General features: G+C 28.9%; 1 protein-coding gene across 1 annotated transcript; it reads right to left on the reverse strand.

Annotated features, from left to right (window-relative positions):
- Nucleotides 1–37,935: 37,935 nt before the first annotated feature.
- Nucleotides 37,936–41,821, reverse strand: LOC136987138 (uncharacterized). The gene is made up of 2 exons (XM_067284816.1): nucleotides 41,603–41,821; nucleotides 37,936–38,088 (listed from the first exon to the last, which is right to left on the reverse strand). The coding sequence occupies exons 1-2, from the start codon at nucleotides 41,819–41,821 to the stop codon at nucleotides 37,936–37,938; spliced, it is 372 nt and encodes a 123-aa protein (XP_067140917.1).
- Nucleotides 41,822–72,089: the final 30,268 nt, after the last annotated feature.

Raw genomic sequence — 72,089 nt, forward strand, 5'->3', positions numbered from 1 at the left:
TATATTGTTTACCAAGAAATTCTTTATATATATATATATATAGTGTCCCATTAGTCAGGAACCACAGTAGTTACGTTAATCTTTCAAATTTGGGGTCGAGTAAGGAGATACGAATTCAAATTGTTTTAATTGTCAAGTTTGTACAGATTCTACGATGCTACATTCAAACCACTTCGTGTCATTGATGGGAAGTCTGGGTACAGCTTATTGAGCACTTCATAATCATGAAATCTTCATATTTCTTCATAACTTGAATTCCTTCCTCCGTATTTCATTACATGCTTTATCTGTGAAAGAATAAAAAATGATCAACGTAACTCCTATAGTTCCAGACTTATGGTATATTATAAAATTATAATTTTAGAAAATTTCAGCTTATTTTACTTTATTATATTGCTGTCCATCGAAGAAATTTCATTATCTTGAAAAATTTCTTTATATATCATATGTAAGGGTGGCCTAAAGGTTATAAACGTGCGAACATAGGAACAAACATAAGAAATCAAACAAAATTACCTTACATGAAAGCGTTTTTAAGGTTACACATATGAACATTTTTCAACAATAAATATAAATATTTGTAGTTTTATATTAAAAACATGTGTTTATTTTTTCAATCTTTTTAAATTCCTTAATATACACAGTGGTCCCGAAAGTCAGTTAACCGAGATATATAAATTTTCTTACTACTCCTCTATACAAGTTCGTCTCCATTCTTGTTACATTATCTTAAAGTAAAATGAATAATAACTGTTATTAATGTTTAAATTTAAGTTAAAATTAATTATTTCTTAAAATTTGTGTAAAATACCTTTATTTTAAAGCTTCTTTTTTAATTAGATAATATGATGCTATCATAGATGTAGAACTAATGTTCTCCATCTATGATAGCATCATTCATCTCCGTTATCCTTTCGATTTTCGGTGTTTAAATCTCTGTTAAATTCTTAAAAATTGTGGAAAATATTATATATAACGTCTAGAATTTTAAATTATAAATTACGTTATTTTGTTTTTAATTTAATGTATTTATAATTTGTTCATGTTTTCAATCGAAGTAAAAAATTCTCAGAAAATTAAATCATTGACTGCCTATTTATTCTCTGTCTATATATGATTTCTATGTGATTATATATCCAAAAATAAATAAATAAATAAATAAATATAATATTCATTAAACTTAATTAATTTTTATTATAATCAGAGAAAAATTTGAATAAAATTATTATAGAGATGTTTACTGAAGAATTTTATTCAAATTTATCGCCTGAATACACGAATTTCAGCAATTCCCATTGAAGAAATTTATTTGAAAACAATTTATTTAAAATAAAAATACATTTTTAAATAAATAAAAAAAAAAAGATAAATTTTAAAATTGAAATGCGTTATTGCTTTTTTGATTTTTATTGAATAAAAGTTTATTTTTTAATTTTTTTCTGTTATTTATTCCTTTGAAAATGTATTAAATTATTTTATAATATTAAAATAATTATTTTGTAAAGTTTAATGCATTTAAATTAATATAAATGTAACAAAAATATAATTATATAACTACAAACTATTAAATTGTATATTTATATATATACAGTTAATTATTGCGCTAAAATTTTACTGAATTTTAAATGTAATTAAATTTAAATATAATTAATAATTGTTAGGTAATGAATTAATAGTCAATAAAGTGTCTTAATTTAATTAAGACACACTTAAAATGAATATTTATGATATTTTGCCAGTAAATCCAATCTTTCAGACTTTAAATTAGAAAAATTATTAATATTTTAACAAAAAACAATTCTAAATTTGAAAAAGATATTATTTTATACGGTAAGTAGATAAAAATATACGATTTTTATGTTTAATATTACAATATATATCGAAGAGTTGTGATAAAACTGCATAAACTCGGTGGAAAAATAATTACTTTTTATGCAAATTAAATTAATATCTTTAGGAAATTAAGTGTAAATCTATTTTAAAATATAAAAAAGCTGGTAACGTTATTGTTGGACTTTTTCGACATTATTTGTTTTCATCCGTAATAATTGCTACCATTACCTTTAAGTTTTCAGATTGGTTCGAACGATATTAAGGAGATGGGACCATATCTCCCGAACCAATTGTCCGATTTTCCTGAAAATTTCAATAAACATTTAGCCCTAATACACAAACCTCTGTGAAAAATTTCAGAAATTTTCGACAAAAAACAGCAATTATTAAAATTAAAAATGTATGAAAAAATCATGGCCTCGCGATAATATCCACGTGTGCAGAAATCCCCCAATTTTTTCACATTTCATGATTTCCCCAGTCAAAAAATATAAATATTTTGGGGGTAACCCCCAAATCTTTACAATTAATCAATTGCCATACATTCCCTTTGTTATATAATAAAGTAAAAATTAAAATAATTATGAATTTCGTATGTAAAAAGTGCATTCATTTCATTAATCTTCGTGAAAGTTTATAAGGAAATCTAATCTAATGGTTTAATTTTATTTTTTTAAACTATAAAAATGTTTATTGACTGTAAAAGATATTGTTTCAACATTTTATATAAGTAAAATGATAAGAGCTGTAAAAAAATTAATTTTTATAGTAGATTTATAATTGTCCATTAAAGTAAGTACTCTTGTGATTTTCACTGCATTTTATTAAATGATAATGGTGTTTGAGTAGTAAAATGAGAATGCTTAAATTTCTAATTTACTCGGTAACTTGCATTTAACGCACTTTTAACATCATTTATATTGAATTATTTGAAAATTGACTTTCAGATTAATGTTAAAGTCTTAATTCATCACGTGGTAATTACACATGGTACACAGAAGCATATAATAAATGAATATTCCAGTAATTAATCTCAAAATTCGAATATTTTTATTTAATTTAATTCATGAAATGTATTATATAATTATATTAATAAATACATATAACAAGGATGAAAGGAAAATGCTCGTTAATTCTGGGAGATGCTGGATGACGGATTGCTCATCAATGCTGGAAGATGTCGAAAAACAGATGTTTCTTAATGTTTTACGTTTTTTAGGCTTTCTTCACGGGTCTAACACGTAAATAGAAGCAAGTTTCACACAGAAAATCCTCCTGGAAAACTTGATATCCAAAATAAGAATTTAATGCATATTTGGATAGTCAAAGGATTCTGAGAAAATATTTAATCATTTTCTATAATATAAAACGAAATTATAATTGTGCGATTTTCTAAACTAATAATTTATAAACTAGCTCCAAGATTTATCATGAACTAGATTTATGATGTGTTTGAGATACAGGAAATTACCCTTAATGAGTAACTCAAAAATTGACTCTATCAGAAAAAACAAAGTGAAATTCACTGAGAATTTATCTCTAAAGTTCGATAAGGTTAATGAAAATTTCATATGTATTACAGAGAAGTGTAATTAGTCTATAATTTATTTCACAAAAGTGGTCTTCGTATCATGATCAAATTTATTATCTTTCAACACAGCATTTAAATTTATTAAACTCTTGAGGAATAATGTCTTATTTCACAAATATCGTCCAGAATTTTTAATAATTATTGATGAAATTGAGAACAAAATGACGAAGAATAGCAACACGAATGGTTTTTATACTAGAAGTAATTTAGTTAATTATATTATTAATATAGTCAAACCTCAAAGAACAGCCACTCTCAACATGGCTGCCATTTTTCAGGAATGCTGAACAAAATATCACAGATGAATTTAGAGATTTTACGCTGAAAATTTCTGCTTGTAAAGAATTTATAATAGCATTTAAGGGTATTTCATTGTTTAGATAAGTTAACAGTTAACAAATACAACATAAAAATTATTTTTTCCTAAATGAAATACAGAAACAGATAATTATTTTTAACATATTTATTTGGGAAATTTATAGTTTTTTTATCGTGTTTTCAATACTCAAATAAATTTTCTCTTTTTAAAATATGATAATAAGTTATATAAGTTAATCAAAGATAGAAACTATTTATTTATAATAAGAAGATGCAAAATACAGAAAGGCAGTTGAAAAAATTTAATAATACAATTTTTAAAAATACCAAAAATCAAAAATTAATTTAATGCCCAAAGTCAAAATGACTTAGACTTGCTACTGACTACTAATCCACAGACATGAAGAACAGAGGAAGGCAAAATTGAAGATAGAGAGATCTGGTTTAAAACTGTTATGGGCCTAACAAACCTAATCTACGAAATCAAGAAGGAAAACAAGAAAGAAAAGAAAGAGAATCAGGAGGAGAAGGGGAGAAGAAAGAGGAAAAGGAGGAGATGAAGAATGAGGAGAAACAGGAGAAGATGCAGAAAAAGGAGGAGAAAGAGAAGATAATGAGGAGAAGAGAGGAGTAGTTTTTAAATATTCATTTTTATAATTTTATTTATGAAATTATGGAAAATATTATTTATGTATTTCTTTTTTATATATTTTATATTTCAGGAAATTCGAAAAGAAAATAATAAACTAAATCTCGACAGGTTTAAAATTCTGTATAGAATATAACATAACAATAACTTATATCTTTAGAGTATTGAATTGAATTTCAATGACTTTAATGTTATAATATACAGAATATAAATTCTAGAATTTCTGCATACATTTTACAATAAAGTAGTATTTACAAAGATTTACTATCGTCGATTTTTTTGTTGTAATTTTTTAGATGAAATAATGAGTAAGATTGGATCTGACTTTATAGCACGATAACGTTACACAAGATGATATATTTCATTATTTAGAAGCGAATGATGTCAAATGCAACACTCCCAGTTTAAAATTAAAGTCTAATAAATTTTTTACTAAATCTCAAAGTGTAAAACAAATTATTATTATTATTAATATTTTTAGAATTTTTCTTATCCAAAAATTTCATTGTCGGTTCGTCTGTATGTCTGCATTGATGCTATCTATAAAATTATTAAAGCAAGGAGATTTAAATTTATAAAACTTTTTCATGAATTATTTAATAAGCATATAAAAATTATTTTTATATAATTTATAAGAGGAATTGAAGATTTTTTTATAAAATTTCATTGGCTCTTTGTCTGCTTATCCGTAGCGATGTTATCTACAGAATTATTAAAAGTAAGAGTTTTAAATTTGCAGAATTTCTGATAAATAATCTGTAAAGTATTGGCCTTTTAGCAGAGAGGGAACAAAAGAAGCTCGTTCTTGTCAATTGGACCACCCTGCGGTCAGACGATAGGCCGCTTGCTGTATAAAAAACTACTAAACGTAAACAAGTGGCGAACGTTAATGTAAGCTCCACTGTCGTCGGACAACAGCTGACTTAAGTGTAAGCTGTTCACGAAAGAACGGTTAGTGATTGGTCAGAAGTTTCCCCAAAAAAAAAAAAAAAAAAAAAAACACTTAAACTGCGGAGCAAACGGGAGAGGCGAGAGAGGAGGGCAAGAGATGGTACACGGTAGTCTCAGGCACTTGGGAAGCCCGCTGAGCGTAGAGAGAGTGTTCTCCTCTGGTAAACATTTCAGAGACGAGTTAGTGTGGAGACTGGACTGACCGTACAGTTGAGCCAGCTCCACAAGCTAACTGAGGCCTCTCCAGAGTTTAATAGTTCCCAGAAGCCAATTCAATACGTGAGACACCACACTTTGTTGTCCTATATATAGTATGTTGTCGAACTTGTACAGTACATTCTACGTATTTTGTTTTGTAAATAAACTATATGAATTGAGCGTGGAGGTGTACTTTCCATCGAACCTGAATCAACTATTGGATCGCGATACACACGGAACCCAACTCAACGAGACGGAGTTTGGGAAAGAACTTCACTAAAACTTCACTTAATCTGTAATTATAAAAAATAAATTTCTAAAAAATTTTTTAAAATATTTCGATGACTGTTCGCGTGTCTATATGTTACGATATTAGCTATGAAATTATTTCAATAAGGAACTTTAAATTTATGGAATTTTTCCTTCCGTTTCTTGGGTATGAAAATTTCATGAAATTTTGCTTTAGTGTATAATTTATTAAGAAATATATTATGAAATATTAAATTTTCCGTTTTTTCTTAGCAAAAAATAGAAAAAAAATGGAGTTCATATTTTTCATACTGACGTAAACTCGAGCAAAGACGAGGAAAGTTTAAGAGTTATGTATCGTCAGATTAAAATATATCTTTCATCATAATAATATTTTTAGGCTGCAATTTAAAAATTGCAGATCTATACATTTCCACTGCTTTCTGTCTGTCTGCTCTTCGTTAATCTCAACAACATAGTTAGATACATGTACATCTAGACCGGATATAGAAAGCTTAGGGCAGGAAGTCCCAATTAACTATGCAAGAATAACCAATTTAAACCGGAAATCACGCCATTTTTTAAAATTAGAATATGATTAAAAATTGCAGGACGACATTGTGAATATTTCACGATAAATATTTGCTCGTTATTTTTAATTCTCTTCTAAATAAAATAATAAAATTAAAAACAATATATTGTAATAAAAATAATAATATTAAAAGAAGCCATTTTATAAGCGCTTTATAACACGGCCGAACCTCTGAACAACGGACACTGACGTAACCATAAAAAGTGGCCGTTAGTTGGAGTTTATTTGGTAAAAATTTCGAAATGGAGCCTTCCTGAAAAAAATGGCCGCCGTTTATAAGTGGACGTTGTTGGGAGGTGGCCGTTATTAGAGGTTCTGCTGTAATAATTTCATTTAAAGCAAGAATTAACGCAAAAAAAATAATATAAATATTTATTAATTTTGCTGCTTTGGAAAAGTTCTTGGCAAATTTTCGCATAAGTTTATAGGAGTAAACAAATTTTTAAAATTTTATTCTAAATTTTTTGGATTTATGGGAAATAAGATAAAAATTTCATTCGAAATAAGAAAAAATGTTTAAAATTCCACCCAAAATTTCTGACATTTTCAGTTTAAATATCACTTTCATAAAAAACTCACAATAAAAACTTTTAAATAAAACTTTCAATAAAAATATATATTTTTTTATTTTTACATTTTTATTCAGAGTTTTTATACGATTTTTAAGGATATGAAATAACAATAACTTTAATAAAAGTTCAATAGACAAAATACAGTAGGTGTTCGTTAATCCGGCACCTGTAGAATGATGCCGGATTATCGAAAAATTTGTATTTTCATAAAATTGAATAAATTGTATGCAAATTCCAACTTTGTATACATTGCTGTACATTTCGTACGAACTCTGCTCTAGTCTACCCTTAATTTATGTACAATACACCCTTTAATCAGTCTAAGCGTGACACTATACATGACTATATTGTGTTGAAATTAAAAACTGCAAAAACGAATTATTGCACAAAATTAATATTCTTCAAATTCTTCGTGTGCATCTACTGTAATGCTTATTTTTCATGCATATACTATACATATATGATTTACAAAGGCAGAACATGCTCCAAGTATCATATATGTCCTCGCATTAGCTTTGGAAAAGATGGTTTGGCTTGACTGGATAAGGCAGAGTAACCCAAGGGAGTAAGCCAAAGAGGAACGTTAGTGGGAAACTGGACCCCTATTTGGCACATGAAAAAAACCCGGAAAATTCCATGTGGTGAAGAGAGAATTCGCAACTAACTACAGCTGCTGGTAGATTTTAGGCAAAAGACAATGAGAAAATTGTATGAAAAAAATTGAAATTTTTTTCATACAATTTTAATAAACTGTAAACATTTTAATAATTACAGTTCAAATATATAAGTTGATAATTAAATTCATTTATTTCTTTATAAACATTACTTTATCAACTCAATTTCGAATTTCATTCAGCTGTAATTAAAATAGAAGGCCGAAACTTTGAGGATATACCTAAGTCGATGACAACGCATTTTAGTGATGTTAAGGAGTGGCTTCATTTCCATCTTCCCCCAAAACCTAATAAACATAACGAAAATTTAGAATTTAATCATGATGTGTGTGTGTGTAAATGTACTGTAGTGATGTATATAATGGAGGTTTGCCAACCCCCATCATTCCCCCACTCCAACCTGGGAAGACATGAACAATGAGCAATTATTTATTGTGGCATCGTCAAAATGTTGAACAGCAATTATTTGTCACAATGCTCTCAATTTTAATAGAGCTTTGCCCCTGTACATCATACTTTTTCTGTTAACAATGATGTCATGCCGGTCATCTATCTAATTCTATTCAGGAGAAAATTTTAAATTAAAATAACTTGCCTCCTTGCCTCTAAGCTTTATGATAAAGGATAATTCATCTTTTATTTATTCTTGAAGTATCTGCAAAAAGAAAGCTGTGTAAAAGGTAGAAATTTTTAAACAAAATATAGTTTAAATTATTAAATTTGGAAAAGTGAAATGTAAAATTTTTAGCTTAGTGGTTAAGGGTTTGACATATAAAAATTTATATAAGCGTGAAAAAATGTAGAATCGTATCGCAGAATCTTTGATGTGAAAGTGTATTTGAGAATTGAACGAAGCCTGCAGAAAAGTCTGTTATTAAATCTGTAAATTCAATTCGGAATAAAATGTGTTACATTATAATTAAAAGCAGCACATGAAGTAATTTAAATTAATTTGTAACATTATTAAATTATAAGAATAAAGATGCAAAGAATATAAATTATATTCAAACTCCACGCATCTGTTTAAATTCATTTATTGTTAAATGAACTGTAAATTATAGAGAAGTTGAATGCAAAATTGTGAAGATTACTGAAATAGAAATTTTATATTAGAAAAAATAATTTAATTTATATATTTTTATAGGTTCATGTTTCAATAAAATTGAATTCTATAAGTTTAAACTTTTGTAGGAACTTCATTCACCATTATAATTTAAAACTTTAATAATAAATTTACAAAATATGGTTATGTGAAAATCAATATTCAATAAAATTTTGAAAGTACAGTTAGCTCGCGAAAATCCGCACCCATTTAATGTCACTTAATTGTCTAGAGTTTGTAATTCTACTGGAGAGTTTTATCAGTTTTGCTTGAAGACACCAGAGAATTGAGTAATGGATGATTAAAATGACTGGATATGTTGTTCAGATAGACCAGGAAGGATCCATACAGAAGAGAAGTTTCTTCTTGTCTTATATATATATATATATAAATACAAATAGTTTATTGGTTTATTTGTTTACGGAAACGTGGTACGTAAGTGATTTCCTAAGGGGGATGCTTCCCAAAAAACTCTCTAACGAAAACTGGCTCCTATTTATTAGGTATTACAAATGTGAAAAAACCCGGAAAACTCCACAGGGTCATTCCGAAATAGGTTAATAGCGATATACGAATATACTAATTACATGGGATATACTAATACACTATACTAATAATGTATTTTTTCATACTTTTCGGTTATCCGTCTTTTCAGTTATCCGACCAACTCCAGTCCCCAATTGAGTCGGATAATCGATGCTCTACTGTAATTAAAATGTATAGAAGTTTAACAAACACAGTAATTTAGTTTCACTAATCAGGTGAAAGCAATAAGTTCTGGAAGATCTCATTGTTTTCGAATGTTTCTACTTTCGAGTGTCTTCTGACATCTCGAAAGTAGGAACATTCGAAAACAATTGATTCATAAGGCTGCAATTTTCAAATTGCAGACTTGTGAATTTCCAATGTCATCTATACTGTCTGTTTGTTCTTCGTTAATTTCAAGAAAAGAGTTAGCTGAAAATGGAGACTAGGCTTGGAAATCTGAGGGGTCGAATAATCCGATTAACTGTATAGAGGATTCAATCTAGACCAGAATTTGCGTGATTTCAATTCGAAAATCTTCTATTATCACTCCGTGTTGAACAGGATAACCTGCTTAAAGCAGTGAAACAATTAAATATGATATATAACAAAACGTAAATTTATAATAATAATTTATCGAGTGATAAACTATGAATAAATAACGAAACTTTGGAATTATTATAAAAATTTATAATAATACACCGTAATTTGATCTGCATAAAAACATATTTAAAAGTTTTTTCAATGTTTATCTTGCATCATAACTCTCGCAACTAAGTAGAAAGGGAAATGTATATATACTGTATCATCTTGGGAATTGAACTCAATTCCCCAACTAATCTTCTGTTTCTAATCTCTAAGTCCACAATTTATCCTTACATAAGTGATGCGGTTAACGTTATAACTTGTGAATTTAGGCACTAAGTGAAACTAAGTTTAATGCGTTAAATTCGGTATAAAGCGTCATTTAAAATGGAAAATTGGAAGAGAGTATTTATTCTAACGTTAGTTAACTAAAATACAATTCATTTAAGCTTATTTAACTATGTTTCTAAGTGATTAAATTCGTTAGTTTGCGTTTCTTTGCTTCTAAGCATCAAGCATTACCATGCTGAAGTCTTATAAAAATGTTGAAATATAGAATTTATTTGATAGAAATTGAAAATAAATTTTTAAAAGACACCGTCACAATGCTGGATGGCCGTTTAGTCATCACATGACTTTTGGTTCAGACCGAAATTTCGTGTATAGTTAATTGGACCTGTAAGTTTTCCATATCTGTTCTCGATTTTCATCTATCTAAATCGGCTCGGGAGATTAACGAAGGACAGACTGACAGTGGTAATGTATATGTCTGCAATTTTCAAATTGCAGCGCAATAATCAGTGAAATTGTTATAATCATCTGTTTTAAATAAATTTGGAAAAAACTAAGCAGATTTAAAGTAAATATTATTATTAATGACGCAACGAATATTCGGTTACTATTCGGTATTCGGCCTATTCGGCCTATTTTTCGCTATTCGGCTGAATACCGAATATTTAAAACCAGGAGTAAGAAATAACAAAAACACAGTAAATTAATCATTTTGGTATTTAGATTTAATGTTATAGGGTTAGTGTTGTTTGTTTATATTTATTTATAACTTATAACCTGCACAAAATAAAAAAAATAATATTAGTCACATGTATTCACAATTTATAATTACAAAGATCAGCACACGTACTGTACACACCTATTCGTTCGAGAATCGTCGCACATCTGAGAGTATGACCCTGCCTATTCTTTTTTTTTTTTAAGCGCTCGTCTTTGCTCTTACCTTTCTCTTTCCTCTATCGCTCTAGTCCACGTATGCCTATGCATACATCAAAATTTGCGTGCACGATACTTTCGATTCGTCACTTTTCCGTCGTAGATTTCCCATTTTACAATTACGTGACTCGTAGCCTGGTGATAACGAAGAAAAGAGACAGATAGGACGTCTGTATAAGTCACAGTTATGATTTCACAGATTCGAGACAGCTTGGTAGCCTGAACCTATGTCTTTCGCCCATGCACGCTAAGTGACTTTCATTACAAGCATTTAGCTTTCCGAAGTCTATGAGAACAATTATTTGGCATTGACGGCCGCGAATTTCGCGCTAATAAGCTGTCTCGACTTGTTCGATTATGTTATCAATTCAATTTCATATTTATTTTCACTTTTTCACTTCGTGGTCCTTCTTTGTTCTTTTTCCGTTATTTTACACGTGCAGGTCATTTCATTGTTATCCACATTTGACATCATTTATCATATACTACCATCACACTCTTGTCTGTCCGCTACAACTGTCAAGAATTAACGCGATTGGCGAAGCGTAGTGACAGCGGGCCAATAGAGAGCAGAGTCCTTGCCACAATGCAGTGTGCGCGCCAATTTTCGTACGTGCGTTAATCAAGCCGAATAGTCTGGCCAAATATACTATTCGTTGCAACACTAATTATTATCGATTTTTCATAATATTTATTGACCTCTAACGTAAAATTAATTTAGAATTAGTAATAATTAGCTTATTATTATTGATATTATGTGATAAATTAGTGAGTATCACATAATGATTATGTTTATTTTATGATGAGAACATTAAATTTATTGTGTAATTATTTGCTCAGTATTACATTTTGACTGCAGTTCAGCCAATAAAACGTTTCTAATATGTTTGAAATTATTGAATTTCTCATCTATCTCTATAGAGAATTGATTCATAAGTAAAGACCATCTGAAGTATAAGTGTATATACTGTATATATAACAAGAAGTTTATCACAAAAAAGATCGAAATCGATAAAAAAGAATAAATTATGCTGTAAATAGAAACTAGACTCAATAGAAATTATTTTGATAATTTAGTCTGAGTGGAAACTAGTCACATTGCTATGATAATTTTCATTTGAATGGAAACTAAACTCACTGTTTCAACAAACTTTGGCTGTGGGTGGAAAGTATACTCACTATTTCAATAATTTTTGCTGAGTGGAAAGTAGAATAAATACTTTTTACTTCACAACTGGGTGCGTAGATAGATACTGGCATCTTTAACATCACTCTTCATTCAGGAATATCTTACACACCTGAATAAAGAATAATGTTAAAGTTGCCCAGTGTCTATCTATTGTGAAGTAAAGAATAATTAAAAGAAGACACGGTTTCGGAATAAGTCAATAGAATCACTATTTCAATAATTTTGGCTGTATATAAGAATAGAGTCCATTTATGGAAGAACGTATAGTCAAATGTTTACATTTTTGGCTTATTTGATCCATCCTTTCATTAGGTTACAAAAAGATATGAGCAACATTCAACTTTAATCAGCACGAAATTATATTTAACAAGAAAATTTATGCTAATTTATAATATAAATGTTGTAGTGCAGTTATTAGAACCAGTTAAGTAAAAAAAAATACAGTTAAATCCTCTTGTATGAACTACATTGTAATACATTATTCATAAAGATATGGAAAGCTTTAATAAATATTTTAAGTTAAAACCAATATCAGAAAATCATAAAAATATATAAAATAAATTTTAAATAAAATATAAAAAAGTTAAAGTAATTCAATTTGAAATAACAAATTCAATTTAAAAGATACACTTATTTACATATTTTTTAAAAATTTAAATGTTTTACGCATGTAAATTACATTTAAAATTGATGATTTGAACCATTATTCTAGATTAAAGAATGTTCAAGTTCAGAAATTTTTAAAGTTAGTTAAAAATATAGTTGTGATTTACTATGATATAAATGTTCTACATAAACAAAAAGATTTCAAATAAGAAATTTAAAAAATTTATATTAGTTTATTATAAACAGTAAAATATATTGAGTACAACATGTAGACCTACTAATAATAAATTCAGCCATCTTTGCGAAAATCAAACCGTATGCATTACCTTAAATTAACTAATTATTTATTTAAATCGAATATTTGTAAATATTAGAAAAAGTAAATTAATATGATAATGATTTCTAATATTGTTAGAAATTCTAAATAATTTCTTCTTAGAAATTAACTTTTATTATCTTTTAAAATATAATATAAATTTATTTTTATTCTAAATATTTAGTAAGTTTAATTAAAATTTTTGTGTAAGAATTGTGTTTTCTCATTTCTTCGGCCGATTTCTGGTTATACTTGCAACATTTTTATTACAGAAAGGAATATATTGAACTAGAAGTCACAACTACAGACTTGCTGAATCGTGAATTGGAAGTCAATGCTGAAAGGATCCAGAATCGTGAATTGGAAGTCAATGCTGAAAGGATCCAGAATCGTGAATTGGAAGTCAATGCTGAAAGGATCCAGAATCGTGAATTGGAAGTCAATGCTGAAAGGATCCAGAATCGTGAATTGGAAGTCAATGCTGAAAGGATCCAGAATCGTGAATTGGAAGTCAATGCTGAAAGGATCCAGAATCGTGAATTGGAAGTCAATGCTGAAAGGATCCAGAATCGTGAATTGGAAGTCAATGCTGAAAGGATCCAAAATCGTGGATTTGAAGGCAACACTGAAAGAATCCAGAATCGAGAATTGCAAGTCAACGCTGAAGGAATACACTACTGTGACCTGAAAGTCAACATTACTAAGTAATGGATCCAAAAGTCTCCAAACTAAAGGCGAAAATTTTAAAATATTTAAATAATTAATAATTAGTAAGTAATTTTTTTAACTAAGACCCTAAAAATTTATATATGGGTGGTCCAATAAGTCATATTTGCTATGAAAAATGTTTTTAAAAATAATGTTTTAAACTTGAAACAAATAATTTTTAGTGTTTTTTTGTATGTGTATGAGTGTGTCTGTTAATGTGGGAGTGGCTTAAGATCCTGTACACTTCTTTTCTTTCTGGCACTGACTGGAGTACAGAATTCTGCCCTTCACTGAAATGTAAAATCTTAAAGTTGAGGCTAACACTGTTTGATTGCCGAATCGTGAACATTGTATATTTTCAATTGAACACTGAACATTGTACAATTTATATGGGATTAGTGTTAATAAGAATTAAAGTGTTATGTATAGTATTGTATTCACAGTTGACACTACTTATAGTGTTAATAAGCATTAAAGTCGTCATTACTATTGAATTCGAGATATTATATATTAATTATTTTTATTTTATTAATCTCAAAAACATGAAGAACTGTTTTTTTATAACATGAAATTCAACACTAACCTCTCCATTGTTTCGAATAAACTAATAATATCAGGTAAAGTGCTAAATTGTTTGTACTATATACTTGATTTTTAAATTATAACAAATTCAAATTTTACAATTTTTTAATCGATTTTTATTAATTATATGATTTAAAATTTATTAAACTATTCTTGCAAATATTTATTTATTTTTGCGAATAAACTTTTAACATTTGTAAGTTAAATAAACTAGAAATTTGGTTCATATATGATAAGATTTTTCTATTTTAAGATCCTAAATAGATTATTGACCGTCATTGCAAGTTTAAAACTGTCACTTCTTATCATTAAAACTTTAATAAAACATATTTTAGATATTAAAAAAGAGTTATAATTTCCATAAAACAGTTTTTAGATGGATTTAAAACTCGAAAGTTTTTAAAACGCAAACAGAAAAAAAAAATACTTTACTTTTTCACTTATAATTGAAATTATTTAAAAACTAAACTTTCTTACATTCGTTTATGTATCAGTGTTATGTACATTACTTTATGTATTTAAATATTTTGCGAAATACTATAAATATACTGTAGTTTGGTTTAGAGAATTCTAGATTTTTACATTTATGGACCCGGGGAACGTTGAAACGTTGAGAAATGCAAAAATTGGGATTGTTTTGGATGTTAATGTGTAATTTAAGCTCAATAACTCCTGTGATTTCAGTCGAAAATTTCTGAAATTTTGCAGGGAAGTGTGCGTATTAGAGAATTGATGCCCATTAAATTTTAATGGTTAAAGGTAAACGAGGTGGGAAGATAAAGGAAGTGATGTGTCATATCTCGATTGGGGATGGACATAATAAAGATTTTATTCGTTATTAGCATTTACAATTCTCTATAAAACTCATCTCTACCTTCAAAATTCAGCTTTTTGCCATTTTAAATTAATAAATAGTATAAAAAAAATAGTTTAAATGAAAACAACTTAACTCTGAATAAGTGGCTTCGTTTACTTTCATGTACTTTGTAATAAAGTGTAAGTCAGCAGATAAACCTTAGATAACTTTAAATTTGCTTTTTTTGTGAACAATACGTAGGTTACACACGCAAAAAACATTTTAAAATATTCAGAATGATTAAATAATAATATTTTGAAATAAATATTTGATAAAGATTCGTCCTTACTTAAACTATAAGCTAATCAATAAGAATTTTATTTAAAAATTCAAATTTATCGAGGAAAATATACATTTCTATAAGGCTTTTTTCCTTCCTTATAAACAGTCATTAATTTAACGATAATAACAATTTAATGTTGAATTAATCGATAATTAAATTAATTAATTACCTGAATGTATAACTCATACACATTTTTTTAAAACGAAGTAATTATGCATACAAGTATAAAGTGCCATTGTCGAGAAATCACGGTTTTACCACTTGATAAATCGATGAATGCTTTAAGTTATCTCTGATATTAACTGCAATTGCCAACATTTGGATCAAGTTGGAAGTAATTTTGCAAAAACTTTTTCACAACTAAATCGATAATGAACGTCAACTTATATAAGTTTTCCCTTTACAGAAGCAAGAAACTTGTCATTTCCAGTCCTCAGAGTCATCAATAACAAAATCAATGATATCAAACCATAAAATCTATAAAAATTTTATTCAAATGATTCGATTTTTCCAAATAATTTTCATCTCACGTTTAATGACATTAATGAATAAATATTAATTTTTTTAATGAATTGAAAATTGATTTATATGCTTAATATTATAACACAGAGATTGGGAAATGGAGTGAATTGTTTCCCTCACCGGTTACAAACCTAGGTTGATCACAACGCAAAGATATAAATAAATTGATAATTTATAAAGTATTTGAAGGAAAAATATTATTTATAATGTAATATTTGTTTTCAAAAATATACTCGAAAATAATAGAATTCTGTTATCCACTTTAACATTTGTTTTAATACATAAGTGTACAAATTAATAAATAATAAATAACTTTGGTTTATTTTTTTTCTTAAAATTTATCTTTTTTTACGTTGTTTTATTTCAATAGTAATAAATGGTTACAATAAAAAACACGTAAATCATGTTGCTATAAAAATAAAATTTCTTTTTTAAAGTTTTATAAAACAAGATCTGTGTAATATATTGAACATTATACTTTAAATAATTCTAAATATTTCGATAAAGAATTTTATAAATAGTATTTTTATTAACGTTAACTAATAAATATTGAACGTTAAATATATTTAAATATACGTTTTAATTCGTCAAAGCCCATCAGTGGCTGAATGGCTAAAATAGCTGAATAGTGGTTAATTAGGATGGTCTCAAACCAATCAAAGTATGAGGGATTCAATATTCTTTGAAAGCTGTAAAAACATCAATAATAACAATAAAATCAATTAAATTAAATTGTTTACTATTCAATACGAGATTTCATAGTGTATCCAGATTATACGTCTATTAAGTAGAATGCAATTTTCAAATTGCTCAATGCTCCCACTGTCTGTCTGTGCTTCGTTAGTCTCGATAATTGAGTTAGATAGACGAAAGTCGAGATGAAATATAGAAAGCTTAAGGGTTGAAAGTTCCGATTAACTATATATGAACTTCCGGTCTAAACCGGAAGTTACGTGATGTAAATTCAAATTTTCTCGAGTATGGAGTTAGTCGGTTTACAGTTTAAGAGAGGTAGGGGTCGAGGTGTTGTCTGCGTGGACTTATTTAGTAGCATACGAATTTGTTCGCATATTTACTGGTCGTAACAAATAGTTAAAATATAGTTGATAAACTTTTCAAGTCATTTCTTCAATAGGAGTTCTATTGTACACGTAATTAAGATATATGTCATTAAACATAACAGGGAGTAAAGAAGCAAAAGTGGCTCAAAATCTGCATATGTAATTAATGGCCCCTTTATACCCATTTTCGCAATGCCTCTTTGTATTTGAGAACAGAACTAAAAACTGCTTTAAGGACTTTTCTATGCCCTGGTCATATACCCTTTTATGCCTCTTTGCATTCGAGAACAAGGGTAAATAGCTTTACTGATCTTTTCTCTATCTGAGCCTGTTTTCATTTTTGAACTTTAGAATTTCACAGACTTCTACAAATGTTTTTCTAATAATTTTTTTAGTTTATATATTAATATTTCATCCTTTTTCTCTTTAGTTTGGTAACTTTTAGTAAATTAGATGGATATTAATATAAATAAATATCAGAAATTTTACAGCTGTTTCGTTTTTTTTCCGAATCGAAAGATTATTAATTACATATTCAACAATAACATTATTTCAAAGTGTTTCTAAGTTTTTATGTTTATAAGCATATGGACGTTTTCCTATTAATTTAAATGTAAATTTAAAATTATTTTGCTTCTTCAATAATATTTTCAAGGTAGACGTTCGTCTTAAACAATAATATTTTCCTTATGAAGCAATTTAATTCTTGATAGGAACCATCCACTAATACAGAAAAATAAGAAAAATAATAAAAGTTGTGAAGAGAAAAACTTTTAACAATTTCAATTAAGAAAAATGTGCATTTAATAATATTAAAACTAATAAAAGATAAATATAATTTAAGTTTTAATTAGGAAGAAATAAAGCTAAAAATTAAATAAAATTTTAAGAAAAAAGTGGTGCATAAGTTAGTTAACTGTCTTTTCCCAAGCAAAGTATTTCAACAAGACTACCCTGTATACAATTCATTTAATATATTATCTATACATTACGTAACACTATACTTTTCAACTATCATCTCACTCCATTTAACGCCGTCATACATATCCCCCAACATTACGTAACGCACATACACCCACCAATATCAGCGTTACGTAACTTATGATCAGCCCACAAAGTCAAATTTAATTATATAATAATTAATAAAGATTTATTTTAATTATTTTTATTAATAGTTAAGTACTTTTAGTTTATTTTATATAATAAATTTGTTTTCAGTTAAATTTCTTTTATAAATACTTGCTTATTTATATATTTATTTATAAAGTTGATTATGCTTAATTTAAAAACTTAATAAATTATAATTAAATATTACATCGTATTTGTTTCGCAGAAGGCTGAAAATTCAATTTGAAAACTGAGTTAATTAGTTACAGTTATCGATAATATATATAATTTATTTATGATATTTATCAATTAATTAAACGCTGTTAATGTTTATCATTATAAATATCTGCACTATAAATTAGAAAATGTATTAACGTTAATTTTCTTTTGATTTTTGTCGAAAATTAAAACATTAAATTTAATTTATGAAAGTAAACTTCAAAATAAAATGGTTTGGAGCATAGGAAAATGTATATTTAAAATAATTCTTTAAGATATTTAAATGTTATTTATAATAAAAATATCAATAATTCAAAAGAGCTATTAGGTATTGTGATATTGTTTCAATGCTGGGCTGCAATTTTTCGTCACAATGCTCTCAATTTTACTAGTGCCCCTGTACATCATACTTTTCCTGTTAACAACGGAGTCATGCCGGTTAACTATCAGCGTTTAGGAAAAAGTTTTTAATTGAAATAACGTGGTTAAGTTAGATTTGAACAGGTAGTTTATATAAAGTTAACGGGTCTCCTGTCCCTAAGCTTTTCAAACTTGGTCTCGGGTTTTATCTATCTAATTCCATTTTCGAGATTAAACAATGATAGACAGACAGCAGATAGATGTCAATGAAAATTTATAGGTCTACTATTTTTGTAAATTGCAGCCCAAAAATTACTTCTTCCTAGGTTAAGAATTGCCATTTAATAGACTAAGCAGCAAGATCAAAGAGCATTGATGAAAAGTAAAATTTATTCACATATTTATCCTTCTAACAGGATTACAGAAAACATCAATGTTCGCTTCACTTAATGAGATAATAAAAACACGATTAACTAAACTAATAGTTGAAATTTAAGTCGAGAAATTTGGAGTAAGGACAGAATTATATGGAGTTTTTGGAGAGACGACAACTTGTTGCTGTTCTCTTAAATTTTTTTTGTTTTTGTACTTTCTATATAAAGAACATACTCTGGTAAAGAAGAAAAAAGAGGATATGACCCCTTACAAACAATGTGAATCAATTCTGCAGACTAACTGGATTGGAATAATCAACACTTGGGTACTCTGCCAAGAGATGTGGCCTCTCGGAGGACTTTTTATAAGGAAACTGACCCCTATTTATGTGCTGGACACGTGAAGTATAACCGGAAAACTTCACGCGACTAGTACGTTGGTGAGGCTCGAACCCATGACTTACTATTAGTGTTCAGTGAATTTTAACTCCTCGGCTACGCTGACTGATTGAAAGATAATAAGAAAAACTACATGAGTGAATGTACTAATTGAATTTAAGAAATGTTCACTCAATCTTCACAGAGCCATATTTTATGCAAATTGGTATTCATTTAAAAAAATCAGTAGAGTAAATATATAATATTGGGCTTCAATTTAAAAAAAAATTCTGGACCTATATATTCCAATTGTCGTCAGTCTGACTATCTGTCTTTCCTTAATGTTGAGAAAGGAGTTAGATTGATGAAAGACTAGACCAGATATGGAAACCCTAGGGCAAAAAGCACGATTAACTTTATTCGAACTTCCGGTTCGAATTTGATGTCACGTTATGTCAATTCAAAAATTTCCTCTGAAAGGAGTTAGATAGATGACCGGCACGACTCAATTATTAAAGGAAAATTATGATGTACAGGGGCAAGCCGCTACTAATTTCAGATGGAGAGCATATGTTTTAAATTAAATAAATTAAAAATATGATTACAAATTGCAGTTTGGCACTGTGACGATGTCATAACAAATAATTGCTCTTTTGCTAAATGGTTTTATTTATGTTTCGTTATTTAAAATATCGAAACTAAAAGTTTGTTTAACTAAAATTGTAAAGCGTTTAACAATACATGAGATAAATTGTCAATTTTTAAGTTATCTACCATCAAAAGAATGAGCAGAAATTTAGTAAATCACAAAGATCTCAAAAAATATATATACACATTTTGAAAGTCTCAAATTTAAACGTGGGTTTTTTAACATAAAATCTTTAGTATTTAATGTTAAGACAAACAATTGAAAAGACATTAACAACAGCTATACTATCAATATATTTTTAATATTAATAGTTTCTTAATGAACATTTTCATACCGTTTTTTTCTATTACTAATAAAGAACGATTTGAAAACATGTAATGTTGGCATATATCTCATTATTGCATGTACTTAAATAATATTACAGTATAATGAACCATATAAAATGAATTAATTCATATTTTTCTAGAAAAGTTTAAAAAATATGTTTAGCAGTTATAGACGAGAAGAGACATTCTATGTAACTTTGAAATCAAATTATAAATTAAAATATATGCTCTCGATTTTAGCAGCATTTTGCCTCTGTACATCATACTTTTTCTGATAACAATAAAGTTTATTCCAGTCATCTATCGAACCCCGTTCTGAAAAAAATATATGAATTAAAATTACGTAATTTCCGGTCCAGACCAAAATCTTATACTTAATAGGGGGTCCTACTAGACTTTCCACATTTGGTTCGACTTTCATCTATATAACTCCGTTCTCGACATTAACGAAGGACAGACAAACGGACACTATTGGGAAAGGTCTACAATTTCAAAATTGTAGCCCAATTATTTTTAATTATTTCGTGTATAAACATTAGTTCTTGCTAAATTGTTAAATTCAGTAGAAATTTTTATGAAATTAAATAAAGTAATTTAATACATCAAATTCAGATAAAGCCTAATCAATTAAAACAAACTCTTGATTTAATGTTACCAACGAGTGGCCGAGTGGATATAAAACAACCTGCCCAATGCAAGCGTGGGTTCTCACCTCGCTAATGAGCTGGCCATGTGGAACTATCCTGGTTTTCTTCATATACCTAATATCTAAATAAAAATCAATTTCTCAAACAAAGTGCTCTCGGAAGACATCCCTCTTTGTATATCGATTAGATGTTGCGTTACCTTATTTCATCAGTACAATACAATTTTTATTGAAGCACGTTTACAAACTTTTAATTTTCTTTTTGTCTATTTTTATCAAACACTCATAAATATAAAATACAATATTTATAATATATAAATACCTTATCTTCAAAGTTAATCGTTTATTTCAAAAAAATCTGAACATAAAGAACTGTCAGAATCTAAACTTTAATTAATTTTTATCATTCAATCATAATGAAAACACAAAGAAAAGTTTACTGGAAAATTTTTAAAATAACGAGCAAATATTATTATGTCGTCACAATGCCGGGCTGTAATTTTTAATCACATTTTTAATTTATTTAATTTAAAATATATGCTCTCCACCTCAAATTAATAGTGGCTTGCCCCTGTACATCATACTTTTCCTTTAATAATAGAGTCGTGCCAATCATCTATTAACTGCTTTTAGGAGAAAATTTTTGAATTGAAATCAAGTGACTTTTAGTCTATCTGGAAGTTCGTAAGATAATCAGGGTCTTTTGTCTCGTATTCTTTCCATATCCGGTCTCGACTTTCATCTATCTAACACCGTTCTCGAGATTAGGGAAGGGCAGACAACAGGTTTACAACAGTGGGAATTTATATTTCTACAGTTTTTACAAATTACAGCCCAATTAGAGATTATTAGAATTGATCCACGTGTTTTTATCTATCGTCGGAAAAGACTTTCGAAAACTTACTTTTATTTTTAATCTTTTAAGAATTAATTCTATTAATATTTATCGTTCTATATAAGAAATGATGAGTTCAAATCCTCAAGTTTCTAATTTTCAACTAGATAATTCAATTTACCTTTTTCTCGTAAGAATAGGAAAATATAATATCGTTACGGTACTCTTCAGGTTTCGTCAGAAAAAAAAAGAGGAATCAAATTTTACAGCTTTCACCTACGGCTATTGAATTCTTTTGGATATTTCTTCACAGCATTAAAGATGGAATGAGGTTATATTCAAGAATAACTGATTTCCAGGCTCGTGGTAAAAAGAAGAAGAAGAAAAATATAACGTATATATACATCAGTTATATAAGTCTCACGTGAAAACAAAGAGTCTCTTCAGATAATACTTTATTTCGTGTATAGAAAAATATAAAAGCGAATTTATCTATAATTGCAAAATGTTTACATAATAAAATTTCTAGATATTCTTCAAGTGTCTAACACCTAAAAAGGGGTCAGTTTCCCATAGAAAGTTCTCTCGGAATGTACCCATTTGCAGGTGTCCAACGTGTTGGACAAAACCGTATGTATCTAGAACTTATGACAAATTATAGTGGTACACGAGGTGCGATACCTAATCTCCAAGTTAGTAAGCTACCATCTTAACGTGCATCCAGAATAGACGTACGGAAACTTTAATATTTACATAAATGAAAACATAAGAAAATAATAAATAAATCATGAAAGGAATTGCCGGTATATTATTTACTTATTCTTCTAAAAAATAAATATGAATGAATAAAATATATCGTGAAGAATGTAAATAAATTTTTATTCTATAAATTATAATTCACAATATAAACAAGAAACAATAACCAAAACTAATCAATTTTAATGTTTATTAATTAAATAAATACAATGTATTTTTAATAAATTTAGGATGCAAATTATAAAATACAATTTTGTCTGAATCTGAACTTTGATTTTAAAATTTCATTGTGGAAAAGTCATTTTCACAAAGGTAAAGTGATCCAAAGCAGGAGTTTATTTAAAAAGAGTTCTTTGTTTCCCCTGAAGTTCAAGACTGAGTTTATGTCATATCAGTAAGAAAGGATAAATCTGACAACCAGTCATGATCGTTATTCTTACATAATGTGATGAAGCCAACACTAGAACCAATCATGACAGATGCTCTGTCGATTGTTATGGACACAAGTTCTTGAAAGAGCAGATTAATTTTTTTAATGTAGTTTTAATAACGTTGGTATATGTTCTTTCCACGTGAATTCCCTTGTAGTGGCAAAACTGAGAGCATATCTTCTTTTACTGAGCGATCGTTAAAGACCATCCTTATAAAAATATTTATTTGAGCGATATTGCAGATGTCTGTTGATTCATATCTTCAATAGCTGATATAATTTTCTTCTCATTTTTAAATTCTTGAAACAATGCCTCTGATGCAGCGAGTATCGCTTCTTTAATTATGTTGCTGTCGTCAAAGAGTTTTCTGTGCATTGCAAGTATATCTGCAATCTTAAATAAAGTAATTGTAGCAGCTCTTGATTTAGTCATGGACTTAGATTGTTGGGCAACTAATGTGGTTTTCAATTCTTTAACTTTAGATATAACTTCCGGTCGGAATTTCGTATTTAAACCCAAGCTTTCCATATATAGTCTGAATTTCAGTGGTGTCTTGCCCCTGTACATTATATTTCACCTGATAACAATCGAGAAATGTTAGCCATTTATATAACGTCGTTTGCCACAAAATGTTTGAATTAAAATCACATTACATCTGGGCTACATCGCAAGTTTATACGTAGTTAACCGAGAAAAACAGCTCCTCATATTTCCATATATCGTGTCGATTTTCATACATCTAACTCCGTTCTCGAGATTAACGAAGGACAGCAGACAGATGGACAATAGATAGATTTTCAATTTGAAAACTGAAGCCCAATTATTAAAAAAAAATAACGGATTAGATTTATTTATCTTTCTTCAACTATTGGTTTCCACTTTAGATTGCATTAAACCTTATTAAATAAACAACTTATTGGATTATTTGCAAGTCTTTTGAACAAGTGAATTTTGTCACTTATCGGAAGTCTTATAATCCTGAATGAGAGAAGGAATTGAAATTCACTTATTCGCTCCAAGATTGTTATATTGACTTCCTTAAATTTCATCAAAGAAAGATTAAACTGTGAAAGGAAACAAGAAAGATAATGAACGAGTTTCTTCCTCATTCAATGCCAAAATTTAAAAAGAGTAAGTAATGTATTCATTATGCTAATCATATATTAAGTATGTATGTATTCATGAAATCACTAACTGGACTAGCATTGAAAGAATAAATTTATCAATAAATCTTTAATTTTTTTTACGATTAAAATGATTCATTCCTCTTTATTTTTTTAAATAAAACACGCGATTGTCTACGTAGAGATCAATTAAAAAGCTTCGTTCTTTAATTATTTAAACACTAAAATGATGTTATTATTGAGCAAATAGTCAGCAGTAAATTAATTTAATATTGTTGGTTTGTGTAAGGCATAATGACCTTTGTTGATCAGACCAGATCCCACAACCAGTTACCAGTGATTTTATTGACTTATCACTATGAAAGGAAATTAATTAATTATCATATAGATCTTAATATTCTAATAATTTATATGTACGAAAATAACAGGTAGGAATATTTATAGTGGTTCTTACCTTTTTGGACTTATGGTACACTTAAACAGTTATGGTACACTATTATTAAAATCGTATTACTAGACCTGCCAACAAGTCGATTACAGAGTTCTAATAGTTTTCCTACGATAGTTTACTGATAAAATCGTCTGAAATATAGTTAAGAACACGTAAAATAAGTTTGTTTTATTTAAAATTTATCGCTTTAATGTTTATTATTATTATTATTATTATTACTGTATTATTATTATTATTATTCATCTCGCGGTACACTTAGAATGATTTCAAAGCACACCGTTGATAACCACTAAATACTAAAGTAATATATTATTATTAATAAAGTTAGCTAAAATAATATAAAAAAAGAAAGAAACAAATATATAAAACTTGGCTCAAAATAATCGGAAATCTGTATAAATTATCCTTAATCCTTAAACCAATCGTTAAATTGTAATATTTTGCTAATTTTCCATATGAAACTAAAAGAAATGAGATTAAATTTTTTTTCTTGTAGCTGATTTAGATACTGTATTTGGTCTGATTTTCGCGAAATTTGATTGGTTGCCCCTGTATATAATACCTGATAATAACAGAATCATACCAGTCATTATAACTCTATTGAGGTAAAACGTTTAAATTAAAATCACGTGACTTCCTATTTAGACCGGAAGTTCGTGTATAGTTAATCCGGGTACTCGGGCTCCTAAGAGTTCCATTTCTGCCCTCGACTTTCATTTATATAACTCCTTTCTCGAGATTAAGAAAGAACAGTTGGAGATTAGATTTATAGGTCTAAATTTTTTTCAAATTGCAGCTCAATTAGCAAAAATAACAATAAAAAACTATAATATGTTAACTTTTTGAAATCCATTTTATGATCGCATTAATTTAATTACATTTACAATTAAATTTTAAAAAAATATAGAAATTCTCTTCCTTCTCATGTCCAAAAGAATTAGAAAAATAATATTTTTTAAAGTTTATTATTACGACTTCAGTATGACGAAGAAGGTTGTTTTCTTTATGATAAATACTTGAAATATAATTGACTAGAATTCATCAGATTTAGAAAAATTTTCTACATTATTTTCAATCCGTATCCTAACTTATTTTGCTGTCTATAAAAAAAAAATTAGACGATATTCTTTTTGTATCGTGTTGTTCAGTATTTTCCAATATATTTATTTATTTATCTTAAGTCCAAATGCACTTAAGATACATAAATCAATGTCTAGAAGAAACGAAACTATTCGATCGTTATTTGGAATATTAAATGAATTTCTTAGTTAATGATTCATTAACAGTTGTGTCTTAATCAGATTTTAAGTACACTCGGTGTATATTGCTTTAAATTATTTTTCTCTTGTGAAATTTTACATTATTAAGAGATATTTTATATGGATAATATTTAAAAATGTTGTCTTTATAATTCTTATCACAAGAGTCATTTAGATTTCTTGACAGCTTTAATGTTTCTCTTCGTTCTCTTCTTTAAAGTCGTCGGATTTTTAATAGAAAACGTATTTTATAAAAAGACGAGAATAAATGTTTATATTTTAAATAATTTTAGAGTGTAGTAAATTAAAAAAAAACGTTATATTTTTCAAAATAATTTTTACTCTGGCAAATTTTATATTTAAAAATTAAGAAAGGATAATATCAGGATAAGGCAACACATAGGAGATCTGCCAATAGGGTGCTTCCTAGGATAACTTTAATAAAAATTGGGCCTACTTAAGTGTTAGATACGAAGGAAAACCGGAAAACTCCACACGGTTGCGTGAAGTTTTCCGGTTTTCCTCCCTGTAACATGTGAACCCGCGACAAAACGGACTCCGCTATTGGCTTGCTTTCGAATCAACTAGCCATCTAGACCTATTCATTGTGATTAACTTGAATATACATATACCTTGCTACTAAGTATACTTTTTATATTACAGTTTCTCAATTGATAATTATAATTAGATATCAATCTGGTTTTGAAATTTTATCGTGTTCAACTACTCTAACAGCAGCCCAAAGACATCAATGGAGTAGAAATAAACGTGGTTTACGACTGCATAAAATGCTCTAAACAGCAAAACATCGATATTTCACGGGAAGAAACAATGTCACAACTGATCGATATATCTGTAGCGCACGTGTCTATGCAAAATGACACAGACACAACCAACAACTGATCTTTTATATAAGCATTCTGAATTCTCTATAATTATTATGTATAAACTTACATATAATATTACAAAAACGTACTAGAATACTAAGAACAATTTAATTAAGCGTTAAAGAATGCAAGTAATCTTTAATTTTAAAATTAAAGATCTTTTATTATAAAATTGATGAAAATAAAATTTTATTTATACTCGTATAATAACTATTTAAGCTAATATACGACGTTACTTAAGAATAAACTTTTTTTATAATTAATTAATTAATTAATGATGTACAAATGTATGATTTTTAGTCCATTTTCTTTGTAATTAGCTTCTCAATTTTCTAATTTATTCTGTTTGAATATATTTTTATGCTAAATACTTATATTAAACTTTTAATTAATATTGCATCAAGACAAGAAATGCTTTTAATATGGGTTCATGTAAAGGTCGATTTGGCGCAAACTAACATGTGAACCACGTGGCCAAACCCAGAAAATTTCACGAGTTAGTCGTGTGAAGTTTTCCAGTTTTTTTACGTTCGTAATACCTAAACAGGAACTAAATTCCCATAGAAAGTCATCCCGAGAGGCACAACCCACTTGGCAGATCGCTTATGCCTTCCTCCGTTACTGCTACAGTCCTACAATCCTTTGTATAAATCATTCTTAATTCATAAAGGATTCTGGTTGGAGATGAAAAATTCTTGCTTTCTCATTTTCGAGCATTCTCTACTGGGTTTTTAAGTCCCAGACTCGACAGTCCATCCTATGAATATCGTCACTTTATAGAAACTAAATTGAAAACCTGAGACGTCCTCCATTAAAAAAAAGTGAAATTAACAGCTCCCTGAAAGAGCCTGGTCATAGAGCAGCAGGACGTCGTAGCGTTATTCAAAGTGTCTCTTTCGAACACGTGAAAGGATTGTGTTTCATTCTATCCTAATAAACCATGGTTTTTAAAAGAGTCCTTCTCCGATGTTTGAAGGGAATAACGGTCTTTGTTCTCTCCAGATGAAATGACGACGAGAAGTTATTCTGTATGGAAATCACAGGTTTCTTAGCATAAAGGCAAACATCACGAAGCCTACGAAACATCGTTTGGGTGATACAATGATACATTTATTCCAGAAGGCTGCAAATAACTCTGAAAATAGTCGCTAGGCAGTATACAACCTGTGAGGTCTCACAATTAAAGCTAAATAACGGTCTTTTTTTGGCGTTATAGTCCTTCAACGACTTTGTCCTGTCTAGATTCAGTTGTCCTACAGCTCTGCATTGTATTGTCAGGTACACATGTGTGAGGCATACAGAAATCATTTATATACAAGGAAAAGCTTGTTGCATTCGCTGAGAACAGCCAAGCAACTTAATTCGCCTATTTGCCAGCTTTCTACTTTCCGATATACAAATTCCACTTTGTATAAATGTTTTTCAGGTAAATTTGCACATACGACACAAATATTGTTATATTCTATTCGGTTTATTTTTGATAAAATAGACAAAATTATAGTTTAGACTTTAATTTTGACACCAGTGTATTTCCATAATTGCCGAAGCAACAACAACTCCCAAAAGATCTCTTCTTGAAAGCTACTGCTGAAGCTGGAGTTTTATTCTCCCTATACTGCATGTTTCTTTACAATATTTGTAAATTTTTACTATTATGCAAATTAATTGTTATGTTAGTTCCGGCTGAAGTCGACTACAGTGTGAATAAATTTCCTCCTACATCAGTAACTTCTAAGAAAAACTCTCTTTTGAGAGTTGCTACTTCGACAATTGTGAACTTTATTGCCATGAATATGAATTTGTTTTTCCTATAGTTTATTTCTAAAGTTTGAAAAGTGGCCAAGCTATTTTTGTAAGTATTTGTGCAATATTTGTAAATTTGTAAACATTTAAAGGCCATTATTGTCTAATATAGAGTAAAATAAAATAAAATATAAGAAAATATATTTTTTCTGTTTATTTCTTTCTATTTCAGTAAAAATATAAATCATATTTTGACTCCCCTTGCCTCGAATCGTCACAACTTCGTGTTCAACGAGAGTGTAATTTCTTAATATACAGTATTTGATTCATATTCTTTTGTAAAAATATTAAGCTTAATAAAAATGAATTATAGCTGACATATAATACAGTTGTTTGTTTTTCTGACAGTTAAATTTGGATTTTTCGGACACTGAATTACAAAAAAATAATATATCATTTTAGTCTTATCTGTAAGAAAAACAAAGCAACTAGCATAACCCATTATTTCACACCAGTGTCGAGTGGATAAAACCAACGAACACCAGTAATAATATTGTAGGTCGAAGGTTCGCATCCGTATCTAACTCTTAAGTCCCCTTTTTCCGTAGAAAAAAGTCCTTTACTGAAGCACTCCCTCCTTGGCAGATCGTCCTTGTGCCTTATCCCATTAATTCTACAATCTTTTATTCTCTTCTAGTGGGTAAAGAAATATTAATTACAAATTTCAAAGATTTTGTTTGTTATATTCAGTTTGAATATTTTTAATAACTGATTATTTTAAAATAATAATGAAATTTACTTCGCGCGGCTTGAAATGATACAGAAATTACTGTAAAATTGTATTTACTTATGGATGAATAGCACGTACAAAGTGCATAAAAAATTGTAAATACTTAGACAAATACAGCATAACTTTGACAGTTATGTAAGATTACACTGAGATCGATTTAACTGAAACAGAACGGATGAAATACTGTAACATAATAACAAATGTTCGTTCACAGTTTCAGAGTTCGTATGACGTATCCATAACATTAGCATTGCTTTAAAGATCGTATTTCTTTCCTCTGAAACTATTTTGTTAGTTCTCGCATGTTGTGGAAAATAAAAATACTTCAGCAGTCAAACTAAGATATAAAAACTATTATTTATTTAACAATAGGACACATTCAAATGTTCTTTTTTGACTATCTACCCTCTCCTACATGATATATTATCCTTTCTTAATTCTTCTATTCATATTAGCTTTATTATGTGATAAAGAATATAAACTTTAAAATGATTTCATGAATACAAACAATCCTTGAAGCTTTTTAATTAACATTTTATTACGTTTTACTGTATATTCAGAATTGTCATGCAGGAAAAAATATCTTTAATATTAGTGATTAGTAAGTACATCGAACACTTGTTACTAACTCTCTGTAAATATACAGAGTGTTCGAAAAGTCTCTTCGTAGTGGGTATTGAAGGTTAAACAAAGGCACCGTGCACATGCAAACAATGCATCAAAAAGTGTTCCCAAAACCAATCAACGAGATGAACAAACGCAGCCTACAATACCCACTAAGGATAGACTTTTTTAATACCCAATACTACGTACATATTATGAGAAATACAACTGAACCTCCAAACAACCGTCTATGGCCTTTGTTCAGAGGTTTCACTGTTTCTCTTAATATGCACTATAAGTTTTATTTAAATATTAAGTTTAACTATATAACGTCTAATTTGATTAAAATGCTTTAATTTTCTAATTTTTTATATATTTTATAAACTATACCGTATTATAATATAAGATATACAAAGAATAAGATAGTAGTCTACTTCATTTTAATAACTTCTCTATAACGTCTTCATATGAGTAGTTACAGATTGCGTTTTATGAAAGCCTGTTTGTATCATAAATAAAATTTAGAAAACATTTTACTTTACAAATATAATAAAATAATTCTCACGCTGAAATTCTAAAAGTTGCTGAAAATTGCACACAAACCTGCATAGAAGAGTTTCACTAAGATTCGAGTCTGAGACAGAAATTAACGTAATAAAAATTAAATTAAATTACACTTAATTAAAATCTACATTATCTGTATAATTAAAAGTAAAAATATATTTAATTTTCTTAGTTAAAACTATTTTTTTGTTTGTTTTTTAGTTGCATGAAACAGCAATTTATATCAAAATACAAAATAAATAATTCAGAACTACAGATCCCTCGTAGATTTAAAGCGAGTGGGAATTAATGTCAAATTATATTATTTTAACTGGTATAGAATTTCAAAGAGAAATTCAGAAGATAAAAGTAACAAAGATGATACTTAGCTTTTCTATTTCTTTTTCATTTAGAATGAAAGTTGCATTAGTAGGGACCGTTTGATTTAGTAATTTCAATCAATGTTAAGTTGGAGAATAGTTTTTGGAACGAATAATGTTTGTGTAATTTTTCAATAGGAGAAAAACTAATTATACCATTGTGGAAACTCTTTATTTATTTATCTGTGTTCTTTAAATGTCTTTTGTATTGTATGAGTTAGAATTTATTATCATTTAACAAAGTTAAAAAGTTGTTTTGGAATGAATGGGTTTAGGTGTTTGCCACGTTTCTAATCTCTTAATTCTCTTGTATTTTGCAGAAAGAGATCTAACTTTATACAGTTTGCGATTGAATAGACAATTACTTTTCTCTATTAGAATGATTGGTGATTTGTAGTAGGCCAACGTAAAAGAAAACTGCCCGAAATGTTCGAGTTAAACAAGTGTTTTTTTTCTATCGTTAAACAAACTTTGTGTCATAAACAATGTAAACAAACAATATTCGTTGAAGTTAGTATTTTTAAATTTCTTTCTTGTAAGAAATCCATTATACTTGTTTAAAAGGATAGCAAATTGATTAAAAATGTGCAAAATTGACAAAATTTAAAGCATTAAAAATTTAGAGGAAATGAATTTAAGTACTTATCTCTCTCTCCCTTCTCCCTCTTTCTCTCTTTCTCTGTCTTTTCCCCTTCTCTCTGTCTTTTTCCCCGATTCTCTGTCTTTCTCTCCCTCTCTCTCTTTATCTCTTCTCTCTATTTATCTTTCTCTCTCCTCTATATTTGTCTTTCTCTCCCCCTCTCTTTCTGTCTTCCTCTCTCCACTCTATTCGTCTTCCTCTCTCCTCTCTATTCGTCTTCCTCTCTCCTCTCTATCTGTCTTTCTCTCTCCCTCTCCTCTTTATCTGTTTTTCTCTCCCCCTCACTCTCTGTCTTTCTCTCCCTCTCTTTCTTTATCTCTTCTCTCTATTTGTCTTTTTATTCTCCTCTCTCTCTGTCTTTCCCTTCTTCCTCTCCCTGTCTCTCTCCCAGTTCTCTTTTCTTTCTCTTTAAATAAATAATACATTTTTGAAATATTTTCGAAAAAAATAAACGTATTAAATGAAATTTCTTTTCCAAAACTTTGAAAACTTAGAATATAGTTTTTAAAACTGATTTAATAAAGAAATTAATCATAAATTTAACGTATATATTGGCATCGAATGGCAGATGCAGATTAAATAATCATATTTACTGTAAGAAAAGATTATCAAATATAAATACAGTGGTACCTCATACTTCGAACATTCCAATGCATAACGAACGTTCTAGACTTTAATCATTAAATTCGAGCAATAATTCATTCTTCATTATTCTAATAGAGCAATTTGATAGGGCAACTTCGAACAATTCAGAGTTCGAATGGCACCACTGTACGTGAAAAATCTACGTTAATTACTTAAAATTCATAGCTTTCGTGTAATTTACTATTAATTAATTTACTGAGTCTACGAAGAGAATTTGTTCTAAATTTTAAATATACTTCGTAAGAAAAGCAGAAAATATCAAAAATCAATTACGGTATTGTTTATAATCTTGATTTTCCACTTGAAAAAGATGAATAATCAGTAGGAAAATCTCTAGTGGTAACTAGAAATTTAGTGAAAAGTTCTCTAATTTTACTAAATCTTCGTGAGTAAAGTTACGATTTAAATTACACAATTTCTTAATGTTTAATTTCAGTTTTTATTCAAAAATTTTATTCTTTTTCCTATATAAGTCCAGTGAATTCTTAACAAGATATTCTCAAGTAAAGTTTGCTTTCGTTGCGAAGAAACTTCTTATGAACATAGGAGGTGTTCCATCAAATTTGGAAGAAAAATTACAAAATAAATATGAATTGAGATTGATTGGAAGATTACAATAGTTTAAAATATACTTATCTCAACTTCTTCAATCCATTCTCATTAAAATTATCACCATCCAACTTAACTAGATGAGCATCTTTTTATTATTTTACATTCTTCTCCCGTATATCTTCGTAGAAATTCTTCAGTTTTTTTCTTTTGTTAACATCTATTACACTTTACTCTAAGTAATCTAAGTGTAAATTACTAAATATAATTGAATACTTTTAAGATAATTAAAATTTAAAGGAGCTACCAAAGGAGAAATAATTTCTTACCTTTTCGTCTTCATCAGTGTAAAATCAATATTCTAAGTTGATAAGAATATTCATGTATCCATTATTTATCATGTTAATGACATTCTTAGTACATAATTTAATTATTGAAATATAATTAAATATATATTATTAATTAACATGACTTGAGACAGATGTAGATCCCTGGCCATTCACAAATGTCAGCCATCGCATCCCGATAACATGATAAATCTCTCTCTGTCTGAGAATCTGTGTAAATTTTAAACGATTAGACGATACTTTAACGATTGCAAAGGTTAAAATTAGTTATATAAAATAGTAAATTAAGCAAACTTTTAAAAAATATTTGAGTAAATTGGTAGGATTTAACCAAAGCAGTAGATACATAAGATGATGGATAAACAAAAGCCACGAAAGTATATGAATAAAATCAATGAAACAAATAAGAAAATAGGTTTATTTACTACTAAACAAAGAAAAATTTAATTTAATATCATATTTTTTACAATAGGAAAATCTGAAAATTTTGTATTTTATGTTCTAGAAGCGCAAGAAATGATCCTGCAACTCCTCTCTTCTTCCACATCTGTTAACTCATTCTATTGTATACTTTCTAAAATATATGAAATTATACAATTAATATATTTATTATTCGATAAATATTTGAAAAAAATAGTAGATAATTATATATATTTATTGATATATTCGAACTTATTTTAAAAAATTTATTTCTAAATAATTGTATAATTTTTCCCATTTAGACGTTATATGTAAAAAATTTAATTACCTTGATTCCTAGAATATTTTAAGTATTAATGCAGATAAAAGCTTTTAAAAATGAATGTCTTGCTGTAATTTATTACAATTTTACAATAAATTATTAAAAAGTTTTAATTTATAATCAAAATCTGTAAGTTGTTTGATGAAATATGAATAAGTATACAAATAAAATGACTGTATTTATATTTATTAATTTAATATTATGTTATATTAAAGTAAATTCTTAAAATTTTTCAAAAAATTCCGAAGATTTCTTTGTAAAAAATATCAGAAATCTTAAGAAATTTTTGTAGAAACATTACAAAAGATTCACGAAGCATCAAATCTCATAGTGAATATGTACAGAAAGTATTTACAAAATAACTTTATAAGAAAGGTTCAAATTTCAACTCTACGAGAAAATTTCGTGAAAAATATCACATGAAAACTTCATAAGAAAGCTTTAAAATTCACTTTTACATCAAACAAAACTTCATGGCAAAGTTCTACAAAGACACTACACAAGAAATCTTCAAAATTCATCTTCCTAAGAAAACATTACGAGAAAATTTCATGAAAAAAATTACAAGAGAACTTGATGACAAACTTTTACATAAAAATTCATTATTAAAATAAAAAATTTCTTTCTAAAAGAGAACTTAAATCTTTACTTCTTTAAGAGATCTTCAAAATTCTTAATTAATATTAATAATAATAAAGGAAAATAACATAAAAACATTGGAGCAATAATTAATACAATTAGTTAATTGCATTCAGATATTTAAAAGCGAAGAAAAACAATTTCTATTCGTCTTCAACTGCTATTTTTACTAATTACATTAAGTAAATTGTAATTTTAAAAAACTTACAATTTCTAAATCATGTTTGAAGTGAAAAAACTTCAATTGAACGTAATTTAAAAGCGTGTTGTATTACAGAATTAAAACATTGACTAAAAACTTTTCTAAAATTTACTGAAAAATCGATAAAATTTTACTTTAAATACAAATAAAACTATTTTACTTAATGAAATTTAATGTAATAAAATAAATAATTTAATTTAATTTATTCCATTTTTTTAATTATTATTAAAGTAAAATGAATATTTATGAATTCAATTTTTTATTTGCATTACTATTTTTATACATAACTCGAAAATAAAATGATAATAGTAATTTATATCAATGTATATAATTTGTTTCTAGAATATTTATTTGTAAATAAAAGAGAAAATCCTCGAGTGAACGATTTATTATCCACATTTTACATCTCTGGGGTGCTTTAGAACTTCATTAATATAATTTTAAATTAGTTTATAGAATAATTTTATGTTAATATATAGGTTTATATTAATAATTAGTAACAAGGATTAAAAATTAGAATGAAATATAAAGAAAAACAATTGAAGTTTCTGATTATCGTGACTAAAGTGCCCTTTATTCGTATTTAATGGTCTAAATGCAAACGAATCTGGTATAGTGACGTTTCAAGACACCAGGAAGGAAAGAAAATAGCAGAATTATGTTTATTGTATACATACAGTGTAATGGGAGGAAGACATGATTAAATTGAGGTACATCGCACCCAGTATATTGTGCTGTGCATGCAAATTTCGCGTTTGTTGCGTGCTACCTTCATAATGTAGCAATTTTAATGGGCAGCATTGTAATATATGCGTTATTATGTCTTATTATGATACATATGTTTAATAAAAATTATTATTATTTGTAAATAAATATTTATTTAAACAATATGCAGTACTTTTGTTTGTTAATCAGCTTGTTTGCAATGATATTTGCAAAATTTGAACACAAAAAAGAACTTTCAATGTAACGACACGGTTTTACTTTTTCACCAACAATTTCTTATCTACTGCTTTTCCATGTATAATAGTACCCATAGAGCCCATTAGCACGGCTGTAGATCTGGGCTTCTTTTCTATACTGTACAGTACATAAGACATCATACGAGTGTAAACTGATATACTGACTTACGTACTGACTTCTGAACCAGATGGCAGAAATTTCATAACTTGGATTAAGCAATAAAACTTGCTGCTTTTGGGCCCACGCAGCCTTCATTATAATAAGTACAGTACCTTCTCAGTAGTAAAAACAACGCGACAGACTGAACGGCGAGATTTCCAGTTTCAATACCCTCAGTCGATACTGGTCCGCATCGATACTTTAAGACCGATACCGATACTTTTGTGGTATTGGGACATTTCTAGTTCAGTGCATTGTTACAAAACCAACAGTTTCCTTCTGACAAGGAAATACGAATGACTTTTGCATTCACCTTCATTGCCAGTATGGAAATGGATGTATCTTCGCTCCTTGGGATCTTCTGTGGCAACGACGAAAATTTTAACCTCAGTGGGACAGTGAACACCCGTAATTGTCGTATATGTGTCACAGAAAACTTTCATGTGTTTCATCATACTGCACTGCACTCACCTAAAGTTAGTGTAGTGTGGATAATGGATTCACAGCCACATTTATTCATGGATCATTCTTCTTTAATGAATCTACCAATGGACCATAACTGAACACTAAGAAAGTGTGTTTTATCGAATTGAGCACTTAGCGATCAACTGTCAGTACATAGTGTTGAACACTTAAATAGTGCTATTTATCGAGGACGAGTGGAAAATTTAGTAGCGCCTTGGAAGACAGCATCACACTGCACATGAGGAGCGTAACAAAGAATCAATTGTGAATACACTGATAATTGCCTTCAGGTTTACACGTTCAGAATGGGAGACCATATCGAGAAGTATCACCTTCTTGATTATCTTCTACAGTACAAATACAATGTTTGTTACTTGCAGCACCAAACATGCCTCAGTAGTGTGTATTGCTAAGTTTTTGATCGTTATCCTATTAGATATATGGTTGCATTTGGACTACTAAGTATCTCCAGACAGTGTTGAATAGGGGTACTTCAATTATGATCACGCAGTAGTTGGGAGAATAATAGTACGTATTACATAGTTACGAAAAAACAGTACTTAAGAAAATTGCTTACAACTTATTTTCTCTTGTGGAAAACTTCACTCATTCAATTAGTAAACTAAGAAAAGAAGATAACAAGGTTTAAAAAATTTATTGTTAGGTAATAATATATACTGTATATATATTATTAACGTTATTCGGAATAATATATAGATATTATTTATTGACGTTTTTCGAAGGTGACTCTATTTAGGAGAGCGCTATATCGAGATTTGGCAAAATATTATATGTACAGTACTTAATCTGTATGTATCTAATGTATGTAATAACTAAGTGTACTTAACTCTTATTTGCATAAAGCAAAATAAGAATTAAAACAAACTTTTCTAGTATATTTTAACATTTACCTATATATATATAAAATTAACTAATTATTTTTTAAAATTATTAGTTTGCTCTATACAAATAAGAGTTAAGTACACTTCGTTATGTCTTTTTATATATATTTTTTTTTACAAAAAATGTTTTCTCGTCTCATTAAAACTTTGATCACTGACTTTGAAATTCTAATATTTAAATATTGGATTTTCAATACTTAGAAAAATTTATTTGAGTTAAGGATTTACTTGTACATTTAGGAAGAAATCCGTTTATTTTACTTCTTTATCTTTTAAAATAATTTTTAATATACATCATCATTAACTCGTTCTCAGAAGATGCTAATAAAAATAATTATAATCGGTATGAAACGTTTCTTTAATTAAAAAATACAATTCATTTCGATAGGAGTGAATATTTTTTAAATGAAGTATTAAATAAATAATTTCTTTATAGAAATTTTCTATATATTATCCAATTTTTAAATTATTTTAAAATATATTTTCATTACTCGAAATTACTCCCTCATAAAAGTAAACAATTTTTTCCCTTGAAGTTATTTGACTTTTCATCTTTTATATTAATTTAATATTTTAATATTTAAATTTTTATAAAATAATAAAAATTTCCATTTGTAACTTGATTCCATCTTTCATGAATTTAATATTATCGTACTCCTCCTATTCCTTCTCTTTCTCTTCCACTTCTTCCTCTTCCTCCTCCATTTTTTCCCTTCTTCCTCTTCTTTCTCCTCTTCTTCCTCCTCTTCTTCCTCCACTTCTTCCTCCACTTTTTCCTTCTCCTCCTCCAACGTTATTATCAATTATATAAAAAATGAAAATGACATTGATATTTTATCATCATCTAGGCTTTATAATTGTGTATGCATGGTGTATATATATACTCGTATAAATTATTCATAGTGTTTAGTGGTTTCATCCATTCGGCCACTGGCGAGCCATTAAGAAAAAAGTATTCTGAGAATTTGACAATTTGCACTTATTGGGCTGCAATTTTCAAATTGTAGACCTATAAATTCCTACCGTCGTCGGTCTGTTTGTCTGTCTCTCTTTCCTTAACTCGAAAACGGCGTTACATAGACGAAATTCGAGATCAGATATCGAAAGGTTAGGACAGGAGACCCTGATTAACTACGTACGAACTTTAGGTCTAAAATGGGTCACATGATTTCAACGCAAAATTGTTTTTTAGAACGAAATTAGATAGATGATCGGTCTTACTCTATTGTTATCAGGTAAAGTATAATGTACAGAGGCAAGACACTACTAAAATCGAATATTTATAGGCATTCTTGTTACAAGATGGAGTTCAATATTGTCTTTTAAGTTCTAATATCGTTGAAATTTGGAATAAATTAGCTTAAGTTACGAAACTTTCGTGAATTTAAAACATCTGCGTAATAAATATTAACTGTTATAAGCAATTTATGCAAAATATAATTAGTTTTGCAGGGCGTATAAAGTGATGTCTAAGCGATTGATATTGTTTCTCTGGCCATATTGGACACGACATAACTCAGTAAAATAATTAGAAATTATAAAAATATGCGAGTTAATTTATTGTCCAGTATGTTTCTTAACAGATTTCTACATTAGTGATTTTTACGAAGTTTTCTACTTGATTCATTAAATTTTATATTAAGTGAATTTTCAATTTTTTAAAAATTTATCTGTATAATAAATATAATTTCAATTATTCATCCGTATAAAATATTAAATGATTAATATCATATTCTTAATTAAATCGAAGGAAATTAATATTGTATCCATTAATATAGTTATAGAGTTTTTAAACATGTTTTATAAAATTTTGATAAAATTTAATTTCTTATATCGATAATTAATACAAAACTTGATTATTTAGTCATTATTATAAAGAAAATAAACGAATTTTCGTTAAAATAATCAAAAATTTTAATTAGAAGCTCAATAAAAGAAAAAAACAATCCACCAACGAGTTGCTTAAAAAAATAAAACTCATCTCTACCCTCAAAATTAAGCCTTTTTCCATCTTATAATAATTAATAATACATTAAAAAATTTTCATAATAAAATCTAATAACAGATGGCGCCACCCGCAAACTCTGCCGGGAAAGTTATCCAACTCGTCGCTGGATTTTTTTACGGAGTAATTATTTCAAACATTTACTTATATTCACTTATGTTTAAAGATAAACATAAAAATTATAAATTAAATTATTTCATAGAATAATATAAAAATTTAAAATGTAATTATTATACAGATAAGCTAATTTAATCTAAAACTTGGAGGTTGAAAACGTTCAAAACATTTGGATGTTTGAGGGTTTTATGCTGAATTTTATATGTTTTATATTTAAAAAATTAATTTTTATGAGAATATTGTTCTATAAAAACACTCTTTTCGTATATATTGGTAAATTCAATTCATTAAACTGATCGATTTTACACCTGGATACAAACTGGGATTTTACACGAATAAGAAATTCTGCAACCCAGGACGAACTTTTATGGGAATCTAGCCCCTATTTAGATGCTAAACACCTGATGAAACCCGGAAAACTCCATGCTGGTGAGGCGCGAATCCACCACCAACTATCAGTGCTCAACAATGGCGCGTTATAGCTTGATGGAACCCAGATGAATTTGAAATAGGGGGCCTCATATAGTGTTGACTTCAAAAATTTTTATTTGGGGGAAATATTTTGTTATAAAAGATTGGTTTGGGTTTCTTTGTTGCTGGTAGCCCCTGGCAATTTTCTTTTTAGTCCATAGGATAACGCGTCACTGGTACTCCATGGTTTCAACCTTCATCTGGATATCTTCAGCAATTTCATATGTTAGAAAAAATATCGGTAAAAATTAAATTTAATTAAATTATATACAATAAATAAATGTTAAAAACTTGCAATTTTACGCAAGACCTTACAAATTATTAACATCGGATAAAGGGCTAAAGAAACTACTTTTCTACCAAAAAAAGTAGTATAAATTTAAGCTAGAAAATAGCTTTTTACTCGTTTTCACGAGAAATTTTATTTTCGTTTCGTAGAACGATTCGTAAATTTCCAAAACGGATCAAGTTGTCATTGCATAAAGTTCAATATCTTGCTTTGCATTACTGGAAAATCGATTTCTTGAAAAGGTTACATTTTCCAATCAAGAATGCTGCCATTTTATTTCAATCGGATAATAATAAATGGTCTGAATTATGACTTGAAATCACTTAAATTGAGTCAAATTCAAAGGTATTAAATAACTTTTAAGATTCCGCAGAATTCCAAGATAAAGAAACAGAAATAACAAACTTCTTCATGATACCTAAGCCGATACATTGCCACTGTCGTCCACCTGACGTCTGTCCTTTGTTAATCTTTAGAACAGAATAAAATAGACGAAAATCGAGACCAGAACTGGAAAGCGTAGAGGTTTATCGCTCCGATTAACTGTACACGAACTTCCGATTTGACCCGGATATGACGTGATTATTACAATAATATACGGTTAAAAATTTGCAATTCGGAACTACGGTTTTTGAGAGAAATTTAACACATTAATTAAATATATATAGAAATTGATTATATATATATATAATGCTCTCTTAGTAATGATGAGAATTAATGAGACTTTATCAATCCATGTTTAACTTTATTAAATAGAAAATTAAAATTAAATTTTTGTTTAAAATTAGCAACATTTGAGAAAATTTCATTTTATTGTCAACGATTCTTTTAAAATTATTTAAATTTATTTAGGAATTAATTAAATAATAAATTACATCAAAATAAAACGCTATACTTTAATTTAAAATTAATTTTTTTAAATAAATTTCTCAAAAAATTTGTAACTTTTTATGTCAAAGCAAACAAAAATAAAATGTTTCTCATTTTTTATATTTTTATATTTATAACTTGAATAATTCATATAATATAAAGAATATATCTATGTCAAAATCTACAAAAAGTTTATTTACACTTTAGACAAAATGGAAGTAGTTTTTCGCTCTACTTCTTTAAAATTTTTTTTTTTTTTAATTCTTTGAATTAAGTAGTTATAAAATGCATTAGTTTTCTCAAAATAGTGTACACTTTTATATCAATTTGACTTTATTCCTACGCGTATATTGTATTGGAAAAGTGTAAAATGACGTCAAATCGACGTAAAAGTGTTTACTATTCTGACAAAACAAATACATCTATTGTAAGAATTCTCTCTCCTCTTCTATCCTTTCTCTTTCATTTTTCTCCCTTTTCTCTTCTTGCTTTTCTGCTCTCTTTTCTCTTATTTTTGTTTTTATGTCTATTTTCTTCTGTTTTTAACTTTTCTTCTTTTTCTTCTTTTCTCTACTCTAATATCCGTTCTCTTTTCTGTCTTCGCGTCTTCATTCTTTTTTCCGTATTCTTGTATCTCTTCTCTTTTTTCTCTATTATCTTCCCTCTTTTCTGCCTTCAATCTTTTTTTTTCTCTACTATCTCCTGTCTTTTCTGCTTTCCAGTTCTGTTCTTTTTCTATGCTCTTCCTTCCCTCTTCTCTCTTCATCTTCCCTTTTCTGCTCTCCACCTCATCTCTCTTTCATATAAATACATATTTTAATCTTATTTTTCAAACTTTTAATTCCCAATAATTGACTCTTGTTATAATTTTACAGCATACAAGAGCTGTTCAATTATAGTATAATGTTCGTGGATAAAGCAATCACAATAAGGATTTAGATAAGGGAATTATAGTAAATTGTTGACGTCAGCTAAGATTGATCTTTATCCTAAATCTTCGCTTAAGACAATAAGTTTATTACATTGTATCACAATTAATGACATCTGTTAGAAGCAATATTTTGTCAATTGTCAAAAAACAAATTATTATTATTATTATTGATTTCTTTATTAAATGAAGTATAAGAAACTGTGTTTTAGCAATGATTACAGCTGCAAAAAATGAAAATAGGATATATTTTTTCGATTTTTTTACCGTGTTTTTTAGTCAAATAAATGGTATGAAACATATGACATGATAAAGATCTAATAATTTATTTATAGAGCTATTTAGAAAAGTACTTTTGATATTAGACAGTGAATAAAATTGGTTATTTATTCGAAACAAGAAGAAAAACCGTTTATTTTTTTATTTTATTATATATATATATATATTAGAAGTTAAAGAAGAAAAATTTTAGTTCTTTTATCTAGTTTTGTAAAATTAATAATATATATTTTTTAATAATAAATTTATAGAAAATTCTGCGAAGTTCGCACTTGAATAAAATAGTCATTTATACGTTTTTACAATGTTTAACCGACATTTAGGCCACCTTGTTTAGTTCAGTAAGAAATAAATACGCTTCAAAAAATATTCCAAAGTTAAGTGTATCTCTAGCATTTAACGTGTTCAGTTCTCGTTTCAGCACAACAGGGTGGCCCAAAATTTAATTAACAACGCAAAAATTGCTGAAATTATTGCGAATAATAGCGTGAAAGCAATACGATGTGTGAATAAAGCGTAAATTTAACGCATTCTAATTGTTAACTGACTTTCGGGAGCACAATTTCTATAACTTCGATTCAAATTAATTTATTTATTTATAAATTTAAAATGTTATTGAAGAAATAAATGAAAAATAATTTGTAAAATATGTCGAATGCCTAGGAGTTTCTATTAATCTTTAATATTTTCTTCCCCGTAGTAATGTTAGAAATCAAATTATACACTTTTTTTTCCTAGAAAATTGATATAATTTATCCATTTTCTTTTAGTATTTGACATAGAAACTTCCATTTTCATATTAATGCGTAATGTTTCAATGCCATTTTTTTACGTGTAATAATCTCCAGACAAAACTTTTCGCTTAATCAATATCTCATTTGTTATTTGATATAAAGATAGTCGTCTTTCTTCTGTATTTCTGTTGAGATTCTTTGATATAATTTACTTATAAATATGATTTATAGACTTTAAAAGTATTGGAAAAATTCTTATTCAACATCACGTTGGACAATATTGATTTTATTCTTTTATATTCTGATATTAAATGGGTCAGTTACAACATTTAGATATACGGACATTCGTTTGTTTTTTTCGTATTTAAAGAATACTTTTTAAAGGCGAGTTGCGTAACTTTCCTGGCAAAAGCAAAACTAATAATGAAGCTTAATTTTGATGGTAGAGATGCGTTTTATAAAACATTGTAAATGCTAGTAGCGAGTAAAGTATCATTGTGTCTGACTCCACGCGCGATATGATATATGACCCCCTGTCTATCTCCCCACTCCCTCGACCTCTAACCACCAAAATTTAATAGAAACAGTACCCCTAACACACACATATCTCTGCAAAATTTCAGAAATTTTCGACAAAAATCGTATGAGTTATTAAACATCAAATTGGGTGAACAAAATCGTGTTTCACTCACGCGCGCTCGCACACACATGCACACTCACTCTCACACTCATCCATACATATATAAAAAAAACCCCAACTTTTGTTTGTATTTCTCAACATTTCATGGTTCTCTCAGTCCAAAATATAAAAATCTTGAGAGGTCATTTCTTGACCGATCTCCATACTTTCCCTCTGTTATATATAACATCCAGAAAGTAAGGATTATTTTTTTATATTAAAATATAATATTTAAAAATAAGGAAAATTCTTACAAATTAAAATCTTATTTTAATTTTAACATTAAAAAAGTTATTGAAGAAGGATTGTTAAGAGGGATGATAGAATGTTAAGAGGAAAAACGGTTAAGAGGGGTTATAGGAGTGATAATTCCAGAAGATGCTTTGTTATTCTAGTTCTTACAATGATACCTCTTTTGTTTCGATAGTTTGAAAGAAGTTTTGCTATTGAGTACTACTTTTAAATCCTCTAATGACTAGGATTACTTTTGAAGTTCTTCTCCTTTTAGATAAATTTCTTCCAAGAAAAATCACTGTAATTCGAGTGTCTCGTCTAACAACGACATATAATTGTGCGTATTTCGACACTTCAAACTATATTTAATGATTTGAAATTTAAAAAAAAAAAAAAAAAACATAATAATACAACATTAAATTTATGTACTTCAAAAATATTGCAAAGTATCTCAACCGGTAGATCGTGCCTCCTTAAGAATTTAAATGTGAATTTTGGATAATATAAAACACCTTTTCTTCCTAAAATAAATTATTTTGGATTCGATTGTACAAGATAACCCTTAAATTCTTAATTGGTCTGTACTCTGGGCTCCTCCAAGTACTTCAATTGCTAGTTGCCTCTTGAGGAATACTAAATTTATAGCATTGATCTATGCCAAGCTGCAAGATTTTTTTATCTACTCCTACAGCGCTTTGTGTATATATTTTTTGATATTTTATCCAACAGGTTAGAGATAATATTCGTGAAAATGGTTGCTGATGAATATGTTTTTTATTTGCGTATAAGGGCAAGATATTTTCTGTATCATCAACAACATATTGTCATCTCGAAGTCTCGAAGAAATGACTGTGTTAGTGGTATGGAGGATAATTGCGTGTCTTGTTGCGTGACCATACCGAATTGATTCGAAGATACTTTGGCCCATTTGGCTCGAGTCTCTAACACAGACTTTTATTTCTCTTGTTAATTTTACTCATAGAATTTTATGCTTTATTTATATATATTTTTTAATGGCGATTACATCCTAAATTTGTAAGGGGTCCAGATCTTATCTCACATTTCAGATCCTGTCTGGTATTGTATTATGCGATATACATAAAGTAATTTAAAAGATAAATTTTATTAATATTGAAATCAAAGATTTTCGTAATCACATCGGTGGTTGAATGAATAAGATAGCTAGAACAGTGGATTGTGGATTTCCAGCTGACCATGTGGAATCTTTCTGCTTTTCTTCACATGTCTAGTTCCTAATACGTGCCAGTTTCCCATAAGAAATCCACTGATCACTGGCAGTTGGTCGTGGATTCGCGCCTTACGTACGGGTTGACCACTTGGAGTTTTCCAAATAGGGACCATAAAACTCCTCCGGTAGGTACTGTACCTCTTCTTTGCGGATCACCCATGTGTTATATTTGCCTTATCGTATCACTCCGTTATTAATTCATAACGTGGAAATTTAAATGTAAATTAGTTGATTTTACTATCTAATTAAGACCATTTAGATGAACCATGTCTCCAACCAATCTGTTCAATGCCATAAATTGAAATTACGCTCCTAGAAATATAGTTTTAACTATATACTTCAGTTTTATGACTTAGTATAATTCAGTTTTAACAACATAAATGCTTTACAGAGGAAAAAATACACCGTTTTAAATTTGTATGTAGATGTATAACTGTTATTGTTTGAAGTTCTTCGGTTTGGAGCCATACTCGAGAGGCTAACAGATAATAGTGTTAAATCAAAGTTTATATAAAAATTATATTTAAGAATAGAATATAATATAAATTTTGAAGTTGTTATATTCATAAATTCAGTTCTGTGAGCTTAAGCACCATTATCGCGATGATGGAGGTTCAAAAATAAAGTATAAATATGTTTGTATAATTAATTTTAACAAAAGTTCTATTTTTAAAACGTTAATATATTAAAATTTCATTTCAGATATATACATATATATAACTTATTTTATTTTATTCAAAATTTAAAATTTTTGTTATTTATTCTCAAGAGGTGTTTGAAGATTCTCTTACTTTTTATTTCCATCTTATCAAAATTCTAAATTTTTCCAAAATATATGTTTATTTTTTGGAAATTCTGTTTGACTTATCGCTGAAGTTCTTGAAATTTCGAATAAAATGAGGTGTTTTATCCATAGATCAATGAATTCTTACATATATAAACTTTACAGGGGACATTAAAATCAATACGTATTTTATTTTTTTTTTTTTGGAGCCACCAGTGGCCAGTAGATAAAACCACTAAACACTGGTAATTGGTCGTGGGTTCGCGCCTCGCGAACGGGGTGTCACCTGGAATTTCCGGTTTTCTTCACGTTTGTAACATCTAAATAGGAACTATTTGCTCATAAAACACCTCCCTGGAGGTATCGCAAATGTGTCGCCTCTCTCTTATTTTTCTCAGTTGGTCGTGGGTTCGGGCATAACCAATGGCTGGCTATGTCAAGTCCGAGTCTTTTTCACGTACCTAATACTTAAATAGGAGTCAGTTTCCCTATAGAAAAAATCTTCCTGGGATTCACCTCTCCTTGACAGATCGCTAATGTTGATTGCCTTAATTCCATCACTCCACTCATTATTGTAATTAAATTAAAATAAATATCTGTTTCTTAAAACTGGCAGGAATTTATGCAACGTGCAGACCGTGTAGGACTTAGCCATGAAAAATTTTATTTGCAATTTGAAAATGATTTCTTCATTATTCATTGCCATATGCTGATTTTTTCTAATACATAATTTATAAATTGTCAAAAATAAATGAGGAAATTTTGATTTTACGTATTGTTGGATCCGGAATGATAAAATGAAATTTACTAACATTGTAAGATATTTCTCATTTTTGTCTATTTTGCATATGAAGAAAACTAGAAATCTCATATAACTCTAAAGCTTTTTATTAACTTTTTAGTCTTATTTACTATTTTAGATAATTATCTCTTTATTATATGTCTTTTAGTACTATTTTAGTTGGTAATACAAGTAGGTTTTCCAAGTTTCGACGTAGTAAATTCTAAACTAGGTCCACTAGTGGTTGAGTGGATAAAATCACTGAATACTGGCAGTTGGTGGCGTGTTCGACTCTCGCCAACGGGTTTTTTTACGTTAGTAACACTTATAGAGAGGACAGTTCCCGTAAAAGACCATCCGGGAGGCAGTCCCTGCTCGGCAGAGCGCCAATGCGCAACGTTACCATATACGAATAAAACCAATCTATAAACCGAACACAGTGTTAAAATATTAACTTAAAAAAATGAGCAGAAGAAAACCTAGAAATAGACTTGAAAACCCTTTTTTTTTTTCTTTTCCTTAATGAAGATGGCCCGAAGGGCCGAATAGGTTAAAGTGTCAAACTTATCGCTTTGGGGACCCAGGATGAATCCGGACAAACAACTCCAAAAACGTTTTATGGCGGTCCTTTTCGTATATGCCAGATCCGTACTTCACCCGCCATCCCTATTGTGTGGCTGGCGAATTCACAATGGGTATAATCAGTACGGCGCGTTATAAAGGGAAATTGCCTGGGACACCCACCAACAGGGAGTCCCAAACCAATCTTTTATAAGAAAATATTTTCTTTAAAATTTCCCCCGAAGAAAATTGTCTGAATTCAACACTGTACATGAAGACCATAATTTAAAAATTTCTGGGCCCCAGGAAGCAATAATGCGCCACTGGATATGATTAAAATTCGAAACCCAAGCCAAATATGCATTTCACGTATACATATGTAGATGGAAAAAAACTAAGAACGAAAAAAATAGGGTAGCAATTTACCTGAATGGAAAGATAAAATTGTTTTAAGTTTCTACAGAGGCATTACACAGAAAAGTTCAGCAGTTAAAACAAGGTAGCCACTGTTTTAACCATCCAACAATGCTCATCAAATACGAAGAGATATTGTGCAATAGACTATTGCAGCTATTAAAAAAAACGATTTCCATTAAATATGATAGACTTGCGTAAAGCAGCTTTTACGTAAGCTCAACAGCTTAAACAACATCCATTTAAGAACATATTTGAGAAAAAGACGGGCTATAAAATTCCCGAAGCGAAATCAAAGATTAAGTCTTCGTCAAGGTTTATCTGTGAACCAGACAGAAGAGCTCATCAATTTATTTGTGTTCGATACGAATAAAATTTTCAATGACTGACGAATAAAATTGAGAAAACAAGCATTCCACCTTACCATATTGTGTTGTCTGTTGCATATTTAATTAAGTAGGAGCAGAATACTTTTTATGGAATTGAGGAAGATCATTGAAATTACCTGTTAAACATCTGTGGAAATTTGTTGCTAGATGATAACGAGAATTACCATAGACAGATTTACATAAGCTACAGTTTAGGATACCACAGTATGAGGCTCACTTATTAAAACAAATTTCGGTTAACTGACTTTTGGGCCACCCTATATTTAAAAAAAAGAAACGAGTTTCACAAAGTGTTTTTTCCCTAATTCATCAATAATAAATTATTTTTTTACTATTTACATTAACTTTTATAAAGTTTATCGGTATTATGTTTAATGTATTCCTTCTTAGAACTGAAATTAATAAACTAAGGTTTTTCTACGTAGTGTACATTTGCAATACAAACTGTAAAATCATAAATACAGTAATTTTTTTTTAATACAGAAATGATCTATTAAACGGAATTTATTTGTAAAAATGTTATTTAAATATAATAACCTTTTAAAACGTAATTCTTTGTAGTTGAATGAATAAAAATGGCTGAATTTCTGAACAAATAAGTCAAACCAAATAACCAGTTTTGGTACTTTAAATCCTGACATTGTAATCGGATTTCGACAAAACTTTGCCATTATTTAAAAAAAAAAAGATTAAAATAATCCAAAATTTTTCCCAGATAAAAGACAAAATATCGAAATACAGTATATCCACTTTTTCCCTGATTTTAATCGGATCATTTTTGATACTGATCCGATTTATTTAAATACCTGTTATAAAAGAATTACACCTAACGAGTAATCAGGATTTAAACATATTAGTAATTAGCTTAAATAATATCTGAAATATTTTATTCTATTCTAATAAAATTAAAGATCCAGCAGTGGCCGAGTGGATAAAACAAACACTAGTCGTGGGTTTGCGCCTTATCAATAGGCTGGACACGTGTCAAACACCTACTGTAAATAGGGCCAATTTCCCATAAATAATTCTCCCTGAAGGCATCCGCCCCTTTCGCAGATTGCCCAAATCCAATGCAATAAAACAGAGAATAATTTAATTTTAATACATATTATGGAATGTAACACTTCAGTATTTATTTTTGTAAAATCGATCCTAAAGAGCTGCAAGACATTGTTACAATTAATGCTTTCAAGGCAGGATTTAATTTGAAGATTTAAAGCTCTAAAGTAAAAGGACCTACCTGATTCATCAAATAATAAATTTAAAAGCATCATATCCTAATAAATAATTATAGTTATTAAGGAGAAGTGAAATGTTATACTAATATTAAGTGCATGTTTATGTATATAATGGGTGTACAAGTGAAATGTTTATTTGAGAGATGTATACTTGATATTTCCATAAACCAAATGTACTTATTACTGCCCTATAATTATCTGTAGAACACTTAAATGTTGAAGATTTACTATTGACTTGAAAGATAACATTTAACATTTCTTACTAATTTTATACCTGGTGAGTAAACTGTATGTATGATTGCTCTGTGTAATTGGGCTGCAATTTTAAAAATTGTATACCTATAAATTCTTAATATCGTTTGTCAGTTATGCAAACCAGAAGCTGTATTATCAATTCAAATGTTTCCCCGAAATGTGTTAGATAGATGACCGGCACGACTCTATTGTTAAAGGAAAAGTAAAATGTACAAGGGCACAATAAATAATTACTCGTTTTGTTTTCAATTTTCTTCTATTCAGTCATTAAACAGAATTAGTTAAGAAATAAAATATCAAATAGCATTTGACGATATAATTAACAAAAAAATGACACGATTTAAATATTAATTAAATTAATTAATCAATAGCGAAGTTGTCATTCACTCTGTACTTTCCTGCCAACATCATATTATGATTCATGAGAAAAAATACCTTGAGTTATCACCAAGAAATAAATTTTCCAAATTGGCTTCACTTGTTCTCTTAAATTGTCCAATTTATAAATATATATATTGGACAATATTATTATAGTTGATTAAATTGTGCCCTTAATGAAATTTATTACACTTCCATATTTTCGTCTTTTTATAACCATGTTTCTTTGAGTATAAAGGTGTATATATTTTTTTATTTTATTCTCATTTAATAGTTATAAACATATTTGAAAGACCAATTATATATTTATAAAAATAGTTAGAAAATCATCTTAGATTGCATATATATATATAATTCTTGACATGTTCATGTCAAGGTTCATTGATTCCAAAAGCCTCAATACACGAGTATAATTTTTGTGTGAGTGTGTTGGCCTGTATTTTGCTTTATATCTTATGACCCTAGGGACAAAAATTCTGAAATTTTGTAATAGTATTTCTATATATTTGCTATTGATGCTATTGTATTTTGAAAATTATAACACAGGGGGAAATACGGGAAATCATATCTCGAGTGGAATCATACTTAGTGAAGGTTTTACTTGTTATTGGGATAGCAGTTAAAAAATCTACCCTCAAAATAAAGGTTTGCATTTTTTTCTTTTAGCAATTATAATTGAAAATTATCGTATTTCTCTCTTGGTCCTCTTAAGCTCATGTTCGAGTTCAAGAGCTCTTACCAGAGTTTTCTTGTTTTATTTTACAATCAATGTAGATGAGTTCCAATGCCAAAAAATCTTCAGAAATATTGAAAACTAGTCTCAAATTGCTTCTTTCGTTTAGAAACGAATGGAAATTCCGCTGTTGCACAATAATGTTCTTCCACAAGCTGCTTATTATTACTGTGAATATGTTCCTCGTCTTACCTATAACCTTTATCTGGCACCATCAGATTTTCTTCTGTTCACAAACTGAAGAAGCACTCTTAAGACCATGCTTTTAATTAGATGAAGATGTCCAAGAAGGAATCATAATACTTTCAGGATCATCTTTCTGTCACAAAAACTTCAATTTCTTGATCCACCGCTACATCTGGCTACATCAAGAGGTAGACTTAATATGTGTCTCTATCTTTTCGATATCTTCGCATTGTAACTAGTTCACATTTATTGTAACGCTAACAGACACATCCGACGTTTCTAGGGTTAATATGCTTTTTATTTTAATGTTTGCTGTTCTTACTTTTTCACTAGGCAGCGCGGGAATAACTGCCAATAGCTTTATATTTTTGTAAAATCTCCAATTGCATATTTAAAAAATAAACATCACAGAAAGAATCTGTCTGAATAAACAGTACCGCATTACGACGAACATTTCAAGCTTCAACCACTTCTGACCTTTCTTTGAAGGCTTCTGGAAGAATGACGTTACTACTTGGCTGGATGTGTACAGTACATTATGTTAAAAATACAATACCCTATAAGTAATAAGCCAACCTGTAACCACACTCACGAGTACAACAGTACAGTCCATATCACGAAAATTGGCTTGGATGGGCGAAGTAAGATTTTCTAAAGGAGATTTGGAAGTATTTTTAAAAAAAAACATTTGCAAGTTAAGAGACTAATGGGCTTTAGAAGAATTTTTTAAAAAAGTGTACATGTAACTATAAAAACAGTTTGTTTTTATGATCACTTTTACTTTGTCAATTTTTTTTATGGAAAAGCTTTTTACATTAAGAACAAATTTAAAAATGCTGTCAGGCTCTTTGTTACTGTTAAGATTAATACAAGTAAAGAAACTTTTCAATGAAAATTAATTTATTCATAAATTAATTAAAATTTAGTATAAATAACTCTTACATAACATGCAAAACAAACCAAAATTGTGTTAAAATTAAAGTTTAATCGCTTATTTACTGAAACAGTTAAAAAAAAAGAAAAAAAAGAAATTTATGATGTGATATAAAATAGTTTGAATTAAATTAATTCATTTAATATTCCTCTGAAATAATTATCTATTTCTCAGTAGGGCAATGCCCGAGTATAAAAAATAGGCCTTTTATCCTGTTTTCCTCTATTTCTCCACTACAAAAGCCCTTATTGTAACTACAAAAGCATAGTATCACATATCAGATTCGATCTTATTTTTCGTAAGGTTATCTACTAGTAAATATTTATGGTTTATACAATAATAAAACCTGGTTTTTATTATTATACAAGAAAATTATTAGATATAAACGACCATTTTACTGAAGTAAGGCAACATCAACTTTTTATATTTCAATTGCATTATGTCAAAATCCTCAAGATTTACTATTGACTTGAAAGATAACATTTAACATTCCTTACCAATTTTACTCTCCTGGTAAGTAAACTGTTTGTATGATTGCTCTGTGTAATTGGACTTGAAATTTGAAAAAATTGTCGTCGTCTGTCCGTTATGCAAACTAGAAGCTATATTATCAATTCAAAAATGTTCCCCCAAAATGTGTTAGATAGGTGACCGGCACGACTCTATTGTTAAAGGAAAAGTAAGATGTACAGGGGCAAATCACTAATAATTTGAGATGGAAAGATCACTGAATAAACAGTGCCGCATTAAGATATCACGATCACTAAAAAAAAATAAGCAAGTTAAGAGACAGTGCTTCCGAAATTATATAATTCCCGTGGAATTCTATAAGTATCGAACTCACGACAATATCAAGAAAAGAAATAATTACTTTTACCATTGTGTTTAGTTACTCAGATAGGGATGAGTGTTATAGAATGGATGCTATTTGAATGGACAGAATAAGATAACACAACACAAGGAAAATCTGTTAGGGAAATGCCTCTCGGAAGATTTTCTGAGAAAGTGGCACCTATTTAGGTGTTAGACACGTGAAGAAACTCAGAAAGCACGCGGTCAGCTTGGTCAGGTTCGAACCCATGACCGGCTATAGTTTTAGTGGTCGATAAAAATTATTTAAAAAAAAAAAAACGAATATTATGTTTTATTGTTATAAACAATGGTAAAAAGTATTAATAATTATTTCTTCTCTTGATATTATCGTGAATTATATAATTCCCATATAATTTCCATGATAAGATAAGATATAAGATAAATATCAAAAATTTTATATAATTTCTCGTTTGCAAATAAATTTAGGAACATGCCTTTAAAAATTATCTATGAGGGCTATTGCCAACAGTTGCTTACAGTAAAACCTGTATAAACAAATATAACTAATTTTTGTGTTAACAGAAGAGAAGAATTAGATATATTTGTATATACTTTCTATTATAAATTGTATCCTGTTCCATTATATTTCCTATATTTGTAGAAATGATGAATTCTCTCCATTAATCGAGATCAAGTATGGCTCATTTACTTACAAAAATACAATATACTGAAACAGTGTCTACAAAATTAGAGAATACAAACTTCTAAAAGCAAATAATGAAGATTTTGATCAATAAAGAGAGAAAGTTCAGTATCACATGCACCCTTTCATTAATGCTTATTTACCTCTGTATAAAGTTCTTTACACAACTAAGTTTCCCGTTTTTTCTAAACATCCAAAACTTTCAGATTTGTAAACATCCGGAGGCGAAATCATTCATACTTTCTTATGTGACGTAGAAAAGAGCACGTCACACTTGACTTCCGAAAAGGAAGTATCCAAATGGATTTTTTTATATTTTCAATTTCGATCCAGTTCTATTTCGATTTTTGATTTATTCTTTTGGTTCTAGTTAGTTTGGCATCACCTGAAAATATGTAAAATATCGTTTAGATCAGCGGTTTCCAACCAGTGGTCCGCGAAAGATTTAAAACTTTTATTTATTTTAAATTATTATTCCCATATTGATACAAACTGAATTTAATTTTTACTAAAAATGTTATGTTTTCTATTATAATAGTACTGTTAAAGCATGTTACTCGAGTTTAACGATTACTTATGTTAAAAGTTTTCATTAAAGTTTATTTTTAGATTGACACAGTTTATTTTTCTTAAACCTTGTGGTCCCTGCTAACAACAATGAAATCAAAGCGGTCCCTGATCAAAAAAAGGTTGGGAACCGCTGGTTTAAATCATCCGTAACTTGAACTTTTTACACATGAAATGTTCAACGTCTCAAATAAATTTCTATCATTACATCCATAAATTTGTAGGATTTAAATTAATTTTAATACAATTAAAAATTAGTTTAATTAATTAAACGATTAAGTTTCTTACTGGATCCTTATATATCACTAAGAATTTTTATTTAAAAGTTGCCAAGTGCCCGAGTGGATAAAACTACTGAGTCGAGGGTTCGCACATCATAAACGAGCTGGTGAGATATTCTGGATTTTCTTCGCGTGTATAACACCTAAATAGGAGCAGATCGCCCTTGTGTTTCGTTGCCATATCGATTAATAATATAGTTTCCCCCCCTATCTGATCCTTTTAATAAAGATAAAATGGTGTCATTACATTGTTTTATTACATCCTTCTTTCCTTCTTGCTAATTTAATTTCAGTAGGGTCTAGGATTTAATTTTATTTCTATCATTTACATGGGACTTGACATTGTATGCTACCCTTTGTCTTTATTAATAATTGTTTCTGTCCCTTGTATACTAAAGCTATTTTTATGATCGTCATAGATTAGACTAGATGGTTAGACTCGAATTATGTGAGCAGAAATCCTAAATGTGTTGAGAATGCCAAAAACACAAACTCGTTCAGTGAACGAATTGGTATCACTTGACTCGCATAACTCGAGACTGGACTGGACACCCAAGTCTGATGATAAAACACCCATTACGTTAACATTATAAACAAGAAACATGTAAATAATTGCTTAAAATAGTTATAAGCTTAGTTTTATACTATTCTAAGGGAGGGGATTTAACAATAGAAAATCAGGTGTTGAATTTATTTATATCATTAGCAGTAAATAAACTTTATATACTGTGTATTTTAATTGAATTCTATATATTATCTGTTTTCTTCTGTAGTTCTTGTCAATTTACTGCTGAATGTAGATATTATTAGACTTTTATCGTCTACTTCAGTCTACCCCGGGAGGTCAAATTGGAAGTGAATAGGATATACAGACCAAAGAAATGAGGTAAAGGAATTACTTTCTGAAAGTCTCACGCTGAGAAATGCAGAAAAGAGAGCAGAAGAGGTAAAGATGAGTACACTTAATAAATAAAAATAAGGCCATTTCCTTCCATTACATATAATAATAATAAAGAAATTAATTCTCAACGAAGATTCGGCTTAAGAATTTGCATAAATTAATATATAATTTATAAAATTATAATAAACAATCGATGAATAATGAATACTGATAAAAAATAATATTTTTATTGCTATTGAATAAAACAAGTACAAAACGGAAACCTGTCGAAAGCGAAAGAAATATTCGATCCGGTTTACGCAGGTTTTACTGTATATAGTGATTAATAAACTTTAATGTATTAAGGTTTATATAGAACAATATGATTGGAAATATATTTCTAAAAATAAATTTGATGTTAAAGTATATTTTTCATAAATTTCTGAAATATAGACCATGACTATGGTAGGCCAGTCTTGCAACTAGTTGTTCCACCTGTTGACTGATTTCCATAAGGTTGTGTTCTGCGCCATGTATGGTGCAGTATACAGTAGTTAGTGGTGTCACCATCGTGATATATCCTCTAAAGAAAGGTAGACCCTAATCTGTCTCTGCTATATAGAGTGGTTCAAAAATCAGTTGACCATGGTAAAGATTAAATTCCTGCTGATTGAAACATTTTATTAGAAATTTTATATGTGTTCAAACGATCCTTCTTGTTCAATAAACAAATTACAATACAAAAAATTGAATTATGACTATTTACAAAAGTATAAAATTTTCGAGTCTATCTTACATCCTTTTTTATTTCACCACAAAAGTAACAGTGTATTGACTTGGATAAACTTCATTAGAACAAATGGTAAATTATAAAAAATCTTCACACAAAGTTAAAATTGATCGAAAATAAAAGGTCGGCGTTTCGATCAATTTTAACTTTGTGTGAAGATTTTTTATAATTTACCATTTGTTCTAATGAAGTTTATCCAAGTCAATACACTGTTACTTCTGTGGTGAAGTAAAAAAGGATGTAAGATAGACTCGAAAATTTTATATTTTTGTAAATAGTCATAATTCAACTTTAATTGAAGATATCCTGGGTTGTTCATGATATCATGTGTGCTTTTATGCAAATTACAATACTTTGATATACTTTAACAAATTGTAAACTTTCTTGAAAAAAACAGAATCAATTGACTTTTGATCTACCTTTTATATTCCTTTATCTTAAAGATAAAAATTCAATATCACTATATTTAATTTACTACTACTTTTCTTAAACAATAGTGAATAAAGAAAGCATACATTATTAATTGAATATATAATAACCATCCAATCAGCAATTATTTATTGTAAAATCGTCATAATACCGGGCTGCAATTTTTAATCATATTTTAAATGTTTTTAATTTCAAATATATGTTCTCCACCTCAAATTAGTAGTGTCTTGCCCCTGTATACCATACTTTTCCTGTGAGCAATAGAGTGATGTCGGTCATTTATGTAACCTATTCAAGGAAAAATTTTGAATTCAATTCAAATGATTTCCGTTCAAAACCTGAAGTTCATATACAGTTAATCGGGGCCTCCTCCCCTAAGCTTTCCATATCTAGTTTTGACTTTTATCTATCTAACACAGCGCATGAGATTTAGGAAAGACAGGCAAACGGACAAAACCACTAAACATTGGTCGTGGGTTCACGCCTCGCCAACGGGCTGGCCAAGTGGAGTTTTCTGGGTTTTCTTCACGTTAGTAACAGGGTCCAGCTTTTCACAGAAGTCCTCCCTTGTTTACTCTCTCACGGCCGATCGCCCATACGTCGTGTTGTGTAAATACGAATAAACATATTTTGCCTTTTCTCAAAATTAATTTTGCTACTAATAACTAAATAACTGTTGTTTATTGTTTCCGAATTTTGATGATAAAAGTTCCTAAGAAACAATTATAATTTTGATAAATGTTTACTTAAAAGTTTTTCTAATAGAGCAAAACAGGTGGAAAAAATCTAGCGTGTTTACATTTCTTTGTTTCTCATTACAGTTGGTGAAAGGGGGATGAGGCCTTACTCGGAGGTATAGCCCTAGAAGAAGAAAGGAGGGAAGGAGTAGTCAGGAGGTGGGATAAGGAGAGGTGGGAAGGGGGATTAAGGAATGGAAATAGAGGAGGGAAGAAGAGGATGAGGGTGCCTCCTGGGAGCCGTCTGTTAAGACGTAGAATAGCAAAATTACAAATTACAATCTCTGTACCTAAGTATTAATAGGTGAAATATCTGAACAACAATAATGGCGCCTAGGTTTGGCTTACATTTCAATTGAAGACAAAGGATGGGTGCCGGTGAGAGTTACGAGGAAAGATTAGCACCCTTTTGGAGTTACCGAATAAGTACTTGAAGTGTGGTTCTTTGATGGTTGCCATCCTTGTGTCCTGATGTTATGGAGTCTGGCTGTGGTTATCCGGTGAGTTAGCTGGCGTATTGTATTGAGTAGCAGTTGGAAGATGATAGTCTGCTAAATTTAGGTTGTTAATGAATTTGACGAATTTGGTGTATATGTCCTTGTCCTCGAGGAATACGCTAAGGTGACAAGGCCAGTTGTGCCCTTTATGGATTGTCAGGTCTCTCAGTTGGCGATGCTGAATGAGCTTGGTGCAAGTAAATATTAGATGGAAAGGGTCGTCCCTCTCCTTTACAAGACAGTCACAAAGTCCATTTCCGTTCTTAAGGAAACGATGAAGGTAGCACTTAAAATTGCCATGGGCTGTGAGAATCTGCGTAATAGAATGAGTCGTACTCAGGAAAGTGAGGCGGGGTTTCTCATTACAAAAACACAAGCCACATGCAAATTAGGTGTTTACGTAACGGTTACCCCTCGCTTCAATATATAAAATTCTTCGAAATATCCCTCTGGCTATAAATATGGTATAAATAAGTCTACTTTTCACCTTCAATTTATTGTAAAAATAGCAATTTTTTAAAATTAAAGTATAAAAGGAAACACATGAGTTATGTTCACATAGTTTTCGCATAAAACATTTGTCAGTGCATTTCCATGAGCTACAGAATTGCCATTTTGTTAATTAGATGAAGTATATTTATATTATCTTAATCAATATTCAAGAGCACTGATGGCCAAACGGTTATGATGGCAACACACTGTTCTAGTGGATCTGGGATCGAATCCAGGAATTTTTCAGGGGTGAATCTGTTCGTGTTTATCGGCCTCCCATTGTGGTTCTGGCCTACTCCTTAATAGGCTTGCAAAAACGACTCTTAGTGCTCATAATTTATAATTTTCTTTCCACCTATAACTATTGAGCTTTTTTAAATGTTATATATGTATATAAACAGTATCAAATTCAGTCTGAAAAATAATAACTTCAAGACGAAAGCGAATTTTCTGCAGCTATTTTGTTGTTGTATCACAAAAGAAAAAAATATAAAATTGAGAAAATGTTAAATAAAATTACATTTTTATCAAGAAAAGTTTTTTATACATTTTTCTCTCTTTCTTTCTTTTTATATCTTCTCTTGAAGTACGAATTTAGTTTAAAGTTGTTCTTATTATAGAATCAATCTGGTTCAACCCTCTGTTGAATTCGGATATCACTCAGAAGTCTTATCATTCCTTCAGGCTCTTTATATATATTTTTATAAATTTTAAATCTAATATATTTTTCCTTATTTTATAATGTTCTTTCTATAGCTGATTCAGTACTTTAAAACAAAAATTAAAAAAAAAAACACCAGATGCGGATTTATAAAATTGAATTCTTGATATGGCACTTTTTTGCTTCAAAAATTCGAATTAACATACAAAAAATTAATATGTTATATTAATATTTAGTAAGTGCGAATGCAAGAGGTCAAAGGTCAAAAAGCAAATTGGTAAAATTTCAAATAATTCTAATGTAGAATAATTAGCACCCTCTTGTTTTCTTACATTAAAATTTTTCCTTCCACTAATTTCAATTTGTATGAATATCTGAAACCAAGGACGTTCGCAAACGGATTCTGACGAGTGAAAACCTAAATCACTTTGTCTCTATTCGTTAGACCTGCTTGACACCAGGATTCAGTTAAACCTAAATAAATATTTGAGTTATCCTTCCGTCTGTTTCAACATCTTCATTGTCAGCATTACTATTTAATACTGTAGTTGAATAATTATTCCAAAAATATATATAATGTTGATCTCTAACCTGAAAATCCTTGTCATCTTCAAATAGTTTTCATTTAATACCTTTAATCTGAAAATATTGATGGAATAAGATGTCACGAGCAATCTGCGAAGTGGGAGTTCTTCTCGGGAGGAATTTCTGTAAGAAACTGTCCCAATTCAGGTGTAAGACACACGAAGAACGTCAAAAAACTACATTGGTCAGCCGGTTGTTGAGAGGCGAACCCATGACTAACTACAAGTGTTTGGGGTTTATCCATCAACAATTGAAAAGAACAAAAATTCTTCATGAATTACTATAACTTTTATGCCCAAGTTTTTCTTCCCATGTATCTGAGTATTCTGTATACCACGTACTTACACCATCTTAAAAAATTGCTCAAAAGTAAATATAACTCTAAATTTCACCGATATATCTTTCATCATACGTAAGTGAATATCTTCAGTCATTCCTAGTCAAAATCTTATTCAAGCATATGAGGAAATTAAAAATTTTATTTGAACTCTTTACACTGTAACATATTATAGAAACATAAAAACCATTTGATATGAGCCTACTAGTGACTAAGTGGATAAAAACCACTGAACACTGGTAACCCACTGTTTTGGTGGGTCGAATACAAAAATTTTTCAGGGGTGGTCTGTTCGTGTTTGCCGGTCTCCCATTGTGGTTATGGCCTAACCCTTAATGGACTTGCTAAAAAAGGTGCACATAGGTGGAAAGAGTAAAAGTTTTAATTATGTTAAAAAACATAATTAATTGTGTTTAAGTACTAATAGACTACTATACGAACGGGCTGGGAACGTGGCGTTTTCCAGATTTATTTCACATATCTAACAACTGCATAAGAGCCAGATTCTCATACAAAATTCTCGTGACAAACACCAATCACGTAAATCTTTCACGTGTTACGTTGTCTTATCCTATCACACCAAACCAATCCAATTGTTCACTCTCTGCTCTAAACATACCTGTGCCTGCAGCTTAGTAACTATCACTAAAAAGTGGAAGAAAGCCTTATATTTTAGATTCTTTTAGGTAAAGATTAGATTTTCCTACAAATAAAGTAAGGTACTTAGTGCGTCACGTAACTGTTTTGAAGTGTCGATTTAAGTTATAACATCTTCATAATGAGCAAAAACTATTGTGACATGGTCGCTGAAATTTTTAATCATATTTCTAATTTATTTTATGTAAAATATATGCCTTCAATCTCAAATTAGTAGTGTCATGTCCCTGTACATCATTCTTTTCCTAAGAACAACAGAGCCATGCCGGTCATCTATGTAACTTTGTTCTAAGAAAATCGTTTGAATTGAAATCACGTGACTTCCGGTCTAGACCAGAAGTTCGTATATACTAAATCGAGGCCGATTTCCCCTATCCTTTCCATATCTGGCCTCGACTTTCATCTATACATCGTTCTCGAGAATTAAGGAAAAACAGACAACGGACAATAGTGGGAATTTATAGGTGTATAATTTTTTAAAAATTGTAACCCAAAAAACACAAATATTTATGCTATTACAAATGCTAGTCCATAAAGAATAATGTCAAAAAATTTAAAATTAAGCAGACATTTTGGAGATTTTTAATAATATATTAGAAGTACTGAAGTAGAAATAAATTTAAATCCTAGTTAATTATAAATTAACGTATCAGAGAAGATTTAATTAACTTTATCAATGAGTCGAAACAAAAATGAATTATTAAAATATTTTATATTTATAAAATACTCAAAGTTTTTCGAATATTTTTTTAAAAATAAGATAAGATTAAAAAGGACTTTTCTTGCAAAAATTGCTGAATTAATTACAGACAGAACGGTTAACTGATTTTTGGACTACCCTGAATGAAATGTTTATATTAAATTAAATTAGCTTATTGTTAACTGATAGATACACTATAAAATAACACTGTAAAAATAACATAAAATTTAAAACAGAAATATCTATTCAGTGTTTGAAATGTAAGATGGAAATGATTGTAGTTTTTATTTATTAAAATTAAAACTAAAACTTGGTTAAGTAATCCAAATGTAGTTTTTGTACTAAAACTAAATCCACACGAACGTCACGACTAAAAATAAAGTAAAACTCAGGAACGTGACTGAAACAACGTCGGTGAAATTCCAGTTTAGTCATAAATGTGTGCCATTACCACTTTAGAAAGCATAAAAATCTATAAAGGAAAACATAATAATAATAAAACAAAAACATCAAATAGACGATAAAAATTTTTAATTTATTCTATTTTTACATTATACCTTTTTATATAAATTTAATTTTGAGATATCTTCTATGTCTATTTTGAGCCTCGCAGTATCAATGCCTCGAGCTTTAACCATCAAAATTAAATAACGTTAACGTCCCTACTACATAAACCTTCTTGCAAAATTTCAGAAATTTTCGACAAAAGGCACAGGAGTTATTGAGCTTCAAATTGAGCAGAGAAAACTCTGCTCCCTCCATACACACACACTAACATCCATACATACAGAAAAACTACCTAATTTTTCTGAATTTCTTGGCGTTTTCAGGGGCCTTAAATTCAAAAATACAAAAAATACAAAAAAAAAAAAAATTCTCGAACAGAAAGTAAAAAAATCCAGCAACAAGTTGCTTAACATTCCCAGCAGCATTTAAAACTGCGTGTGTGGCGCCATCTTTTATCATATTTTATTTTTAAAATTTTTTATATTTTTAACTGTTATAAAATGACAAAAGCTTAATTTTGAGGACAGAGATGAGTTTTATAAAAAAAAAAGAAAAAAAAATGTAAATGCTAATAACGAGTAAAATCTTCATTAAATCTGACTTGACCCTACTGGAGATACACCCGACCCACTTTATCTCCCCACCCCTTCGACCTTTAATCACCAAAATTCAACAGCATTGATTGCCCTAATACCCAAACATTCCTGCAAAATTTCAGAAATTTTCGGCGAAAAGAACAGGAGTTATTGAGCTTCAAATAGGATAAACAAAATTGTGCCCCTCCACACACACACTAACGTTCATACATACAGAAATTACCTTCGAATTTTTCGGAATTTTTTGACGTTTTAAGGTCCCCGAATAAAAAAAAAATGTAAAAATTTCCAGGAGGCATCATTATATGACCGATTCGCCATAATTTTCCGGCTCTGTTTTAATATAACATAGCGGGAAAAGTAATAACATTTCTTCTGATATTTAATTATTTATAATAATAATAATAATAATAAATTAACATCATACAATCTACACTTCTAATAATAAATTTTAATTATATAAAATTAAATTTTATTTCAGAATAAAAAAAATAATAGTAATAATAATTTACTCTTGAAAAGTTAACACCATTTTAAATATTGAAGCATGTTGTAATTTGCTATAATGGATTCATCATTCATGTTACTTCACTGGATATGAATTATGTAGGAAAGTATTTTTCGAAAGAAAATCGAAACTTTGAGGTCATACAAGTGTATTATGACGTTTTAATAGGAATAAATTTTGTGGAAAATCTTATCATTTATCATTTTTACTTCTCGAGACTTTTAGAATTTACATACTCTCTCTCTCTGATCAATATTATCATAATTCTTCTTTTATTATAAAATTTCTTTACATTTATAAATTAAAAATTTCATTTTCTAAAAGAAAAATCTATCACATATATTTTAATTTACAATATTTTTATATTCGAACCTGTAATAACAGTCAACTCCTAACAATAACAACCTCTAAACAGCGAAGGATTCATTTATAAAACGTTTGTTATAGAAATGCCTTCAAAATAACTTTCAAAGAAAGGCCACCTCTGAACATCGGACATTTTTTACGTACCTGTCAGTGGTCGTTGTTCACAGGTTTGCCTGTATAATAATTTATAATATAGGTACAGACTTATGTATGTTAGCAATTATTCAAAGATGCAGCAGAATTTCAGAAAACCATAAAAATGTATGAATAAGATCGAAAAAGAAATAAAAACACATTTTTACTGCAAATTTCACGTTGTATCACTCAAATATAATTTTTTGTATTAGAAAATTGAATTTTGGAATCTCCTCTCCATCCAAGAATGGATTTCGGATGAAGAGGAGATTCCAAATCTATTTGGCATGGAGAAAATTAGAAATATTTGTACAGAAAGAAGGGATATAGTGAAAAGAAGAAAAGAACATGTAGAAATAATAAAGAAAGGTGGAAACACAGAAAAAAAAAATTAGAAGAAAAGTGGGCATGCAAAAAAAATATTAGAAGAAAGATGGGCACACAGAAAGAAGATAAAAAGAAAGATGGGCATACAAAAAAATATTAGAAGAAAGGTGGACACACAGAAAGAGGATTAGAAGAACAGTGGGCATACGAAAAGAAGAATAGAAGAAAGAGAATATTTGAATAAAAACAGAGAAGGAAATTCTGCTGACCCCTTCTTTTTCATTTGCATTCAAATATAGAAATATTTTAATAATAAAAAATATTTTTTTATTTATCGACGCATTAAATTACTAAAATATTTGACAAGTAATAATACATATTTTAATTTTAAGTTAGAAATGAAGTTATTACCGTGTAATTCCCAATCCACAAAACATTGCTCTTAAAATATGAAGATAAAAATTTTCCCAGTTGTATTCAAATCTATCATTTTTTTATTTTATTAAACATTTCACAGTTTCTCTTATTGTTTCTTTACACTATTATGTCAATTATTTGTAAAAATTCTATTTATTTTGTTACCCATCATTAGCCTAATTTGCATATTGAACAACTAATGTCATCATTTCTTTTTTAAATATTCGAATTTATAACATGCATTCATCTTAAGCATTACTAATGTATTTCGTATATTATAATAAAATTAATAATTGGACTACAATTTACAAATTGCAGACTTATACGTTTTTACTATCTGTCTGGCCTTCGTTAATCTCGAGAATGGAGTTATATAGATAATAACCGAGAACAGATATGGAGTGAATGGCTCCGACAAACTCTATATGAACGTCCGGTCTTTACCGGAAGTCACGTGATTTGGCAATCACAATATCGCGTGAAATGCACGATTTTGCATTGCATTCGATAGTAATTCACAAATACTGAAAAGTTCTGCATTTCAGTTTCGTGAGGAAGATTCGTTTACAAGTATTCATTGGCACTTTACTTGTGTAGCTGTGTAGCAGGGCGTTACATCGAGGTTTTACTTTATATATTTGCAGTTTCCTTTATATTAAAATGCAGTGTAGCCCAAAATTCAGTTAACACATGTATATTTTGGAAACAAAATATACCTGTGATTGTATCTATGGATAAAATATATTTTGGTTAACTAACTTTTGAGCCACCCTATGGATTTATTCTGCAACTTTGACATATAATATAATGCTGTATAGAAATTATTATTAAGAAATGTTTAAAAAAATCCCAATCAGTTTTCTTTATTTAAATAAAATCTTGTCAATTTAAATAATTTTAAATTTAATTTATAAAAATCGATATAAAAAATGAATGTTTTATAAGCTTGTAATTGCATTAATAAAAGAAATTTAACAGTAAATAAATATTTTATGAGTAATTCTATTTTAAATATGAAAAGTGGAATTTTAAATGTAAAAAAATTGAATTGTGTTGTAATAAGAGAGAAAGGAAAGAGCTTTTAGATGTAAATCAATTTTAAAAACATTAAATTCACTCTATTTGAACTGAGAGATGAAATCTAAAACTTTCTATCAATTTTCTATATTCTACAATAATTCAATTCATGTATTTTTATATGTAAATACCATATCATATAAAATCATGTTTGGTTTGGTTTAGTTTGATTGGATAAGGCAACGCAACACATCACGATCTGCCACAACCTGGAAGGACTTTCTTGTCTCTATTTAGGTGTTAGACACGTGAAAAAACCCGGTAAAGTTCGTTGATGAGGTCTGAACCCGCGACTAACCTACTAGTGTTTAGTGGTTTATCTATATGGCCACTAGTGAGCATGAAACATGTTAAAATTTCATTATTAGTTAACAGTATTTAAATTTTTTTTTCTACTCTTGAGCCTCGTGCGGCCTTGTTTTAAGCCCTTCACAACGGGGAGTCTGACGTATCCGGTAAGAGACCACCCATGAAAACATCCAGGAAAGTTTTCTTAAAAATATGATATAAAAATTGCAGCCTGGCCGGCATTGTGACGATGTCACAATAAATAATTGCTCGTTTATTATTTTTATAAAATATTAAATTTTAACAGCCTTTCTTTGTACTTATTGTTTCTGCTGGTTTCTATTTTAGCTGGGCCTGCTTGTATCTTCTTCAAACACTTTATAAAACTTACTTTTACATAAATTTAATAAGTAATTGAATCATCCTGCAGCATAAATCAGAAAATGTGGCTATTCTTAATGGAAATTCTCTGATAAAAATATATTCATTAACTATTATAAACATTTGATTAAACAATAATGGATAATTAATGTACTCGAAATAGATTAATGCAAATTGAATCATAATAAAGTAGAATTGGGACTGAATTCATATGATGTTGCATTACAGTACATAGAAGTCTACTAGAGAGCTGTCGTTCAGGACTTTATATAGGAAATTCATCCCAATTTACGTGTTAGAAACGTGAAGAAAACCCGGAAAACTCCACGTGGCTAGTTCATGGAGGCACACTAATTACTTTTTAAAGGGTTAACAGACATGTGGTCAATTTTGTATTATCACAGTAAAGAACATGAAAGATGCTAATTTATAATTTAAGAGAAGGGATAAGAGATTAAGAAGTTTAAAAAAATTATTACTGAACTTAAAATAAATAACTTTAAAGTAACGCATAATTTAAAGGAACATGAAAAATTCCAATTACTTTCATAATTTCTCGAGAAATGGAATCTAAGAAATTTCTTTTATCATCAAGCGCTTAAGAAATCTTCCTTCATTAAAACTTGTAAAGGAAATTACTCAAACGGAAAACTTTAATAAACAGTTGAGATTTTTTTTTATTAGTTCAGTAACTGGGTAATTAATTTACTTCCCTACTAGAGTAGGATCTAAGTTATTTTTATTCACTTTCTTGGCATAGTTTCGAATTACTAAGCAAAAGTTAAAATATTAAATTTTGTAGGAAAAAAGTTTATTATTCTAAAGATAGTAAAAGTATAATTATTTGTCACACATATAAAAACACCACTAAATTAATAATTAGTTCTTCTACACATTTTTCATGTTCTAACAATAGTCTGATGAGGACATAGATGACCAGCATAACTTTGTTATCAGGAAAAGTACGATGTACAGGGGCAAGACACTATTAATTTGAGATGGAGAGCATATATTTTAAATTAAATAAATAAAGATTATGATTAAAAATTGCAGCCTGGCATAGTACGATATCACAATAAATAGTTGCTCGTCTTTGTATATTATTTCTGATGATCTATAGCAAATTTCTTTGTAATCTTTGCCAGATGGCATGGCTCTGTGTTACAATATTGTGTAAATTTATACAGAAAATATATAATATACATAGTAGTGTATATTTCCATCCCTTTCCTTCATAGTTTCTGCGACTCTGCTGAGAGACTTTTCTGCATCTTACGTGTGAGTGTGCAGTTCTTTGTTCACGCAACTTCTTTGTCTATGTTAGTTATTTTCGATACAGTTAATGTCTTTTATATCTTTCCTTTAAGAATTTACAACCGTTTTTTATACACCGAACTCCTTAAAAGGTCCATTGTGAGGTTGAGTCGAGATGCTTTTCTCTTTTTTTCGAATTGTTCAGTGTATCTTTTTATCTAGAATATTTGAAAATGTTACTCTTTTTTGTTAAAATTTAATAAATTAAATCTTTATATCTCAATCTACTATATTAATTTTATTCTTAAAATATTCCTCGGCATACTTTCCAATGTTGCTCATTCATCATATTTTGTGATTAGACGAAAATCGTCTCACAAACCACGCTTGATGCGACTCGCATTGAGAATCAGAATGATAGATTATGTTCCCACGTCATTCATTTTCATTACTTTATGTTATTTTTTAATATTTATACATGTAATTTTTAATTAAATATGTCTTGTAGTATATTTTATTATATATACATGTATTTACTGTGTGTATGAATGCTAGTGTGTACGTGTACGTGAGGCACAACTTTCTTCATCCAATTTCTAGCTGAATTAATCCTGTGCCATTTGTCGAAAATTTCTGAAATTTTGCAAGAAGGTTTATGTAGTAGGGATGTTGATGTAATTAAATTTTTGTAGTTAAAGATAGAGAGAGTGGGGAGATAAAAGAGATCTAGTCATGGCAATTTGCATATTATATACTACTCATAATTTATAGCAGTTACTTTATTCTAATAATGAAATAATAATGTATAAATTATTATTAATACATGTTAGTTTTCATTCCGTAAATAGCTTTTTCAATATTTCTATAAACAGTAAAACATATTTACATGTGAAGGCTAGAACCAAGTGACGTTCCAGATGTGGATTTGGCTTGAAGGTAATGAAATAATGGACGATCTGCCAAATGATGATTTCGTAGAGAGCTTTTTAAGGTAAATTGGCTACCATTTAGGTGTTAGACACGTGAAGAAAACCGGAAAACATCTGGCCGGCATGTTAGAGAGACGAGAACATGAGACTAGTACCCAATTTGTCTCTTTGTCCCTCATCAGTTGTCATATTGTGATGCAAATAATCCAAAGACTTTCCTTTTCCGTTTCCCTTGCCATAAAAATAAACATTTAATGCATGTGAAGTCAGCAAATTCAACTATACGAAAATAGATAAAAAATTACCTGAACTTCATTCTCTAATTTTATGTAAAATTTATTATTTTTTTAAGTTAGTAATAAAAACCAATGTAATAAAATTTTTTCATATTTAATTAAACTCTAACCCGATAAAAAGTTTTTCAAGCGTGGGATAGACAGACGGACAGGCAAAAGGATTTACATCCGAGTAGTTGTAAGTATTCAAAGGAGGGGGGGAATATGTATTGCACTTTTCGAACACATAAAGTTAATATAAAATATAAATTGTCAGCTATAAATTTTCGAAATGTAAGTTATATAAATTGTTATTGTCACATAACTTATTTTACTTCACTTAACAGATTTATGCATCAAAGAAAATATGACGTTTCTGAAAAATGATAGTTTATGGATCAATAAAGTCAATATTTAATGGGCAATCTCTCTATTTTCCATAAAAAGTATAATAAAATTAATAACATTTTCCAACAAAGTTTCGAGAAAAGAAATGATTTTACAATCTTCTGTTTAAAAATTCAAATTCTAGTAGCTGCTATATTTTGTTATTATCGTTTAAACAATGAAAATAGAAGAGGAAGATGTTTATTTTATACATTTTTTAAAGTTTCAACTATTGTTATATTTATGATGAGGTGTCAAGGCGTGAAATCAAAGGAGGAGTTGAGTTTTTCGGGTTTTGTGGTAGTTTATATTTTCCGTGGGGTCCTCTGTTTACGGAAACAGAAAGCGGAAACAGAAAAATAATTAGATTATGCACCCTTTCATTTCCTGTTTAGCTTTATTTCCACAATACCAGAATAACACGAGCAGAATTAAATCGATTATAGCACGTAGTCTCTAATTAAGATTGACATCTTTATATTGACAATCTAATTTGACTATTACAGTGACTCCATGGTTTAACCTGGAGTCACTGTAATAGTAATTTAAAATTATGGATACATTTTGAACTGCACTGGTATTTTTTTAAAAATTTTTACTTGTAAATAAGTAATTTGTAAGCGAGATGTGTCAACACCACTTGAATAAAATCCCGCAAGTCATGCCGACAGAAGAGGGGCCTTTGCCAGAAACGCGTATCGGGCTATAGAGGATCCAGAATAAAGATACAGTAAAAATGCCTTGTGTCTATTAATGCACCTAGTAGTGAAGAGAATAAAAGCATCGACAATCTATTTTATTATAAAGGAGAAAATATTTCCTGACTGCTTCCAAAAACAATTCTAATTCTTAGTCTCTCTTTTTTTCGAAGAACCTGTCATTTCCGTTCCATACAAATAGACATAAACTGCTATGTCACACACAACTATGATGTTTTCTATTGGTCAAGACACGACGGAAGATGCTAACAGAAACAAAAACTTCTGAAAGGAAGTGAAATCACTTTTTCGTTTCGTTTTTTTCTATATCTGGAGTAATTTCCGGTGATGTAAAAACCAACCTTAATTGTGAAATTAACGGGGTAATTGATTTAATTTATTAAAAATTAAACTATTAGCATTGAAAAACTGGTTTTATGTCGTTCTACACCCATTGCTAAACCCATTAACAATTGCTAAACCCATACTAAATTGCTATACCCTTTAACAATTTGAAATATTGTCATTTAACGTTCGCTTCAAACTGCGTTATACAATTTTGTTAAACAATTATAAAGCAATTACGTTTTATTTTACTGTTTTAATTTTAGTATGGTTTAAATATTTTAAATTTATGGTAAAAATCACCACTCAGATACCATATAATATTTTCATCGGTAAGTATCTGATGAACATACTGTAATATATTTTCTACCAAAATACCATAAAGTATCGGATATTTAAAGGATTTTTTAATTTCTCCTTGATATTTCTCAAATTAAAAATAATACTTTTACCCTAAACATTTGATATTTTAAGGCATTTACAGTACTTTAAGCCATCTCTTTATTCAACATAACATATCATCACCTTAAGAATGAATATACGATAGTTAAATAAATCATTTAATTATTTAAGTATATAATTAAATATTACACCAAAATTTAATTTATTTAATAATAATAAGATCAGAAAATTAAAATTTTGAAAGTCGGTTTCCCAGCAAAACACAGAAAGGATAAAACGATTACATTTAATTTAATTTATATAAAATTAAAAATAAAATGGAAAAATTGCTTTTTTTATTATCTCATATCTCTATATAATTCTATATTGATGATGTTTTGTGGATGAATAATTATATTTGTGAATTAAAATTCAAATTCTACACTATAGAAAAATTATATGTTGATCGTCTTGATATATCAGAAGATAATGTTGTGATTATTATGTAAAAACAGTTTAAAATTTCATTATAAAAATATTAAATATTGAATATTTAATAAATTAATTTAAAAAATTCACATGTAATGTTGCAAATTCTCAAAAATTTTGAAGAATTTCCAATGTTAAGTAGGTGATTGAGCGATGTCTCACGAAAGAATTTGGGTTAAAAATTGGCAATATTAGTTAAAATATTTAAGAAATATATGAAAAAATTCGAAGCGTATTTGATTATACATGTATCCTAGAAAGGATTATATTGTTTATTTGAATTCGGCAACTCGAAGCTCGGGCAATCTCCGAGGGTGATGACTACCAGGAAGACTTTCTATGGGAAACTATCCCCTATTTAGACGTTATAAACGTGAAGAAAACGCAGAAAACTCCACACTTCCAGCTTTTTGGCGAGCGTGAACCCACGAGCGATAAACAGTGTTCAAAGGTTTTATCCACTCTTCACAGGTGGACAAGAAAAGCTTATATCTCTTCTTTTAGAAGATATAAAATAATTCATATCTTGGGAGAACTTAGGTAAAAATTATTGTAAATTAACCTGTATATTTCAAAAAAATATAAATAAAATTACCAAAATAACACGAAAAAATATAGTTTTCATATTTATTAATATCACCAATTTTACAAATTTCTATAATTACTAATATTAAAGCTCTTCTGTAGACACTATTTATACTAAGCTAGCAAATATATGTCTGACATTACTCGAACGAAAAGTAATAATAATAACAAATATTAATATAAAAATTAATTTAAAGTTTGGCTATTTTAGATCGACTCAATCAACAGCAAAGTTTCCAATACAGAAGACCTTATATCCTTTGAAATCATCAATAAGAATTACTTGTTAACCCTGTGGCACCTTCATTAATTACCATGCAATGCTTGCTTAATTAATAATGTATTAAAATTAAATTATCACACAGTGTCAAACATGAAATTGTGAGTGTCCAGATTTTACGTAGGTAATATTTTCAGCAGAATTTACTTTGAAAAATTTGGTCTGGATCAAATGGTTTAAAAATGTATAAAGAGCAGACATACAGATATTCTAGTTTATATTATAGATATATTAATAAAAATAGTATAGAACTTTGGTATACTTTTATGTATTATCATCGCCAGATTCTTTCTAATTTGCTGACTTTTTACGTTATTAAACGTCACATTTGGTAAGTACTTCTTAATAAGAAATTCCTACTTTTCGGTGGATAAATTTTGATTCAATTCAAGAAAATTTATCAAATCAAATTCAACCAAACCTGTGAAAAACGGCCACTAACGGGAACATAAAAAGCGGCCGTTGTTAGCAGATTATTTTGTATGCATATTTGTTTTAAAACATTATTTTAAAATGGTCATTGTAGGGAGGTTGTCATTATTTGAGTTTAAAGTGAAATTTTTATTTTTATTGTCAAAAAATAGTTATTTGTTACGACTTGTTAATAATTAAGGGGGTGTGTCTCGACCGGCGGAGGTGTTGGTGCGTTTATCTCAAGAGAATATCGATACCACTTTGTGTGATAGTGGTTTGTTCTCGGGTGACAATGCAACCTCATTTGAAATGGATTTACAAAAATAGACTATTCCTGCTATTGATATTGTTTATTTCGGGGATAGAAACTAATCCAGATCCATTGTCTAGATCACCTCAATATGGTGGCCATACAGATATGCAAAAGAAGGGGCAGGGAAGGCTTCGCAATGTTAATCCTAAAGTTACAGTGTATTATGACCACGATTCAACCAATAACAGAAATATTCA

This window comes from Centruroides vittatus, unplaced genomic scaffold (assembly GCF_030686945.1).
Source record: "Centruroides vittatus isolate TY-2023 unplaced genomic scaffold, ASM3068694v2 contig_1215, whole genome shotgun sequence".
NCBI classification, from domain to species: Eukaryota; Metazoa; Arthropoda; class Arachnida; order Scorpiones; family Buthidae; genus Centruroides; species Centruroides vittatus.

What these genes read in the sequence shown, in the direction of transcription:
- LOC136987138 (XM_067284816.1), bottom strand. Translation starts at nt 41,821, where the DNA reads ATGAAGAGAGAAGAGGGAAGGAAGAGCATAGAAAAAGAACAGAACTGG. An exon ending in AAAGAAGAAAAAGAAGAAAA is followed by an intron (nt 38,089 to 41,602) that starts GTTAAAAACAGA and finishes ATAACGTTGGAG; the next exon opens with GAGGAGAAGGAAAAAGTGGA.